Raw genomic sequence first — 66,452 nt, forward strand, 5'->3', positions numbered from 1 at the left:
CCAAGGTGAATGCTCACTCAGTGCGAACTGCTTAAATATTGAAACAGCAAGGAAAGAGATGAGTTACTCTTCCTTTGCTACTCTCAACTATACCCCACATAACTTGTCCTTCGCTGGCGAGAGTTGTACTCTTCAGCTAAAGTACTCAAAGCCCCCCGCGACGCTTATCTAACAGTAGTTCGTTTCAGATACGGATATATTATATTCATGACCAACTGAGAAGAAACATCTGAACAGCGTCATCTAGAGGAACTACAGATGGTTAAGGAGGAAAAGGTGCTCACTATGATGTCAAACAAGGACTGTTCACACGTTACGTTCAACGCGCGTAAAATAAACGCCAGATCAGACCTAAACTGCCGAATAGGTGAGAGACAAACTGCACGTGAGGATTAGTCGCGTGTAGTTTTCACTTTTTTCCCACCTTTTTTACGTTTTTCGAATTGCAACCTGAATGCTGCGTTTGCTTTGCTTTCCAGTCCGATGTTGTATAAGGGTTAAATTAAGCGAGTCTCTTCCTAGATAGGCCAGCATGATGGTGTGCATGTTTTTGGGAATAAGGAGGATGTGGGTAGTTAAGATCACTTCCTGCGCCGCCCACCGTGGGAAACAATTGTTTGAATTTCCCAGCGGGTGGGCGGCGTTTTCATAGCGTCGCTGGGGGAAATCTGGTGAGTTGAACATGAAAAACCCTTTGGGTGAAAGAGGAGACGTAAATCTAGGAGGAAGAAAGTGTAAAATGAATGCGGAAGGTCATAATTCCTGCCTAATTCTCCTTAATTAATGGGGGTGGGGGAGAGAAGCAAAGCACTGTAAGTATTGTTATTGCTAAGGTTAAGAACAGATATTAACAAGTGGGATCTGCAACAAAAACGTTGCAGTTTGGACTACTTCAATTCAGTGTGCCAGCCAGCCATTCCCTTTTTCATGATACTCCATTCCATTTTCTCCTCACATGTCGTTTCTGCACTTTGTTTGTTTGTTTTAGTTTTTCCCGCCTGAAGAATATTTGTTCTGCAAATATTGGGGTTCCCCCAAAGCATACTGATTGCCATCAAAACTCAACTCTTGAGTTTGCTGCGTCTATATGATATCCTAGCCCTACAAACTATATCTATCTATCTATCTATCTATCTATCTAGATATCTCTGTATATATATGGTTGTGTGTATCTATGACATATATATGTGTGTGTGTGTGTGTGTATACACACACACACACACACACGAATGAGATAGCCCTGCAAAATATTGCCAGTGGAATTTGGAAACATTGGCTTGTGGTGAGGGCTTCTTCTACGTCAGTAACAAAATCCAGGGAGATTTTGTTATTTTCTCTGCCCCAAAAAACTTGAGACCGCTATTTGCAAATCCCTAGGCAGCCAGAAGTAAGCTGTTATTCTCTCAGTCCCCCCACCCCACAAATCTGTAATAGGACAATAATAATACTGGCCTACCTTACATGGTTGTTTTAAGGAATACCGAGGTTCTTTGAATACTTTAAAGTGCTACCTAAATTCTGAGTATTATTAGCAGCAACACATGCTAAGATGCAGTTGCCTTTTATTTCAGATGAAGCTAATATGCAACAACTATCACTGTGGTTCAGAACACTATGGCTGAAGCCATAACTCTTCCCATAAATAAGATTTGGCGGGGGGGGGGGCGGATCCCACTCCTTAAATAATTTTAATTATGCGTTTGAATGGGTGGCTCGTTATTTTTGGAACTAAAGAATTCTGAAGGTACATACAAAAAGAAATGTTGTTCATGGAGTTACTAAAAGACACTTGCCGTATTGACGGGTATAATCAACTCCTATTTCTTTCCAAGAATCACCATGTGCCCTTCACCACATGATAACTATGGCTTTTCAACATTAAGAGCACAGTGAAATGTTACACCCAGATTTCAATGGAACTACTCTAGAGTTCAGCACAATATGGCCAAACTGCTGCTGATTAACTTGCTGGCTAGTCAAACAAATAAAAAACAAGCCCTTTAGTTGGGATGTGGAGGCTGGGAAATTGCTAGAAAATTCATCTTCAAAATTCTCACCTATTCATCCTTTCAGTTATCAATTCTGTTTGCACATCCTCTCATTTTGTTAACTTTCCCCCTCTCGCATCTCAGTTTGGTAACACAAATACCTTTTGTAAAGTTGCCAGCTGGCTTTATTTTCAATAAACATACTGGATTTCAGGAGAATTTTTTCCACCCCATAGGAAAATAGTTTAAATTAGGGTGTATTTATGAAGTGAGTGTATGGGGGGGGGGAGTTTATTTCAAAAATTACAACACATATGTGCATGCTTTATATTTTTATAAAATTTCACAGTGTTAGAAAAAAAAATTGGAAGTAAATTGGGGGGTTCATATTCTTGATCTGTTTTACATCTACTGATATACCCAAGAGAGAACATTGGAGTGGTAGAGGGCATGTGAAACTGGGAATGGGACTAAAATACTTACGTGAGAGTCAAGTGCAATTATCTCAATATTAGGTTATTGATGATGTCATTGAGCCCAACTACAACCCCAGCTTCCTCAACACAATTTGTCATAGGAACATAGGATGCTGCCTTATACGAGGTCAAATGATTTAGTCATCTAACTCATTATTGTCAGCTCTGATTGGCAGTGGCTCTTCTCCAGGGTCTTCAGCAGAGGTTTCCCATCACCAGATACCCTGGCTTCAGTTATCCAGGCTAGACTACTGTGATGAAGTATACATGGGGCTGTTTTTGAAGACTGTTCAGAAACTTGATTAGTGCAGAAAGCGGCTTCTAGATTACAACTGAGATTGAGCATTATGACCATATTACACTTGTGCTGTGCCAACTGCGCTGGCACTCAGTCTGTTTCTGGGCCCAATTCAGAGTGCTGGTTTTAACCTTTAAAACCCTCCATGGCTGAGGACTCTAAGGTACCGTCTCCCTCCATGTGCACCTACCTGTTCATTCAGGTCTTCAGTGGAGGGCCTCTTACAGGTGCCTCCACTATCTGAGATGAGGTAGGTGACTACCAGAGAGAGGGCCTTCCCAGCGGTGGTGCCCTTGTTGTGGAACATTCTCTCTGGAGAGATTCACCTGGCACTTTATTGTCCTTTGGCGCTAGACAAGGATCTTATTTTCCTACCCTTTTCAGATATAATTTTAATCCTGTTGACTATTTTATTTGTATTGTTTTGTAAACTTCCCTGGGAATGTAAGTGAAGAGTGGTGTAAAACTGCTTATTGTGAATAAATAAATACTGTACTAAAATCACCTGCTACCTAATCTTTTTAACTGCCAGGCCTTGAACTGGGGTCTTCTGTGTGCAGAGCATGTGTTCCGCGATTGGGCTGTGGTCCATCCCCCCTCCTTTGTCCCAGAATAAAAATAGCTTTCAGTCATACCAGTCTCCTGTAAGAGTTCTTAACTTAGTACTTGTTCTTATTCAAGCCAAATACATACAGCAATAAATCGATACAATCAAAGACAGAGTTAAAATGCCAAAGCCTGTATGATAATACGTATAGTTGCAGGGGTACAAAGAGACAGGTTTTAATATAAATTGAATCTCTGTATCTCTACAGCAATTTACAACAAGTAAAGCATTTTTTCGAGCATCTACAAAATTAATAAAGGGAAGGTTTCTAAAAGTACATCAGCATACCTGGGATTCATTTTTTCTTTTGTTTGCAATATTTTTCCCATCACTAACACCTCTAATATTTTATGACCAACTCAATATTACCGGGAAATTATCACATTTCCAATTTAATGCAGTGAGCATTTTGGCATCCTTCTTAAAGTGTGGTGCTCAGAACTGGACACAGTACTCAAGATGAGGCCTAACCAGTGCTGAGTAGAGGGGAACTAGTACTTCACGTGATTTGGAAGCTGTACTTCTATTAATGTAAAAAATAGCATTTGCCTTTTTTGCAGCCACATCACATTGTTGGCTCATATTCAGCTTGTGATCTACAACAATTCCAGGATCCTTCTCACTTGTAGCATTCTTGAGCCACGTATCCCCCATCTTGTAACTGTGCTTTTGGTTTCTTTTTCCTAGGTGCAGAACTTGGCATTTGTCCCTATTAAATGTCATTCTGTTGTTTTCAGCCCAGTACTCCAGCCTATCCACTTTGAATTTTGTTTCTGTCTTCCAGGGTAGTAGCTATGCCACTCAATTTCGTGTTCAGGTAATTGGAAACTGTGTATGCTAAATGCATGCAGGGGGGAGCCCTGTCCCTTCCTCCTATGCTTCCATCGCCCTCCACACATGGAGGGCAACTTGCTGAAGGGGAGAGCGTTCTGTATCCGAGGAGGTTCTCCATGTGATTTTGAATGCCAGTTCAGCGTACACAGTTCCTGAATGCCTGAATAGGGCTTTTGTGCTACCTAGTTCACACAAGTTCTTAACCTCTCTCTAGTTATTTAGTGAGTACTCAATAAACAGCAGCTGAATTAGTGAACTGGTTTCACTGAAAAGCATCATGACTGAGGGCGAGACAGGATGTTGTGACTGTGGTCCTGCAAAGACCCATTCGCACATGCAAGTTGTCGTGATGAGGCACCCATGAAGTGACTAACATGTGTGCTTGAACAAACCCTTCATTCTTCCTGGCTGGCCCTGCTGTGTCCTTCCTGTGGCTTTCTTTATCATGCTCAACCGGTTGTTCAGAGAACATTTATTGTGTGGAGTGGAACTGTCTTCTATCTGGCAGTGTATTTAGGCTGCCCAATTTTTGTTTTGTTTGTTTGTTTTTCCAGATGCTAGTGAATTTTGAAGATGTGGCTGTGTATTTCACAAAGGGCCAATGGGCTCTTTTGGATCCAGTTCAAAAAGCTTTGTACACTGATGTCATGGAGGAGAATTACAGCAACATGGCCTTTCTGGGTAAGTACCATTCCTCATCATTTGGTTGAGGGCGGAGGTGCTCTGAAGCAGCCATGTTTGTCTTCCCCAGTCCCTTAGCTATCCATAGCATATGTCTCTGTCATTTGACATCTCTGCATTGGCTTCCAGTGAGCTACTGGGCCCAATTCAAGTTGTTAATACTAATGCAGAAAGCCCAGAAACACCTCAGGATCCAGATATGTGAAGGACATACCGCCTTCCTCAGTACCAACCAACCTAGGATTTAAGATCAGCCATGGAGGCTTTGTTTGTGGTGCCCTTGGGGAATGTGCCCCATGACAGAGCCTTCCCACTGGTGGCACCCCAACTGTGGAACTCCCTTCCAGTCAAGATTCGGCTGTCATTCAGGTGCCAGCTAAAGATGTATTTATTTGTACAGGCTTTGGGGTTATAAGCAAGTGCTATCTGTTTTAGTGATGGCTTTATTGCATTTTATTACGTATTTGTAATTTAAGAGTTATGGTTTTAATGGTGTTTATATGTTGTACTGTTTTATACGTGTTGTTAGCTGCCTTGGGCTCCTTGTGAGGAAGAGCAGGATATTAATCACATTGATGATGATGATGATGCTTTATATAGAGTCAGGTACTTTTATATATTTATTTAATTTCCATCCTGCATTTCCACCAAAAATGGCACTCAAGGAGGCAAACAAAAAGCAAATTCAGCTTAGAAATGAAATCTTAATTAAAACATAAAACCCAAATCAATTAAAAGAACAATTGACACAATAATAAAAGAATAAAAACAGCACCGGACCCAACAGACCAGCATACATGCTGAAGACCTGCCTGAATAAAAATATCTTTGCCTGCTGGCGAAAGAACAACTGAGAGGGAGGGAGCCACCATAGCCTCCCCTCGGCAGGGACTTCCAGAGCCTGGGACTGTCTCCTGGGAAGGCCCTCTGAGGGGCTCCCACCAAATGTGCCTCTGATGGCAATGAGACCAAGAGAAGGGCTTCCCTCAAAGATCATAAAACCTGGGGATTTAGCCCAGTATTATCTTCTCTGAGTGGCAGCACCATACCATGGTCTCAAGTGGAGGTGTTTCCCGTAACCTGCTACCTGGCCATTTAACTGGAGATGCCGGGGATTGAACCAGGGACCTTCTGCATGCAAAGCAGGTGCTCTGCTGCTGAGCTGCAGCCATTCCCATGTCGTTCACACTGTTCTGTAAACTCTCTTATGGGACCTTGCCAGACACTGATTTTCTTGGTTAGTTCACACTCCCATTGCTAATTCTCCGGGTGATGTCACCCCAGCAACTGCTCCCATTATCAGTGAATCAGTTTATACCAGGGATGGGAAGAAGGTAGGTCTCCAGATGTTTTGGACTTCCATTACCCAGAAACCCCTGCCAGCATGGCCAGTGGTCAAGAATACTAGGGGTTGTAGTCCAATAACATCTGGAGATCTACTTTCTGCTCTCTACTGGTTTATTCTGACTGCTGCACTTCCCACTCCACCCCTTTAACCTTACGCTACAGGTGTAGTTCATGAGAATGTGGCACCTGATTTGTCTTGTACATCTGGTCTGCTGCTGGACCAAAGATCTAAGAAGTGTCTGCCTGGTCATGCCCTGTGTTACTCCAGTCGTAGTGTTAATGCTGAATTCCTTCTGACCTTACTATTCCTGACCTCCCTAAGTGGGATCGCCAGTTCTCAAACCTGACCTGATCTCCTGGCTGGAGCGGGAAGAAGAGCCATGGCTTCCAGTTCCCCATGAGTTGGACGGAGGGAGGATTTTGGACTCTGGGCCAGGTGAGAAATTAGATAAACCAGTTTACAAAGATGCTGTTAGGGATTGCATAATACTCACTAGGGTTCCTGGAAGTAATGGCAACACACCCACGCACTCCTCTCTTTCCTTTCAAGCCATGCCTCTTTAAATCCTACCTGATGGACCAGGGGCCACTAAGAAGGGGCTATGCTTTTTCTGCCAGTGTTTCTTGTTGTTCCAAATGGCGGTGCTGAGAGCATAGTTAGCTTTATTACATTTACATTCCGCGCCTTTTCTCCAAGGAGCTCAGGGCTGTGTACATAGAATCGTGGGGACCTTAGAGGTCTTCTCGTCCAGCCCTCTGCTCAGTGCGAGAATCTTGCAACCACAGAATCCATGACAGATGGTCATCTAGCCTCTGTTTAAATACCTCCAGTGAAGGAGAACTCTCCACCTCCCAGGGCAGTCTGTCCCACTTCAGAACAGCTGTTGCCATTAGAAAGTTTCTCCTGCTGTTTAGCCGAAATCTGCTTCTCTACAATTTCCACACAGTGGTTCTCATCCAGAGCAACAGAGAATAAGTCTGCTCCATCCTCTGTGTGACAGCCCCTCTGACATTTGTAGACACCTATCATGCCTCCCCTTAACCTTCTCTTCTCCAGGATAAAAGGTGGGGAATATTCCCCAATGTTTCCCCCGGTGGGGTTCAAACTCCTATCTGCTGCTTCCCAACCCTGTCCCTATGCAGTGAGCCCCTGGAGGCTGACTGTGATTCTTGTCCGTCCTTGCCTCCATTCTATTTATCCTCAGAACTGTCCTGTGAGGTAGATTAGGCCGAGAGAGTGTGTGACTGACCCAAGTTGAGTTCGTGAGCTTCATGGCTGAGTGGAGATTTGAACCTGAATCTCCCCAGTCCTAATCTGGCACTGTAATTGCTACACCAGGGGTGCAGACTGCCAGCCCCCTGGGCCAAATCTGGCCCTCCTGGGGTCCTAATCTGACACTCCAAGATCGCCCAGAGGACCACACCACCTCCTCCTTTCCCCTGACTGCCAATTGTTTAGTAGTTTTCTGGCTTTTGTACATCCCCCCCCGGCCATTCTGAAAGGTTGAAATGCCTCTCCTAAAGCTTAATTACTGCTAGCAAGAGCTTTAAGCTATAATATCCTGATATTTTTGGCCCTGCCTCTTTTACCTTTGGATCCACCCACATCTGGAACGCAGCGCCCTGGAGCTTCCCCGAAATTGAATTTGTCTCTCCGGCTGAAAGAGGTTCAAAAGCACCCTGGCTTTCCTGCCGTTCCCTCTTTCACAATGCTAATTCACATTGGAAGATCCCATACAGGTCTCTAAAGATGTGTTGTTTCCAGAGGGAGAAACATTCCTTTTGGGACACTTATTCAAAGTCTAGGTCCCGTATCACCTGCTGAGAGATTAATTCAAGCAGATCATAATGTTTTGGTTTTTTTTAATTGATTCACAATATTTATATACCGCTCCACATCAAAGATTTCAGAGCAGTGAACGTCAGGATAAAACCCCATAATTAAAGCAATTAAAACATTTAAAAAGAAACACATTCTGAACTTAATAAACTGCAGCTGGTCACTCAGGGAAGTGTTTTGTATGCTAAGGCTGCCACTGGTTCTCTTTTTTGTCCCTGCAGGTGGCAGAACTGAATCCGTGGTTCGTTCTGAAATTTACTCTCCCGATGGAAGGGAAACAGTTGAGGCAGAGCTTGGTCAGGTAGGAAATGCTTATTGTGTAGCCACTGGCAGAGCTAGAATTAAATCTGTAGTTAACTCACATTGAGAGCCAGGATGATGTAGCTAGTAGAATGTCTGACTGGGACAGACAAGGCCTGAGTCAAGTGTAGGCATGGTTGGGCACTGGCTGAGGGCTCACATCTCAGCAGTGGCCCAGTGACAAGACAGTGACATTGTAATGGTACAATGGAGTTGTACCATTACAACAGCGGTGATGAGAAGGAGGAGCAGTAGATACCACCGCCTGTTTGCTCACTGGCTCTCTCTGCCTGTCAAGTAAGCAAGTGGTAGCAATGAAAGGGGATGAGGAGCAATAGCAGCTGATGACAATGGCAGTGAGACGGTAGACTCTCTGAGGAAGCGGACCCATTGAGGATGTCTTGCCCAAAGCCCTCACAAGCCTGGAGCTGGCACTGAGGGAGGTCCATGTCCCAATTTCTTTTCAGCAAAGTTGGGCCAGTTTTTAACCAACCCTACCCCACAGGGTTCCTCTGAGGATAACCATCTGAGGGGCTCATGCATGTTTCCTTCAACTTTTAGGGAGTGGGGTATACAAATCTGATTTTAAAAATATTAAGAATTCAGGTCAGATTTGATTGCATCGTCACCTAACAAGCAAAATCATGTAGATATTTATCTCCCTTCAGAACATTCTGGTTTGAGAGGCTTGAATCCACTGAGTGTCTGCGACCAAGGCCCAAATTCTCTGTGATGGTGGCAGACCCATGTCTTCAAATGCAAGTTGGACTGAACCGTGTCTGAGGGGAGGGGTGGTCTAAAGTGTACGAGCAGCAGCAGGAAGCCATAACTTCCCCCCACAATCTATCTACCAGAGTTCTTTTTCTTCAGTTGAGATCTGAGACCAACCCAGCTGGCAGAAAAGCTCCTATGAGGAGGGGTGTGGACTACAAAATGGCAGAAGGGTGAGGGTCCAGCATCTCCTTACGGTTCACATGCCTTCTGCTTTAGATGGTTTCTGCCCTTAAACGTAGTCTAAAAACTACTATGAATAAATAAATGTGACAAGTGGGACCTGCCACAAAATGTTGCAATGTGGAGGGCACCTGTTCAGGATTCTACCTGATCAGCTATGCCCCTTTTCAGGATACTCCATTTCCCTTTCCCCCCACCCCAAAAGAACCCAATTTTCATTTTTTTCCCCTCACAACAGTGAGTATTCAGTGGACATTAAGGGTAATATCCAATGTGACTAACTTAAGTTGTGACTAACTTAAGTCTCATTCATTTCCGTGGGTCTCCTCTACATAGGACTAACATTGGGTACTGTGCAAAGCATGCTCAGTCCTCATTGGGCTATTTCTATTTTATTTGTTACATTTTTATCCTGCCTTTCCTCCAAGGAGCCCAAGGTAATGTACTTGATCCTCCTTCTCTCCATTTTATCCTCACAATAACCCTGTGGGGTAGGTTAGGCTGAGACTCAGTGACTGGCCCAAAGTCCCCCAGTGAGCTTCATGGCCAAATGGGGACAGGAACCCAGGTCTTCTGAGTCCCAGTCCAACACTCTAACCAATACACCACACTGGCTCTCCCCCCACCCACTTTAGAGTTCTTTTTCCTAAATATTTTTGTACTTCTACAAACCTTGGAGGTCCCCAAGCCTTCTGATACCTCCCTCTTGTGCTTGGAAGTAGCCATTTTAGCTACTTAAGTACCAGCACTCAGAGAATGAGTTTGCTATTAATATATAAGATTGGGGCAAACCTGCATTTAAAAACATGGATCTGCCACTGTTGTGTGTATGATTTTGGTAGAAGCCACTTTGATGGATTTGGGGAAAGTGAAGATCTAATTTTTGGCTGTTCTTCTGTTGTTTCAGGGACCAATGACCTTTGAAGATGTGGCCATATATTTTTCAGAGCGGGAGTGGGCATTGCTGGATCCAGCCCAAAGAACTTCATATAGGGATGTCATGCTGGAGAACTATGAGAACATAGCTTTGCTGGGTAAGAACCATTCCCTGCATTTTGTGTGGGGTTCTTGAACTAGGAAAGCCCTCAGATACACAGATTACCTCCCTACACTCTGAAATGCAGGACCACCATGATAGTTTCATTGAGTTAATTAAATAATTGATTTGTTAATATGTATACCGCTCTTCTATCAGAACAGCCTGACATCAAAGAAAACAATACAGTAGAGTTAAAAACATACACACACACAATTTCATTTCATTCATTTCCTTTTATTATATTTCTATGCCACCCCATAGCTGAAGCTCTCTGGCCAGTTCACAGAGATTAAAAACACATTATACAAAGCGCAAAACCATTTACATAAAACATATAGACAGACACCACCCACACAGACAACATATATCTAAAAAAAATTTTTCAGTAAAAAAAAACCCAAATTAAAAGCAATACAATAAAAAGCAAACAAAATTTAGAATCTGCTGCTGTTTCATATTGAAATTATGTATTAAAAACCTGTCAGAATGACCCCCCCCCCCATTTTGTCATGCCTTGTTGATACAAATGCAGCATATTTATGCACATACTGGGTTGGATCGAGACTGAGGCACACTTGGAGTAGACCCATTGAAATCAATGGGACATAGGTTAGTTATGGGACTTTAAGTCCCATTGACTTCAGTGGGTCTACTTTAAGTATGACTTAGTCTGAATCCAACCCACTGGTTTTTTTTTCTAGCTGGACTGGTGGTTGTAGCCAGTGGAGGGAAACTCCTCCTTGATCCTCTCTGCCTGTCTGTCTCCAAACAGGGCTCCCTGATCCCAAACCATCCCTCATCTTCAGCTTGGAAGAAGGGGAGGAACCTTGGGTGTCTTATCCAGAGGGCCTGGATGAAAGGAAAACTCTGTTGGAGCCAAGCTCAGGTGACTGGAATTAAGCAAAATATCTTCCAATGGAGTCATAGTGGAATGTGAGGTTCTCCCTTTGTGTATGATTCCCCCTCCACTCCTCCCTCTCATAAATTGATTGTTTTTACTCAGGAAAATGGTAGCTCTTTCTCATGTGGTACCATTGGGCCAACCACCTTTTGTGGGTTCTCTCTCTCTCAAGCATCTTATCATCCTGGAAAACCTTGCCCTTCTCTGCTGGCAAACATTTTCAGAAGAAGCATGTGGTACAGCCTCCTGTGGGCCTTACCATGTCAGAGTGTAGACAGGGAAGCTGCATGATCCTACTTGAAGGATCGCCTCCTCCCATATGTGCCTGCCCGGACCTTAAGATCATCGTCAGCGGCCCTTCTCCGTGAGCCCCTGCCAAAGGAAGTGAGGCGGGTGGCTACTAGGAGGAGGGCTTTTTCTGCTGTGGCACCCCGGCTCTGGAATGAGCTCCCTAGTGAGGTTCGCCTGGCACCTACATTGTATTCCTTTCGGCGCCAGGTGAAGACCTTTTTATTTTCCCAGGCATTTTAGCATTTTAGCTTTCTAAACTTTTAGCTTTGCTGTTTTAAATCTGTATTTTAAACTCCTGCACTGCTGCTAGGTTTTATTGTAGTTGTATTGTTATGTTGTGGTTTTAATGTTCTATATATTTTAAATTGTTTTATTGTGTGTTGTTTGGTTTTAATTTTTGTGAACCGCCCCTAGAGCTTCGGCTATTGGGCGGTATAGAAATGAAATGAATGAATGAATGAATGAATAAATAAATGTTTGAATATCTCCTCATGTAAAAAATTATTTGCATGCAGAGAACTATAATATCAAGGAGAAGGCTAGGCTAGGCCCCTTCTCCCTGACATCCTAGCAGTCCACAGAGAGGGAGATTATTTATTTGTTGCATTTATATTCTGCCTTTTCCTCCAAGGAGCATACATGATCCTCCTCTCCATTTTATCATCCATGTGAGGTAGGGTAGTTTAGACCAGTGACTGGCCCATAGTCACCCAGTGAGCTTCATGGCCAAGTGGGGACTTGAACCTGGGTCTCCTGAGTCCCAGTCCAATACTCTTAACTACTTCACCACACTGGCTCTCATCTCATGTTTTGGGAGGGGAAGGAGCATTTAATCATGCGATCTCCCCAACTTCATTCTGAAGTGATACACTTTCAGGAGAGAACTGTGCCATATGTTTTTTCTGAACATTTAAATTGGTTCTCAGTTATTAGGATTGTTTTCCACTTCCCTTTTCTGCTAAGGCTCCCTCAAGTCAAAGTAACTAATCCTTTTCTCTCTCCCTACCTCCATCCCAGCAGGTGACAAGAAGAAAAAGCACTTTTGCCCAGAATGTGGGAACAGTTTTACTGTGATAGCAAGCCTTGTGAGACACCAAAGATCCCACACGGGGGAGAGGCCTTATAAATGCCTTGAGTGTGGGAAAGGGTTTCGTGATAAAGGAGGCCTCGTTAAACATCGGAGAATCCACACTGGCAAAAAGCCCCACGAATGTCACGAGTGTGGCAAAAGATTCACCGAAAGAGATGCGCTTACTCAGCATCGGAAAACCCACCTGGGTATGGAAAAAAGCTGTCCCGAATGAATGTTTTGTTTGTTTCAGTATATAATCCAGACAAAAGCAAAAGGGCCTGTAAACTATCAGCCAAACTTGAGTTACAAAAGGGTCTCAGCAAATAAAAAGATTTTCACCTGGCACCAAAAAGAGAATAAAACCACCAGCAGGTAAATCTCCCTGGGAAGGGAACTCCACAAATGGGTTGCCACAGCAGTAACAGCTCTGTTACCAGTTGCCATCTGCCTTACTTCAGGTGGGAGACCTGGGCCTCCAGGACTGTTCTTGGTGCCCAAGCAGGTTCAGGCACGAGCAGACAGTCCTCTAAGTATCCTGGTCCCAAAGTGAGTAACACATTCTGAGTATATACAATACTACAGGTGGACAGACCTCAGTCTTGCAGGATCTACTTTGTTGTTTTTACTAGAACCTTGAGATTCACCAGCTGGAGCTTAGTGCAAAAGACAGACACTTAGAATTTAAAAATTCTGAGCCAAGGAATTTGTTTTGTCCACCAGAATTGAACTGAGCTCACACAAAAATCCACTCCTGGCTACCCCTCTGCCCAAAGCTTTCTTCATTTTTTGAAGAAATTTGGGGGGTGGGGTAATTTTGTTTATATTGCAGGACAGTATGTCAGAATCCGTGCCAATATACTGCTAAATCACCCAGAGATCTACCAGTCGATTCCGATCTATCTACTGCCCACTCCTGCAATGCAGTACAATCCTGTATGGAGGTAATAATACTTGACCTTCTCCATTCAGGCGCCAGCTTTCCATTTGCCAGGTTTTTCAATGTGGGAGAGCATTCAAACATGCAGTCTCTTACCTACATTCTAAATGGTATCATTTTGGTAGCACTGTACCATCTCTCATTTTTTTCTGAATGTTTGAATCTGCTTTTTATGAGTGTTTATACAATAAATATTTAAATCTGGTTCAGTAACAGTTCCCACTTCCCCATTGCACCCCCATGATCAGCCATTGTGGGGGTTAGTGGTCTCTAACAGAATTATCAGCACCATCACCAAACTACGATTCCCAGACCTCTTTAAGCCGTGATGAGCAACTGTCTGAATTTACCCCAATTTATTATGTGAATGTTTAAAAATATTTCTCTTTTAGAAAATCTAGAATATGTATCTTTTCTGCTTTTAACTGAAGTGCCAAATTATGAAACAAAGCAATATAAGCTAATCAGAAGAACAAATCTCTGATCCTTCCATTGTTTTAAAACAACCATTAGCTGCTGTAGGGCTTAGATTCTTCTGTGCCAATAAATTAAATACCTTATTTTATTTAAAACTTAATACTTTTCCCTAACTGCTCAAAGCAGTTTACAAACAATACAATCTTAAAGCAAGACAAACAAGACTATAAAATATAACACACCATCTCACTAATCAGCCCCTGGCATCTCCAGTTATAAAGGATGTCAGGTGCCTTGGCTGCAAACGACCTCTGCCCAAGACCCAGAGAGCCAGTGCCATTCACAGCAGACAGTACTGTGGTGGATGGACCAGTGGTCTTACTCAGCTTAAGAGCACTTACATTGTATACGTTCAGAAACTCAGATCAAGAAATTGCCAGCTGAAAAAAAGGAATTCTTGCAGCCCCTCTGAAATCCTAAGAGAAAAGTAAGCAACATCGGAAGCTGCCTTATAATTGGTCCGATGATTTGTCCATCTAACCCAGAACTGCCTACTCTGACTGGCAGTGCTTCTCCTGAGGTCTCCGGCAGGGAGCAGACTTTCTTGTTTACTGGGAATGCAGAATCCAGGACCTTCTGTGTGCAAAGCATGTGCTCTACCACTGTACTATGATCCCTCCCAAAGTCTGTAAGGTACAGGTTTCTCTTTCTCTGCCAACCCAGGACTTTCCCAGGACAGATTTCCTAACCTCATTAGGGAGGCGATTCCTAAGCTTTGGGGGCATGACTGTAAAGGCCTTGCTTCCATCTGTCACTCTCCTAACCTGTCATAAGGATGGAATGGCAAGCAGTGTCTGCTAACTGGGCCTCAACTGTGCTACTATACCTTGGGATAATTCTTATTTACCTCAGAGTTGATTTGCTTTGTTTTCCCTCTTTGGGGGGTTAACGCTCTCCCATTTTATTATTTATTTATTTATTTATTTCATTTCTATACCGCCCAATAGCCGAAGCTCTCTGGAAATTTTGTTCCTTTGCCTCTTAACAGGTGACTTGAGGAAAAGATACGTGTGCCTGGAATGTGAGATGAGCTTCCTCAGCAAGGGAGGGCTTGAGAGACACCAGAGAGTTCATGCGGGAGAGAAACCTTTCAAGTGCCAGGATTGTGGGAAAAGCTTTTATGACAACGGGAGCCTAGCGAGACACCAGAGGACCCACAAAGAGGACAAACCATACCATTGTTCGGAGTGTGGCAAACGTTTCAATATCAAGTCAAACCTCGCCAGGCACCAGATCCTCCACAAAGAAGCCAAGCCCTTCCAGTGTCCCGACTGCGGGAAGCAGTTCAGCAGAAAGGGGCGCTTCTTGAAACATGCAGGAGAGAAGCCCTATGCGTGTGTCGTGTGCGGCAAAGCATTCTGTGAGAGGGGAGGCCTTGTCAGGCATCAGAAACTCCACCCAGGTCAGCAATGCAACAGGTGTATCTGGAGGGTGGCAAGAACTTATTTGAAATGGGTTGCGCACTTGCCAGCTTTGGAACATCTGCTAATGCAGCCTTTCCCCACCTTGGATCCTCAGATGTTGTTGGACTGTAGCTCCCATCATCCCTAACCAGAAGGACCGATTATTGGGGGCAATGGGAGTTGTAGCCCAACGACATCTGGGGGCCCAAAGTTGAGAGAGGCTCCACTAATGGATAGGACTGCATGTACTTGCAGGTTGTAATAGAGAGTGATGAGGGAGGGGAGAGGGAAAGTGGGCCCATTTTACCAGCCCTGCTGAAAGGCTACTTAATTTTTTTCCACTTCCCTCCCCATTCTATTTTCGTTGTTTATGTCTTTTTGGGTTGTGTGGCTGTAGGCAGGGACTTCCTTGTTTTGCTGATTGCATGTAGGCCACCCCAGGAGCCTTTTTGGATAAGAAGCAGGATAAAATACTTGAAATAAAATAAATACCTGGCACTTTCAAACTTCAAAAACCTGTGCCAAGAAAAGCCGAATATTTTTGTAACCTGTATAAATGTTGTTGGTGCTATAGAGCCATCAATATTCATGTTGTTTTGCAGGTCTCTGCTCCTAGGGGATTACAATCTTAAGATTCACCACAGGAAACCATAAAGGAAGGGAGGCGTATGGGAGCTGGGGTAAACAGGGGAGAGAATTTGTGTTTTTCTCATTATGCATACTAGGTTTGATTACAGGCCTATAGAAGACCCTAGTAATGAGGGGTTGTGCCAAAGGCTTCATGGAAAAGATGGGTTTTGATGAGGGATTTGAAGGAAGAGTGATGGCATCACAGAAGTGTTCTGTGAGGTAATCCTAAGCATGCATGGAAGTAAGGGAGAAAGAATAGAGTTGTTCAGAATGCAAGAATTTGTAGTCTTGTTTTTAGTACCTGCTCCCTTGGAAGGAGCAAGTTTATAGTTTGGGGGTGCTCCTTGATCCATCTTTATCACTGGAGGCCCAGGTGATTTCAGTGGTCCAGAGCACCCTTTACCAATTTTGGTTGGTGTGCCAACTACACCGCATTCCTGGATAGAGACAGACTAGCCATGGTGATCCATACACTGGTAATCTCATGATTAGACTACTGTAATGCGCTCTTCTGTGGAGAGTGCATTACAAAGCAAGTTCTACGCTAGTGGTTAGAGTGTTGGACTGTGACTGGGAAGACCTGGGTTCTAGTCCCCACTCAGCCATGAAGCTCACTGGGTGACTTTGGCCCAGTCACTGACTTAGCCTAACCTACCTCACAGGGTTGTTGTGAGGATAAAATGGAGAGGAGGAGGATCGTGTACTCCGTTTTGGGCTCTTTGGAGCAAAGGAAGGATATAAATGTAACAACTAAATAAGTTCAACTCTTGGGGCAGTTCAGAAGAGGTGATGACCTCCTAGCACTGGTGTCCCCCCCGCCATCATGCTCCAGAGGGAATCCCCATGTATATATTTTAAATTTGAAGATGCTTTTAGCTTGTGCTTTGAGTGGGTGGCCTCTGGTTCTTGGCTTTCTTCCCCAGTGAGAAGGGCAAGTGAAACTGTGAGGGGCCCTGTGCCCCATTATGTGTTGCACCTCCTCCTCACAGGATTCCCCCTTATAGGATCCTTGCCAGTGAATGTATGCCCCCTACCGACTTTCCTCCAAATTTTAACTGTTCATGTACCAAATTGTTTTATATAATGAAAAAACATTGTAAATTATACCTACTTGAACAACATTTTGAAAAAATTTACCTCAGGATTTTAACCATTTCCCCATAATGACCAAGGGAAAAAACCTGAAGTGGTGTTACATATTTGTGTGCTGTGCTATTACACAAAGGAACACCACGCAGCATACATGAGGTGCCCAGGTGGTCCCCCATCCAGGTCCTGGATAGATGCAGACCTGCTTAGTTCTAGTAAGGTTGTTGCATCATGTGCCTTTACACCACGCTATGGGACATATGGGGTTGTATCCAATGTCAATCTAACTTAAGTCCTATTCATCTTAGCGGATCTACTCTAAGCAGGACTAAGACTGGATACTGCCCATAATGTAAATCTCCTAATGAGCCCCATGGAAGTGTTGAGGAGGAATGGTATATGTGAAATGATTTAATAAGTAAAAGTAATATTTTTTTTCTGCTCTTCATTCCAACAGATGACTTGAGGGAAAAGTTTTCATGTCCAGAATGTGGGAAGATTTTTAACAAGAAAGCCAATATGCAGAACCACCAGAAAAGCCACACAGCAGAGAGGCCATTTGGGTGCCAGAACTGTGGGAAAATGTTTAAAAACAAAGGGGACCTTGTGACACATCAGAACACCCACTCAGGGGAGAAGCCCCACAAGTGCTTCGAGTGTGGGAAAAAGTTTAGCACCAAAACAGTCCTCTACCGACATCACAGAATTCACACTGGAGAGAAACCCTATACTTGCCCTGAGTGTAGGAAACGGTTCAACCTCAAAGGAAACCTTGATCGGCATCGAAGAATCCATGTTGAATAGACAAGATGGCCTTTTAGAGAACACACTCTTGGTGCCCAGAGAAAACTGCATGGTAGAAAAAGCTTTGCAAGAAAAGGACAGTCTCTTTTTTGTTGAACGATTCTCTTTATTTAGAACCTGAGTTCAGTTTCAGCTTGCATTACCCATTGCTTAGGGCCGTGGTTTTCAAACTGTGGTCTGGGGATGCTTGGGGGATTTCTCAAGGAGAAGATCAGTAAAGGTAAGCATTTAGGGAGGGGCTGAGCACATGCCTTGCATGCAGGAGGTGCTAGATCCAGTTCCTAGAATCCCCAACCAACAGGATTGGGTACCAGGTGATTGGTGGAGACCCTGGAGAGGCACTAAAAGTCAGAGTATACCAGGGATGGGCAGAAGGTAGATCTGGGTTTCCTGGACTATCTCTGGGTGATTTGCTGTAGATCAGCAAGATTTCTGACTCTCAGTTGTTTTACAATTGCAGCACCAATTTGACTGTTTCCCTCCACCTGCTGCCACTATAAATTATACTGCTAAAATGAAGAAGCTTGGGGTAAGAAGGAATGGATTTTGTGTGTGGAAGGACTGTGAGCGCCATTCAGTTCTGGCACTCAAAACAAATTCTCTGAATTCTTTCTAAGTGTGTCTCTTTTGCACCAGGCTCCTGTTGGTGGATCCTGGAGTTCTAGTAAAATACATACATACAGACATCCCACACTCCTGCTGTTTGCCCATCCCTAGAGTACTCATTACTGGGCTAGATGGACTGCCTTACTCCCCCCCCCCCCCCGAAAGATGGTTTGTGCACCACAAATGTTGCAGAGGAGTGTTGAATGTGTGCTGGAGCTCACTCTCAGTTGATGTATGGTGCCAGTGAATTTCAGTAGGCCTGGTCACTGCCCCAGGCAAGCAGAGCATCTGCCTTTTGACAAAGTCCCTCACCAAAGACTCCTTAATAAACTTAGTCATGCAGTAAGAGGAGAAGTCCTCTTATGGATCAGTAACTGGTTAAAGAACAGAAAGCAGAGAGTAGGAACAAATGGCAGATTCTCCCAATGGAGGGATGTGGACAGTGGGGATCCTACAGGGATCTATATTGGGATCAGTGCTTTTCAACTGCTTCAGTCATAAATGATCTGGAATTAGGAGTGAACAGTGAAGCAGCCAAGGTTGCTGATGACACCAAATTATTTAGGGTGGTTAAAACAAGAAGGGATTGTGAGTAGTGCCAAAAGGATCTCTCCAAACTGGGAGGATGGGCATCCTAATGGCAAATGTAAGCAATTGTAAAGTGATGCACACTGGAGCGAAAAAATCCCAGTTTCAAGCATAGACTGATGGGATCTGAGTTAGTGGTGACTGACCAAGAAAGAGGCTTTGAGGTTGTGGTGGACAGCTCGATGAAAATGTTGACCCAGTGTGAAAAAGGGAAATTCTGTGTTAGGCATAATTAGGAATGGAACTGAGAGTAAAACTGCCAAGATCATACTGCCCTTATGCAAACCTATGGTGTGACCGTACTTGAAATGCTGTGTACAGACCTGGCCACTACTCCTAAAAAAGGATACTGTAGAGTTGGGAAAAGGGCAACTAAAATGATCAAGGGGCTGGAGCAACTTGGGATTGTTTAGTTTAGAAAAGAGGCAAGTAAGGGGAGACGTGCATAATTTTGTATGCCTGTATCACGATGTGGAGAATGTGGGTAGGAAGACATTTTTCTCCCTCTTTCATAATACTAGAACCTGGGGTCATCCCATGAAGCTGATTGGTGGGAGATTCGGGACAGGTAAAAGGAAGGACTTCTTCACACAGTGCATCGTTGAACTACGGAATTCGCTATCACAAGATGTAGTGCTCGCCACCAATTCGGATGGCTTCGAAAGGGAATTGGACAAATTCCTGGAGGAGAAGGCTATCAATGGCTTCTAATCCTGAGGACTATATGCTGCCTCTGGTATCAGAGGCAGTATGCCTATGTCCACCAGTTGCTGGGGAACGTGGGTGGGAAGGTGTTGTTGCACTTATGTCCTGCTTGTGAATTTCCTGCAAGCAGCTGGTTGGCCACTGTGTGAACAGAATATTCAGTGGAATTGGCTGATGCTTGCTTGGGAGCTCTTCAGCAGAGGAGTTGATGTAGAAAAGGTTCTCTGAGGATGAAAAAACTAGCAACTTAGGGCAGGAGCTGTTCCTAAAGAGCGAGACTCTTGTTCCTCTGTAGGCAGGCTGCAGACCCCATAAAAAAAACCCCATAGGGCCTCTTCTCTTCCCATTGGCCAGTGCTGCTGCTCCTGGTGTCTCAGTCCTAACCATCATATCCTTTTTGGACAGGTGACATCCTGCAGAGCCAGCTGGTCCATCCTTTTTCTCATGTGCAACATGCCCTCATATGCGCACAGACGCATATGCCTTTTCTTCCCTATTCAAAGGGTGCTTCTTCTTTTCTCTGCCCAAAGCTACATCACTTTCCCTTGAGGCTTTCAATCTCTGTTGCCCTAGTCTAATACTGGCGTAAGTAATTGCCCTTTACTTACTCCAGGGGTGGGTAGAAGATCGATCTCCAGATTTTTGGACTTCCAGCTCCCAGAAGGCCCTGCCAGCATGGCCAAAAGTCAGGAATGCTGGGAGATGAAGTTTTTGGAAGTCCAACTCCTCTGGAGGGCACTAGGTTGGGGAAGGCTGTCCTAGCCTAACCACTTTGAAATCTCTCACATAATCTTTCTCTCCCCTACTTCTACTACACTAGATGTATTATTCACATATTGGCATCCTTGGGAAGCATCTGGGAGCCAGACAAAACCTACCACTAGCTCCAGCTGGAGGACATGTTTTTTTTATACTATGATCTGGAAGCTGATTCAACTTCCAGGGTGGGGCGGGGGAGGACCACGGTGGCTACCATGTTTCCCCACACAGTGCTGTAGAAGTAGATGCATCTCCCAGGTCTGTGTGTTAAAAAATACATGAGCTCTACGGGCAGGAAGTGTGACCAAAGCAAGCTCCCCAGGGCCCCATACAAACTGGGTGGGTGGCAGGCCACCCTTTTTAGGAGGGTGGTCTACTGAACATCACTGTGCCAAGGACCCTGCAGCCCTCAAGCAAGCACTCCACAGCAGTTGAGAGACTTGAGAGCCAGTGTGGTGTAGTGGCTAGTGTTGGACTGGGACTCGGGAGATCCGGGTTCTAGTCCCCACTTGACCATGGAAGCTCACTGCATGACTTTGGGCCAGTCACAGATTTTCAGCCCAGCCTACCTCACAGGGTGGAGGTTGTGAGGATAAAAGGGAGAGGAGGAGGATTATGCACACCACTTTGGGTTCCTTAAGGAGGAAAAAAGGCAGGATAGCAATGTAATAAATAAAATAAATAAATTGAGCTGTGAACCAGGAAGTTTCTGGTTGAAATCTCACCTCAGCCACCTGAACTCATTAAGGGCGCAATCCTGTAAGGATGGCTGTAAGCCTCTGAACTCAGAGGCTTACGGCCATCCAGCGCAGAGCAGGAGGAGCGGCAGAGGTGATTTTCGCCTCTGCACTCCTTCCACTCTGCATTTCAGCTAAAGTGGCTTTTTTGGGAGGGAGAGCAAAGGGGAAAGGTCTGCAGGGCTGGAAGAAGATTGGGTGGGGCCAGGAAGCCATTCTTTCCTTCTGTTCCTACCCGCTGATCAGTGGCAAGTTCAGGAACAAGAATGAGAACATAATGGTTTTCAAGTTTTTTATTTAAAAATTCTTTTTGAAGGGGACAGGGAGTGGAGAGTTTGGGGAGCACCTTTGGAGGTCCCCATGGGCGCTGCATTGGGGACCCCTGGTGTAAGCACTGTGGACCCCTGGCGTAAGCACTGTGGAGGAAAAGTGTAATGTCTGTGTTCTGTACAGAGTCTAGCATGTTCTCTGTTAAACAGTCATAGTTGTAGCAGCAACAGATTCTTCACCTACCTGCAGTGATTTTCCCTTTTTGCAACCAAGCACTCCAGCTATGTAATGGAGGGAGCAATCCTACCAGGAACTCGGAGGTGGCCGCCTTTCCAATGCAGGGTAGGAGAAGTGCGGAGGGGATCATCAGCCACCCTGCATTTGCAGCTAGACAGCCAATTTCGGCTGTCTAGCCGTGGGAAGGCGGAGCAGGGGAAGCAGCTGCCGGATGACATGTTGGGTCTGTCATACCAGCATTTCTGCCTTCCCCACCCTGGAACGCCCCATTTTCGCCACTCTGTGCGGCTCTTCCAAGCGCAGAGCGGGGGCTGTTCCACGCCGCCTATGAGGCAGCGCAGGGCCTTTCCACAGGCAGCGTGGGGGGGGGGGTCAGTTCTCAGGGAACTGACGTATCCTATGGCTGTCTAGCTGCTGAGTAGCCGCCATAGGATTGCACCCCATGGCAGGCAGTGACTCAGGAAGACAAGGCTCAGAGAGGCAGCAGCGTGAGTCCAAAGCCTGTGTATTCTGTCCTTGCCAACCTTGCAAGAGATGTTTGGTGGTGAGTCATCACAAATGATATAATAACCACCTGAAGCTTCCAGAAATAAAATTAAATAGCATGAAGCTTTGTGTCAGCAGCAGTTCTTTCAATGAAATAAGCACCAGAAAAGGGCAATCACGCCATCCATCCAAGATCTCTTGTTCAAATGCAACCCTAACCATGAAACTGCATTAATCAGCCTTCCCTAATCTGGGCCCTTCCAGCTGTGTTAGACTATAACTCCCATTATCCCCAACTGCCATGGTCAATGACCATGCCAATTGGGGTGAGGGGAGCCTTAACACATCTGGACTCCAGATTGAGGGAGGCTGGCACTAACTGTTGCAGACCTCCCCTCCCTGCCCCTCTGTGGGAGGTGGTGTGAAGTTAGGACAGGAAACGTTCCAGCAGGGAAAATGGGTGGCACCAATCTCAAACCAAAAAATGAAGAGGTGAAACTCAAAAGGTGCGGAAGAGAAATTTCTGCATTTGCACTCCACTTTTATAATAGCCCCGCTGAGTTTCAAGTATCCTGTTCTCTTCAACGGAACCAGTCATTTCTTGTTTCTTGAATTAAGCATTTCTGTACATTGTCCACAAACAATGAATGAATTAGGGCTTGCAGTCTCAGTTTCTCATGGCAGGGGAGTGGGACCAGTTATGCCCCCCCCTCCACCAGAGACTGGGGGAGCCCAATGGATCCTTGAATGCTCTGAAAGATTTTCCAGTGTATAGATCCTACTGAGGCCCTGTCTGGTCTTGCTTTGGAGTGGTGAGATGAACCGGGCCATTGATGTGATTGCTCCTGAGTGTCTGGCGCTGTGGAGCCCACACAGCTTCTTGATATTCCAGGGAACTGAGGGTGATGAAACAGGCTAGGAGATGGCTAGAGTGCAGGTCATGGAAATCACTGGCCAAACCAATCACCTCTTTCGGGGGAAGGTTCTCAACAGGCTCATGGCAGGGCAATCATGCCTTGCACGGTGTTGGTTGTGGTGTGCCCTGCTACCAGGTGCTTAAAATGGTACAGACAGGAATCCCCCTTCCCTCTCGATCACAACCCAGCAGCTGCTGAAGAGCTCACTTAGTGAACTGTAGCCAGCATGGGCAGAAGGTAGACCTCCAGATGTTCTGGACTTCAACTCCCAGAAGCCCCCACCAGCATGGCCAGTGGTCAGGAATGCTGGGAGTTGCAGTCTAAAACAGCTGGAGATCTACTTTCTGCCCACCCCTGCATTACAGCAGTGGCTGAGGCTGGCAATAAAACCTCTTTCGGAACCATCATTGGTGTAGTGGTACATTTAGAAGTCCAGGCAATCACCACGATGGTCCCCATAGCCACGCCCTCAAGGAGAGACCAAAAATGCAGGCACATCAACAAACCAGTTGTGGTTTATCCCCATCAGCAGCAGCTATTTTGTAAAGCTAATGGATCTTAATTGCCTTTTGAAGACCAAGCTACCCCAAAATACTTCAAATGACAACAAGGATAGCTCACAACAATATATTGCTGCTGGGGAAATCCCCCCGCCCCCAGTGAGGATTGCACCTCTACTAGGGGAACAGGGAAGCCTGATGGAGTTGGCACAATGGTGTAATTCTCCCTGCTAATCAAAAAGTCCCAGCCCTTTCACCCTGTGAGCCCTGGTTCCACTACACCACTTTGAACCACCTTTCTTTACCTCAGTAGGGTTGTTAGAGCAGCCATGATATACAATGGCCAGAGTTTTGGACTTGGATTAAGGAGGCCAGGGTTTAAATTCCAGTTCAGTCACAAAGCTCATTAGGTGACCATCCCCTCAGCCTCACAAGTGGTTTCAAGGTAAAATTTGGTAAATGGAGCTATGTCACCCTGAGTTGCTTTCAGTAGGGCTGAGGTGAAAATATTTCCAAAAGTAAAATGAGCCTCAGCTTCATGGTTAAAATCATTTTAATGTTAAGATTTCTCTCTTGTACTATTCAAAGTGCTCAGGGCAGGATAGAGAATTAGCACAGTAGGATGTTTCCTGGTTCCAATAGCTCACACACTTCAGTTATGCAAAACACCCGCTCACTTTTGTAGTTTGACTTTTAGCACTGGAAGATCCTGTTTGTAACTATGGAGAATGAACTAACTGCCCCTGAAGTCTAGGCCTCCACTTTAGGGGCTGTTGTGGTGTCTTCCTACAAAGAGACACATTTTATTTATTTTTATTTATTGCATTTATACCCCGCCTTTTTTCCTCTCGCAAGGAACCCAAGGCGGCTTACATTATCCTCCTCCTCTCCATGTTATCCTCACAACAACAACCTTGTGAGGTAGGTTGGGCTGAGAGTCTGTGACTGGCCCAAAGTCACCCAGTGAGCTTCCATGGCCAAGAGGGGATTAGAACCTGGATCTCCCAGCTCCTAGTCCAACACTCTTGCCACTACACCACACTGGCTCTCAGGGGAGTCCTCCAGGATCATAGAGTTTAGGATAGTCTAAGCAGAAACAGGCAACCAGGTGCCCTCCAGCTGTTTTGGACTACAACTCCCATAAGCTCCAGCCACCATAGTCAGGGTTTATGGGAATTGTAGCCCAAAACATCTGGAGGGCAATTAGTTGCCTACTCCTGGCTCTAGAGATGGCCATTTTGTGTTGATTTCAGTGCCTCAGGGATGCAATATAAGTTCTGTTCCGTCCCACACACGGAACCAGGGATAGATCATTTCCCTAGAGAAAGAAGCTGACTGGAAAGTGTAGAGTGAAAGCTTCGTTTCAGGATTGAAAAAATCCACCAGCCCTTGGGTGTAATCCAGAAACACGCGAATCTGCCGGGGCTTCTTGTCAAGATGAAGCCGTGTGTGTTGTGGGGCAGTGAAAGCCAGGTAGTTCCCCTTTCCCCAATATTCTCCAACACCCCAGATGCCTTCGGTGGTGCTGAAGTCAGGCAGTCCTTCTCTCCTCACAGACTGCTTGGCAACCCCCACAGCCCATTCCCCATTACCCTTCACTTCAACCTCCCAGCAGTGTTGCCCTGAGTTGAACCCCTTCTGGCCCAGCACCCAAACACGCTGAGTGAATCTCTTGGGGTTTGGGGGAAGGCTCTGCTCCGCCTCTCCCCATTTTACACTTTTCTGATCCCGAGATACGACAAGCCGTGGATGAGCAGAGTCTGGATCCAGAGTCACATGGGCTGCAGTGGAAAAAAGACGGTAGGTAGACGATGGTAGATTCCATCCCTAGGGGAGAATTTGGTGGCTCACACTGTGGCAGAAACAGTAACAGGTGATATGGTTCTTGCTTCTTCCAGACGTAGACAACCTTAAAAATCCAGCCAAGGGGCAGCATCAAGGGTATGCATGGTTGGGCACCTGCCAAGGGCTCACACCCCAGTAGGGGCCCACTGATAAGAGCCCCCTGGACTTGCTCCACCTGTTCACCATTACAACCTGCTTGTTGACCTGCCTCTCACTCCAGCCCAGACAATGGTGGGAAGGTAGGGAGAAGGAGGAGCAGTAGATGCCCCTGCCTACTTGCTCATTCGCTCTCTGCCTGTCAAGCAAGCAAGTGGTAGCAGTGATGAGCAAGTGGATGAGGAACAAATGGAGTTGGTGACAATGGCAGCGAGAAGGTCCACTCATGGAGGGAGGAGGCCCACTCAGGATGTCTTGCTCCAAACACTCTAAAATCTGGAGTCAGCACTGTTTCCAGCTGTTACTAGATTCCAGCTCCATTTGAATATCTATATTTTAATAGTTTTGCTGTGTGTGTCCAATGTATAGAAAGCATAAGAAGCTGTCTGTAACAGGCTTGACAGTTTGTAGTTTTGTCTACTGTGCCTTAGTTGAACTTCACCAGCCTTGTTCTAAAGTACTGTAGGGAATTTGTGGGCAGATATTGTTGGACTCCAGCTTCCATCAGCCTCATCCAGCATGGTGCATGATCAGGGATGAGGGGTGTTGTAGTCCAGCAACATCTGGAGGGCCACACAGGTTTCTGAACCCTGTGAGATCTTGAGGAGACACCTCCATCTTTGAGGGCCACACAAGGAATTTTTTGCGATGCAGCTTTTTCTACCATAGTGTTATAGTAAACAAAGACATTTTCCTGCTGCAGTCATTGACTTTATACCCTCCAACATTTCAGATTTAACAATCGGGACATCCGTGTAGCACCCTAATTCTTGTTTCAAGCTGCTGTGGTGGTGGATTGTTGCAGGCCTTGAATTCAAGAAGCGGACAAACAGAAGGGGTTTAAAATTACCTGTTGAATTGCCTGGGACCCAATCACAGGAATTGGGTGAAGTCGATGGGCAGGAACCATTTTCCACATTTATGTTCTGGAAAACTTAAAAAAAACAAAACAACTCAGGTTAGTGCAGACCCATAGCCAGTTTAAAGACTGGGGGTGGGGGCTGCCAAAAAAGTAGGCGGCAGTTCATCTGGTTTGCAGGCCTTTTAAAAGCCAAATTATAAACTGTTTTTTTTCTTATAGAATCATGTGTTCTTATAGAATCATGGGGTTAGAAGGGGCCTACAAGACCTTGGAGTCCAACCTGCTGCTCAATGCAGGAAGCCTGATTCCCAGGCGGTCTCCCATCCAAGTACTAACCAGGGCTGACCCTGCCTAGCTTCCAATATCAGATGAGATCAGGTTTATTTGATTGTAAAAAATGCAGGGGGAAGAGAAAATGTATGGGGGCAGAGCCCCCCCCAAGCCCCCCCCCCCGGCTATAGGCCTGGTTAGTGGGGTGTGTGTGTGTGTGTGTGTGGATGTGGGTCTATAATTACATAGGTTTAGAGCAGGGATGGGCAATTTGTGGCACTCCACATATGGTTAACCGCAACTCCCAGCAACCCCCTCACCATTGGCTATGCCAGCTAGAACCAATGGAAGTTGCAGTCCACGAGAATCTGGAGTGCCATACATTCCCCACTCCTGGGTTAGGGCAACCTGGAGGTCACCTGTTTCCTCTACAACTGTGAAAAAGGTTGCCGCCACAACTTCTTCGATGGCCAAATGAGCATTGTCTTTGTTCCACCAGGTGGGAGAGGAGAATCACAAAGGGAACATAGAAGGAATAGGACAAAATACATTGTGGCCACATCTTAGCCTTAAAAAGAGGCAGATGTGATCTCCAGTTGGCAATTTGACAACTCTTGATGCCACCATCTTGCTAGTGAACAAAGGGCCTGTAACTTTAACTTTTCCATGACAAGCAGAGCATCAAGAGGCGAAGGTCTTTTCTGGCATGGAGATATAATGGTGAGGAAAGCTGCACATGTCTTTTATGCTGATGACACAGCACCTCAATTCCTCCAAAACTATTATTCATAGTATTTTCATCACTGTTCCACTGGATGTGCTCACAGTGACATGCAACACAAAAATAGTAAACATATAATAAATAAAATAACTCTAGAAACAGAAAATACTAAAATAAAAATTAACCTGACAAAAGTCAATTAAGACTATGGTCAAGAGAAAGCTGTTTGCATTTTTTTAAAAAACAAAAAAAATCTTAACCTAAAGCCAATAAAGATAGAAAGAGGTGGCCTCAGGGATTTCTATAGGAAGGGGCCAATTAAAGCTGAACCAAGTAAGTTTGCTCTTAAAGGCAGAAGAGTAGGAGCTGGTAAATATCTTGGAAACTCTGAGCTGAACACGTGTTCTAGGAAAAGTTCTCTGGGAAAAATGTTTTGTTTTGTTTTCAAAGTGGTAGTGTAGCTTTGGCAATGACATAGAACAGGCTATTCCTCAAAGTTCTTAAAGGCAACATAATATTCCCTGTTGATACATATTTACTTATTAAATCAATTTATATAGCACTTATCATACCTAAAAAATCTCTAAATGGTTTACAAAATCAGACATGAGAATACAACATCATAACAAATACAAACAATAATCAGTAAAACATTTAAAACAACCCCCCACCAAACCACAATAATTAATAAACAAACTGGCATCAGTCCCTTAATGGCATCAGTTCCTTAAAATAGGGTTATTAAAATGAGGCTGCTAGTCTTTCTTCTTCACCCTCCCACATCAGGTTAACATCCAGAAATGTAACAGGTAAAGCTTTTCCTGACATGGGGATAAATTAACAGGCAAAGTTTCATCTACTATATTTTGCTATATTTCACCTGTAAAGGACATGGCAGAAGGACTGAGGAAATATGTGGCAATCCACAACATCTTAAAATATGTGGCAACACTGAAACATCTTAGAATACAGTAGAAACCTACCTAGTAGAAGTGTGATTAGGGCCACGTTTAGAACAATACTTCCTACCAGCAAAACCCCCAGTGTGATTTTCCAGCATTTTGAACAAGAACCTGTGGGATTTAAATTGAATCATGAAAACACAGCTGCAGCTGCTTTGAGTTTATGAAAAGCACACTTCAGAATTGCAACAAAATGTTGCAGTGTAGAGCACTCCTCTTCAGGGTTCCAGCTGGATATGCCTTTTTCCAGGATATTCCATTACATTTAAACTCTGGGTTCCAATTCTGGGTTGCCTCTCCTCCAACAAGCCAGAGTTCCTGATTTGCACACAATGCATGCAGCAAGAGCAATTGGACAGTGTGCACCAGGACGCTCACTCTGTCATGACATCCGAACTGGATGTTATATAATCGGGGTGGGCAACAGATGGCTCGTGGGCCGCATGTGACCCCTCCAGGGCCATTTGTGCCACTCCCATGTTCCTGTTGCTCCTGCTGCCCTGCTGCTGCTTTGGCTCCCACCAGTCCACCAAACAGCTGTTTGGTGGGCTGGCAGGAGCTTGAGGCTTCAGGGAAAGAGGGTATGCAAAGCGTCATCCCCACGCTCCCTCTTTCACTGGAGAATCAGGCCCCTGTCATCCCGCCAATCAGCTGTTTGGCAGATTGGTGGGAGCCTGACGCAGCAGAGGAAAAGGGAGTGTGCGGGGATGACGCCTATCTCACCTCTTTCCCTGGAGAATCACATCACTTCCATGGGGAGCAGCATTAACCTCCCTCCCATCCCAGCAATATCGCTCAGTATCGCCTCCTGAAGACACGTTCACCCAGGCTTTCTGTAGCTTGTAATTAACTGTGTTTAACCATATGCTGCTCCATCTTACTGATCCTTGTATTACTTTGTATTGTTATTATAGTTGAAACTGTTTTTAATAGTGTATTTAAATGTGATTTTTAATATTTAGATGTAAACCGCTCAGAGATTATTATAGTAAGTAGTATATACGTATTATTAATAAATAATAAATAAAAAATATCACTGAGATGGGGGGAGGTGATCTGCAGTAGGAATCCAGGGTGGGGGGAAGTGTGTGTGTGAGTGTGTGATGCCCACCAGATTGTTTATGTATAAATCACTCATTTAATTTGCTACTAAGGCATGACATACTTGCCCAGACCCTGTCGTGAGGAAGTGCACCACAATTACACAATTATCTGAACACTTCTTAAAAATAAGCATGACATACTTTAAAAATAACTTTCCAAAACATTGTGTCATAGTGGTGCACTTCCTCACCACAGCACCTGCCAAGAAGCATAATTGGCATGATAGCGTCCCTTTAAAAACCATAAGACCGTTGCTTATATAAGCTTCTTGCTTAAAAACTGGGGTGCAGGGGTGTATGAAACCAAACTAATGATTAGACTGGATGCTGTTTTAGTTAGAAGCTGGACTTTGAACAAAAAGTTGCAAGTGTGGAGTGCTCCTGTTAAGGACTACAACCACTCGGTGGAGGCTCTTGGCTCCGATGTCACACTTGTGTGTGCTCTTGGCACACGCACACACACACGCACACACACAACACACACCACCACCACCACCACCAACAACAACCCCTGAGAGGAACCCCACAAACAGCCCAATGAGAGCTGTTTCTGGGGTCCCTTCCAATGAGGGGACCCCATATACAGCCCAATGCTTTGCACCTTGGATAGCTCCTTTAGAGTTCTGACTGAAACCTGGAGCAGATTCACCGCCCTACTGACACATTGGAGCCAACAGCTTCCACGGCAACCACTCGTGTCCTGTTTCAGGATAGTCCATTAATCCCACCCCCGCCAGCATTCAGTCAGCCAGCATTCCATAGACACTGGGCATAATCAGCCCTCACTGGGCTGTTTGTGGGGTCCCCCTTCTTAGGGGTTGTTGTTGGGGGGGGTGTTAGAAAAAATGTTTTTGTACTTCTGAACACTTTGGGGTTCCTTCAAGCCTGCTGACAACCTCCCTCTTGCACATAAATGGTACCATACATAAGGAGCCACACATATAATGTTGCTATTAGTATATAGCAGGCATCTTGCAGCCCTCCAGATGTTTTGGCCTATAGCTCCCATCAGCCCTAGTCAGCATAGCCATTGTAGGAGGGCTGCAAGATGCCTGCTATATACTAATAGCAAAATTCTATGTGTGGCTCCTTATGTAGTCAGAATGGTACAAGTTGCCCATCCCAGTATATGCGATATATATAGGACGGAGTTTCTTACTGGAGAGATGATAGTATTCATTATTCCTATTATGTTGTTGGTATGATCATAGGATTAATAGCTGCTCTGGGTGGTCTGTTCCATCCTCTAGCCTTGACCAGTGGTTTGTGGAGCTAGGAGAGGCAGTAAACTGGCAAGTGGATAGACAGCGTCCTCTTCTTCCATTGCCTAAGCCCAGCAAAGGCACAGTTGGGCTTCAGTAGCTGAAGGAAAAGCAAGCTGTGTTTGCACGTGCCTGCCTGATCCTACATGGACGGTCTCTCCCAGCTTCACAAATACCTTTGGCTTGAGGTGAGTGGCTTTTTGCAAGACTGGGGCAGTCCAGCGTATGTCCAATGAAATGAAGTCAGGTGGTTGTAGGTCCACCTGAAAAGAAGTAGGTGGCATCCCACCCAGTTAAAGCACTGGAAACACATAGAAACAAGCCAAGCTTAACCCACCCCTCTCCTTTTTATGTGGTCTGTCCAGCTGGCAATCTTATATCCCAGTTTCCCCATCATTGGCTGGTTTCCTGTTACAGAAGGTGCTATTTCTGTTGCAAGCATCTCCACTTGAGAAATGGGGTCCCAAGTAGCAGGGCTGGGGAAAAGTCTACGTGATGTCTGATTGGGAGATGAATATTCAAAATGGCTGCAGCACACACCCAGCACACTCCATGGCAAATAATGGGTTAATTAACACATGATTTGCTACTGTTACATGCAAACTGGCTCTCTCTCTCTCAGTGGCGGCTAGTGTGAATTGGGGTTGGTGGGGCAGGGCAGATACTCAATATTCTACTGTGATTGTGGGAGGACAGCAGAAGAAGATCATGTGTGGCAATCGACAACTGCATGCTGTGCATCAGAGCAAATATACCTGGTTGTGGGGGGATTTCTCTGCCACAAGTGGGTGGGGGAGAGGCAGAGGGTCGCCATCCCATTCACCCCAACTATAGAGCCACCTCTGAGTTCTCTCTCTCTCTCTCTCACACACACACACACACACGCACGCACGGGTCTTTTTTTCCCCAACCCTTAAAACCCCCGGGACAGAGATGGAAAGACAATGGTGAAGTCACTGGCATAACCCACTTGTGGGTCTCAACCCATCAGCTGACATCCAGTGACCAAGGTCCATAGGAACATAAGAAGCTGCCTCATGCAGAGTCCGACGGTTGGTCCATCTAGCCCAGAATCGTCTACACTGACTGACAGCAGCCCTCCTGGGTTTTAGACAGGAGTTTTCCCCCAGCCCTACTGGAGATGCCAGGGACTGAACCTGGAACCTTTTGCAAGCAAAGCAAGTGCTCTGCCTCTGAGTGATGGCCTCTCCTCACAGAAGGTGCTAGGTTTTGTTGCAAGCATTTCCACTGAAGAAATGGAATCCCAAGTAGAAGGGCTGGAGAAAAGTCACTACCACCACTAGTGTGAACAGAGAGGACTAGGCTGATGGACCAACAGTCGGACTCCGCAATAAGACATCTTCCTAAATATATGATGCTTAATTCTTATCCCACTCTCCCTTCAAAGATCTCAGGGCAGCATACATAGCTGCTGCCTTTTAAACTCCCAACATCCCTGTGAGGTAGATCCATTTGGAGGAGAATGACTGCCCAGGGTGAGCTTTCTGGTTAAGCAGGGATTTGAATCTGGGTTTGCCTAGTCTTAATCCAGGGGTGGGCAACTGGTGGCCTTCCAGATGTTTTGGTCTAAAACTCCCATCAGCCCTAGCCAGCATAACCAATGGTTAGGGATCATGGGAGTTGTAGGTCAAAACATCTGGAGGGCCACAAGTTGCCCACCCCGGCTCTAATCCAACACTCTTCACCACTACGCTATACTGACTCTCCTAATAATAGCAGCAATTTCATTAGGAAATGAACTATTTAGGCATACATAAACAGCCAGCTAAAGCTAACAGTGCCCCACTTTCAGTCAATACCTTGTTCCTTTTGGGGATCAGGTTGTGTCCTTCTTCCTGGTTCTATTGACATATATCCGTCTGCATCCTCCATTTTCCTCAGGGTTGCTTTCAAATAAATCTAGTGAGAAGCCAGCTTTGCGAGGGAGATGATTCCTCAAAGTTAGACTTTCTATCTTTGGGAAGGGAAGCAGAAACGTTTTTGAGACTACTCAAGCCACACAAAAAATTATGCAAACGTCAGTGCAAACATCAGGACACTCTTCCCCCAAACCAGTGTGGATAGGCCTTCAACTGCCACTGGTGTCATCTGAAGCCAGCCATGTAAGACATCATGAGCAATGCATCCTTCCTCTTTTAGGCTTGTGACCATATCACTTACCTAAGAACCACATCACACAGATCCACTAAATAGAAGCAGAAAACATTGGATGCCAGAAAGAAACATAATGGCACTTCCATTCTTGTATTGTTTGATTAAATTGTTTCATACATTCACATGTACTGCAGACAGCCCCAATTTTCTCTTACCCCTTTATGAGCCCCTTTATCTTTCCCCAAACCCTCCAAAGCAGGATAGGCTTGGGGGCTCATCACACAAGGCTGTTTATTTCACAATTTACTGGAGCTTCTGTTTCTGCATTCTAAGGGAGATAAAGATCAGCTCTTTACACAGACAAACAAGTTCTCCACAGCAGCCTTGGGGCAGAGAGCAAGAGGTGAATCAGTGGGTCTCCCAGCCAAGAGAGCTCTCCTCCCAGTCCAGGTCAACAGGCAGACATGCTGGAGGAGGGAATGGGGAGCAATTTTGATTTTCCTGCTCTTCTCAATGGCTTTTTCTTCCCAGACTTTGGTTATAGCAAAACCGCACATTTACACACAAGTTTTAAAGCAGATTTACATTTAAATAGTGGATTATCTCAGAGTTGTTGTTGTTGTTTTTAGCAGGGATAAAGATCAGATACAGCTGGATGTGCCGTGGAGGTTGATGGTGTCATGTAAATGACCAGCAAACTTCCATGAATGACCAATCACGATAAATGACATGTGTAAAGACAGCCTGAGAAATAGTGACTGGTGAGCTTGAATAGTGAACCTGAAGGCTGAGCAGGGATTGAATCCATGCCCAAGCCCAACACTCTCCAGTCATTATACCACATTGTGTCTCAGTGTGGTATTGCCAAAGGTGGCTTTGACTCAATGGTGGTTTGAACTGATCTTTTCACTGTTTTAAAGCAAATCACTTTAATGGTTAAAAACAGCTTATACATAAATATAGTAAATAAGGCAGCAATCCTATGCTCCCTTAAAGAGTGATTGAAGGGCTGTAGGACACTGTAAACCTCCCTTCCCATGGTGGGTGGGCGAAGCTGGTCTGTACTTGGAGGGCTCCCAGTGTACGTGCAGGAAGCTCCACCCGTTTCTGAGCTGGCTGTGGTGTTCTGAAGGCTGTGGGGGACAAAATGGGGTGTCTCAGGGGTGGATTGGGGGAGGTTTTAGATCCAAAGCCACTTTATCCCATGGACATACACCGAGAACACAGAGTCTCCATTGATGCAAATAGAAGTTTTTTTTCTCAGCTTAACAGCCATGCAGGGGGCAATTTTCAAGGATGATTGCAGCCGGGGAGAGAAGGGTTAACTCTCCCATTTCCACATGCCGCAACACACACACGCGCACACACACCATCTTCACCTGCATGGCAATGAAAGGGGTGGGGAATACTTTTCCATTGGTTTGGGATGATCTGGTCTAGGATGCAAATTAATTGAATAATGTATGTTATTTGAGATGATTTGGATGAGAAATGCATTGGCTGGCTTTGCCTCCTGTGAAAAATTAACTAAATCGTAGTTATTTCTATATTTGCATATATAGATATAAATTAACTTATGCAGATTTTATATAGATTTGTGTCCTATGGGCCTGGACTCCAAATCTTTGAACTGCCTAGCAATGCCCCAGGTACTAATTATAAAGACCCTGATGCTGGGAAAGACTGAAGGCAAAAGGAGAAGGGGACGGCAGAGGATGAGATGGCTAGATAGCATCACGGATGCAATGAATGTGAACTTGAGCACACTCCGGGAGAGAGCGCAGGACAGGAAGGCCTGGCGTGCTATGGTCCATGGGGTCACGAAGAGTCGGACACGACTGAACAACTGAACAACAACAACAAACAGCAACGTGCAGGACATAGTCCTGTTCTAAGTGGAGATGGAAGGAACTAAACTTACTGGAGGGGAGGGGCAAAATAAATAGCAAAGTTTTTGCTGGCCCACTTTTGTGTACATCATCCTAAGGTGGAAATGTGAATCAAGAAGGAGGAGGACCCTCAATATTTGTTCACCAATTGAACAAATCAACAGATCCACAAGTGATGTATATTACAAAAAGCAAAATTATACACTCAGAATTAAAAATATAAATAATTTACCACGAATATGGCTTATATGTACACCCCACAGAACTTGTTTATACAAGTAAATACACAAGGTCTCTAACAATGGACCAATCACTTCTTAAGAATGCAGTAAATTGTAGTGACAACCATACACAATTTAAGTCCAAAAATCGCCATACAGCAATAATAAACAGCAGTAGGTTGTATTTAAACTACACTTGATACAGACATAACAATAGGACGGACACTGAGTGATTTTATCCTGGGGAAAAGCAGGACTCCTCTCCCTATTGTTTTGCATTTGTGTTTTACCTGCTTTCTTGGGCATTATTGCTATGCTTGTTACTCTTTTTCAATATTTTATTGATTTTAATCCTACATGCCGCTTTGCACATTCACGGAACGGAAAGCGGAGAGAATACGCCAAGACAAGCCCTCATAAAATATGGCACCTGAAAAAACTACACCTCCCAGCAGGTACTGGGCTTTCGGTCAGCCTGCCTCTTGAGTATCCCGACTTTTGATTGGTGAGATAGGGGGCTGAGGAGGGGAGTAATTGGCTGAGTCAGACAATCGGTATAGTTTCTGCACGGTCACAGGAGCTCCAGGCCAGGGGTCGGGGTCTTCGCGGGCGAGTTGTCAGAAGAAAAAACTCTCTGGAGGAACCTCGAGTCTCGCCGCTCGCAGATGCAGGTGAAGCGGGCCGGGCCGGGCAGTGAGGAACTTTAGTATAGCGTTTCCCAGAACTTGGAGAAACAGGGCTGTCTCTTCCTTTTTGTCGACTTCATCCCCCCACCCCTTTGAAATAAATCTAAAGTTGGGAAATAAATGGACAGCACTTTGAATCCTCCTGTGGATTTGGGAAAGGGAGTGGGAGAGAGGAAAAGGAGCAGAAAAGACGGAGGAAAGACCAATTTAAGAACTCTTTCTATGACAGAGGCAGGGCAAAACATAGTTACTCAAAGAGTTTCATTTTAAAAAATGGGTAAAAGTAGGATTCACGAAATCAAAAATGGATCCTCTTGATTATTATGTGGTTTGGAGGGTTTTCCCCATAGAGATCATGAGGATCTATACCTGAGATCCATGTTTTTGTACAGTGGCAGTGCAATGATAACCAGATCCATGGTTTGTCTGGTGCAATCCCTGGCTGCAGATATGATTTGATCATATTTTTGTGGTATCCACACCAAAAATCATTAGGATCCATGCTTTGGATGTATGTTTTTGAACCACGGTGGCACTAAAAAGGTCAGATCCATGATTTTCAAGGTTCAGTCTGTGGAGGCAGAGGTGATCTGTGATTGGATGGTGGTTTTAGGGGTAGCTCCTGTAAAAAAAAATCATGTGAAATTAAGAGATCTGTTTTTGATTTCATGGATCCAGCTTTTACTTCTTCCTCGTTATTATTCCAGTTAGTTTGTAAAAGTGTGCGTCACAGAGCGGATAACTGCTCTAGCAACCTACAGAGAGCCCTGCTAGATCAGACTAAAGGCCCATCTAGTCCAGCATCTTTTTCACACAATGGAACAGGTACCCTTCCACTCGTGTTCCCAGCAACTGGTATACAGAGGTGTGCTGTCTCCATGTCTATGTGCCCTGCATATAGACACTTTTCAGCCAGTTTAACGCAAGCCTCTCTTTAAATCCCACAATTCTTTACTGAACAATCTCTTTCAATGGAACAACAAAGAAATAGTAACTCACAGTCTACAGGAAATAAGACGGTTGTCACCAATGAAAGCTGGGTCCAGTGGGAAATTATTGGTGGATGCTAGATAAAAAGGGGTGAGGCTGTAAAGACAGTCTTCTCTCCCAGGTCTTCTGAGCCTTCTGCTTCTTGGCTGGCTAGGCTGAAAGTAAGAAAGACTCCAGCCCAAAGGGAAGTATCTACTAGTTCATCTCAGACTGCTAGGATCCAGCTACAGCAGGCCTGGCTAGCAGATCCGTGATCTCTCCACCCACAGTAGAAACATATGCATTTCTTATACTTTAATACAATACAGAGCTGGGGGCAGCACACTCCCCGCCAGGAATTCTTTGAATTCCACTATCCCTCTTTTTATATTAACAAAATATAACACTGATATCAACTGATATCAACTTTAGATAAGAATAGTTACTGTCATTACCTATAAAGCCCTACATGGCTTGGGACAACAGTACCTGACAGAATGCCTCTCCCGGCATGAACCGACCCATACACCATGCTCTACATCTAAGGCCCTCCTCTGGGAGCCTCCTCCGAGGGAGGCTCAGAGGGTGGCAACAAGGGAGAGGGCTTTTTTGTTGGTGGCTCCCCATTTATGGAATAATCTCCTTGATGAGGCCCACCTGGCACAAACATTGTCATCTTTTTGGTGCCAAGTTAAAACTGCCCTCTTCTTTCAGGGATTTGGCAGTGTATAATGAATCTCCTGATTCTCCCTGGCTGATTATTTCAAATTGTTTTAGATATATGTTGTTGTGTGTGTGCTTTATGTTTTATGTCATTATGTGAATGGTTTTTATATTTTATATTATGTAGTTTAATGGTTTTTAATTTTTGTGGAACTGCCCAGAGAGCTTTGGCTATGGGGCAGTATAGAAATAAAATTATTCTCTTTTATGCCAGAACTTTTTCGGAACACACTAGAAGCACAACTTCAGTGGCTGGCCTCATGAATGTCTTTGGGATACCTCGTTTGGCTGTTCGTATCTCAATTTTGCAGACCTTCCCATCTACTCTGGGAATGACCTTTGAGATTATTCCCATAGGCTACACTACATCTTGCCTCTTTCTCCCTCAGGAGAACAATGTCTCCTTTCTGCAAATTGGGTTCAGAGTCCTGCCACTTTGGGTGACTCTGTAGTGTTGTCAAGTACTTGTTTCTCCATCTCTTCCAGAAGGCGTTGGCCAGTAATTGCACCTGTCTCCACTGCCGCTTGTAGAGGTCTTTGGCATCAAATAGTCCTGGAGGGGCAACCCATTTTCCTGTTTTTTGTGTAAGCGAGGTGGAAGGTGTCAGAATCACTGGGTTCTCTGGGTCAGACAAAACAGGAACTAGTGGCCTATCATTGATCATAGTTGCCACCTCTGCTAGGAGAGTAGTTAAGGTGAGAAAATGAGTTCCTGTCAGCATAGAGTCCAGAATTCTGCATGCAATGCCAATCAATCGTTCCCATGCTCTGCCCATATGAGAGGCATGGGGAGGGTTGAATAACCAAGTGTGGTTCTGAATGCTCAAAAAGTGACTGAGGACCGGGTCAAACTTGTCCGCATCTTCCTAATTCTCAGCAGCCTCCTATGAAGTTGGTGCCGCAGTCGGATCTCAGCTGTCTGAGTGCTGCATTGGGCCCAGGACTGAGCCCTGCGGTACCCCACTCATTACCTCTCCCCAGTTTGAGAAGGTCCCATTGATAAGCACTCTTTGAGTCCGATTCTGTAGCCCAACTGTGGATCCACTGGATCGTGGTTTCATCTAGCCCACTTTGAGCTAGTTTGCTCATCAGGATATCATGGGGCACTTTGTCAAAAGCTTTGCTGAAGTCGAGGTATATGATGTCTACAGCATTCCCACTGTCCACAAGGGAGTTTACTTGATCAAATAGTTATAGTTATGATAATTATTCTGTCCCTGCTGACTAATCCTCTCTCTGGTAAATAAAAGGTTAACTTGCTTAACCTGCCTTTAATTGCCCTTTGTCACTCCTACATCTTATTTCCCCTCCCCCTTTTTTCTCCTCCCTCTGCAATGAGGTGCTGTTTTATTTTCCAGCAGCTGAGAAGACCATGTATATTCCTTTTTTTTTTTTTTTAACCTTGAATAAAGTTTTTTATCCTTTTTCACCTTGACTGTAAGTCTTAACAGACTGTTTCTTGCAACTGCTATCTGGAAATTTATCAGACTGCTTCCTAATATTCCCATACCCAAAACCTGCAGCTCTAATTGCACCTTCAGTGAAGTGACGTCCTTGATGCTGGACACATTCACGATCATGGTGCACTAACAGCGTAGTGATGTGGTGTTGTGCTGGTAGGATGATTGGGTTGCACATTACTGATTCTAGCTTGGCCTGATTCAAGTGGCCTCCAACACTTAGTAACCCATCTTCATCGATGAGTGGGCTTAGCTTTAGCAGAGTGCTGTTCTGGGGATTGTTCCTTCCTTCTCTGACACAATGGATCTCTGTTGGGTAAACTTCTTCTTGGATGCTTTGCAAGATTACTTTCTCTGCTGCAGTTCCTCAGGCGTCTGTGTTTTGGTGCACTGGCGCCAGTGACGGCAAGTGCTAGATGTATTGTCTTGTACACGATGGAAGGATTGTGCATAATGGATTAGGTGTGCTACTCCTTGGGAGAGTGGTGACCACTCAGGAAAGGAAAGGAAAGGTTCCTCCTGTGCAAGCACCGAGTCATTGCTGACTCCTAGAGGGACGCCGCTTTCGCTGGCATTTTAACGCTCAAAATGGTGTGTTTCTAGGCAGTTCTCTGGGGCAGTCTTTGTTTTCAGGCAGGTGACTTCTGAACGGATTTCAGCCTCTTGTTCTGGGTCTTGAAGCACTGTGTCACCTAGGGTGTGTCTCTTTCTTCTTAATGGCTGAAGTTCTCTATCAAGAGAAAGGTCTTCCTTTACTGTGAAATGTTCTGGGCATGGCTCAAAATACAAGGTCCGACCATTCTTGAACACACTTGTGAGGTAGGCACTTGCATTACTTGGCTTGCAGAGCTGAGCTATACAGACATTTCCCACAATGACCCATCCAGGGTCATACTTAAGGGCTGAGGGTGCTTCACTGGGCCTGTTACATTGCTGGCGAACCTGATGGGTCTGCATGACATCTCTTCCAAGCTGTAATAGTATTTGAACCTCTGGGTTGAGAGGCGGAGTGTGTTTCGCTATTGCAGTCATAGAATCATAGAATAGAATCATAGAATAGTAGGGTTGGAAGGGGCCTATAAGACCATCGAGTCCAACCCCCTGCTCAATGCAGGACTCAGATGAGGATGACATAAAGCTGCATTTGGTGTAGGGATCTCTTCCTGTTGTCTGGTATGCTGTCACATTCTATCAGCGTGGGAAGGGGAAAGAGAACCTTGTCATCACAGGATGATACCCAAACACTTGTGGCTCTTCTCCCTGCCATCTTGGCGACACCCATGCATGTCTTGATTGTGTAAGGAATTTTGTCCCCATAAAGATAAAGCATGTTGAAAAACTCAGGCCTTGCCAGTGACTGATTATACTGGTCATTTAGCACAACATATAATTTCATAGATTTCTTAGGCTGCCCTTCCAGAAACTCTTTGGCTAGGCATACTTTGGCACAAAACTTGCCTTGCCTCCCATTTCCACATACTTGGGTGCACTTTGCCATAGTGTCAGGTGACTTGGCTCCTTCTCCAAGTTTGGTGGCATGGGCTTGCTCTGTCCTCTCTGTGCTGTGCTTGGTGATGGGAGAGGCAGGCTGGGAGGGGTTGGTTCTTTTGGTGTCTGGATGCAAGGCGGTGTTATGCCTGTCACTGTTGCATTCTTCACATTTTATGGCAACTTTGCATTCCTTAGCAAGGTGTTCTGTAGAGGCATGGCACCTATAGCAAATCTTGTGGTCCTTTAACAGGGCCTTACGTTCTTGGGAGGGCTTTTCTCTGAATCCTTGACACTTGCTTAAAGGGTGAGCTTTCTTGTGCAATAGGCAGAGTTGGTCTGGACTTTCTACCTTCTTGGACCTCAGTGTGGCACCTGCTACATCTGTCTTCTGTATAGTCATGGCTGGACTGGGTCTGAAGTTACGTGATGATGGCTTGTCATAGTTAGGATTGCTGGTGCTTGGTGTAGAGAAGTCAAAACAGGAGTTATTCTTCTGTTGAGCCATTTTCTTGATAAAGCTGACAAGGATAGAGAAAGGAGGAAAAATGTCTTGGTATCTTTCTCTGTATTTCTCAACCACAGAGATTCACTTTTCTTGGACTGAGTGTGGTAGCATCCCTATGATGGGCTTTTGTGACATGTAGTGGTCAAGGCACAAGAACCCTGGGAGGTACAGCTCTGCTTTTGCTGCTGCGATCTCTTGCAGCAGGTCTGCTAGGTCCCACAACTTGTGGTAGTCTTTGTTTGGAATCTTAGGAAAATTTCCTAATTTCGTCAAGAGAGTGTTTTCGATCTCTATGGATGCTCAATAGCCTGGCTCCAATCTGTTTCACACCCGGTTCAGTGCTGCGTCTGGGCCACCTATGCAGGATGCATGGCTCCGCTGTGCTTGGGTTGCTGACTCATGTCCCAGCCAGGTAGTAATTAGAGTAAGTTCATCATTGACCGTAAGTCTTATGTCCCTGATGGCATTCAGAAACTTGTTTTTCCAGAGCCTTCTGGATGATCACTGAATTTTGTAAGTCCTCTGAGTAACAGGTCCCATTTAGACAACTGAGCAGCTAGGTCACTGGTGTCAAAGGCATCCCTCTGGGTGCGCTGTGGCCTTTGACACATATTGTAAGACCCTGCATGCTGCTTGAGAGGCACTGGCCGTGTCTTACTTCGAGGAACATACATGTCGGGTCTTCCTGCTGGTACCTCCAGTGAGGTGTGGTCATCAAAGAGGGACTCAGCAACGTATGACATGGGGCGATACGACCATGTTTGGCTGTTAGGGCTTTGCTCTTTCTGACCAGTCTGATGATCTCTTTTGATGCGTGAGTCTGGAATGCGGGGCTGGCTGGGCACTGCCACATGCCCTGGCAGGCGTTGAGTGAGTTGTGCCGGCTCATCTTCATCCATCTGGGACGTGGGGGGCTCATTCTTGTTGGGCTCAAGCAGAAACGCACACTCAGCTGACACATACTCTGCTATCCTGATCCACCTCGCCTAATTCTTCAGGCTGGAAGTCCACCTCTTCACGTTTTATGGTTCCTGGAGGGCTTTAGCAAGGGCCGCTGCTTCTGCTGCCACCTTTTCCTCTTTAAGTGCAGCCAAGGTTGCAGTCACTCTGGTTTGTCTGTGGAGTTCCTCGGCCTCAATTTCTGCCCTTTTGCGTGCAGCCTCGGCTTCACAATCTGCAGCTTCAAATTGCACCGCCTTTTCTATTTTTGCATGCTCCGCACGTTTTCTTGCTGCTGCTTCCTGCGAGTGCTTGTGCTGCAATGGCAGGAGCGTTGCTACTTGCCTGGCTAGACCCGCTAGACCTCCCTGTATGTCTAGACGAAGTCTTGGAGCTTGATGGTGATGAAGCTCTGGACGAGGGACAGCTTTTACCTTTGGGCTCTGGAAGGCTCTCTCTTTTACTAATTGTTATGGCAAGGGATGGGTAGGGATGGGCGGAACCCCTACCTTTTGTTCCAGGGGGGTTCCGCGGGGGAGGGGAGGCGATCCGTCCCTCTCTCTGGAATCCTCTTTGGCTGGTGCTGCTCCGTGGTGATTCCGCGGAGCCAGCTCCATATCGCCAGTGATATGGGCGGCTGCCATTGCCGTGCCATTTACGGCTGCATTTAGCTTAATCTAAGAACTTTATGGCCGCAAATGGCGTAGTGGATGCCATTTGAGTCCGGAGTCAGCCTCAGCCAGTGATACGGCACGGCAATGGCGGCCGTATGACTGGTGCTCCGGAGCCGCCGGCAGGGAGGATCCGTCCGGGAAGGATTCCATGGGGAGGTGGAGGTAAGGGATCCTTTCCGCCATGGACTCATTGGGGCCCGTGGCGGAATTCTCTGACATCCCTAGGTATGGGTTGCAAGGCTTCCAGAAGCTCTCTCTCCTCTGCAGCCAGGATCTGATTTCTTAAGTTGGACTGGAGGTTAGCAACTAGCTTCTCACGACTGCTGCTTATTTCCTTTAAGCTTTATGCCTTGCACAAACTTGTATCTTTATACAAGGCCTTTGTATCAACTGCTGCCATTCAGCACAGCGCTTTGCTGTGCTGCCACTAATATGCTGTAATTCGTCTGCATGAGATGCTTGTTTGACCATCTCCATAGCACTTGCTCTTCTCAGCCATGCTTCTTTCAGCCTCTTGCGTCTCCAAGAACTCTCTCATCTTGGGGGTCAGTTTGCAGACCCTTTCTCTTGACTGACTTCTATTGCTCCGTGATTCCAAATGCTCTGTCATAGTAGTGGTTTGCTGTTTAACACAGGGTGGCTTAGGGGCTGTTGCAGATAGCAAACTTGGGCTCATCCTTCTAGAGCCAAGCTTAAGCCATCATGTTCACTTAGTGAGTCTCCTTACTTCACCTCTGTGTTTGCCCTGTGGTCTTATATGAGAATTGGACACTGACTCAGAAGTAACTTCTCTGGGTGACTGACTGCTTGCTTCTGGCTATGGCTGAGGCCTTTTCCCTTCTGCTCTGGAGGCTCCGCAGTCCTTTTTGAACCCCTTTTCACTTCTTTCACCTAGTTTTACTCTGGAATCTGATTTACTGTCTTTTTACTCTGGAATCTGAGTTACTCTGTTTTTACTGTCCTGTCTATGTGGACTGCATATAGACACTTTTCAGCCAGTTGAACTCAAGCCTCTCTTTAAATCCAACAAACAATTCTTTATTGAACAGTCTCTTTCAATGGAATAACAAAGAAACAATAACTCTCAGTCCACAGGAAACAAAGAGGTTGCCACAAATGAAGGCTGGGTCCAATGGGAAATTAATGGTGGATGCTGGATAAAAAGGGGTGAGGCCTGGTAAAAACATAGTTTTATCTCCCAGGTCTTCTGAGCCTCCTGTTTCTTGGCTGGCTAGGCCAAAAGTAAAGAAAGACTCCCAATCAAAGGAAAGTCTCTACTAGTTCATCTCGGACTGCTAGGATCCAGCTACAGCAGGCCCGGCTAGCAGATCCGTGATCTCTCCACCTACAGTATAAACATATGCATTTCTTATACTTGAATACAATACAGAGCTGGGGGCAGGACAAGAGGTATCCTGCCTACATGAGGTAATATATAGCTGTCATTACTACTAGATTTGGTTGTTGTGGTTGTAAGTAGACACAAAGCTAATGAAGGCTGTATGAACACACAAGGAGCTCTGCTGGATCAGACCAAAGGCCCGTCTAGTCCAGGGTCCTGTTTCCCAGAGTGGCCAACCAGATTCCCCCATGGGAAGCTCACAACAGGACATGAGGGCAATAGCCACCTCCTCCAACTACTCTTATGTTGCATGTAAAATGAAGAATGAATGGCTCCTCACGTTGGATGGATTAAAAAAAACACCGCTGTGTAAAAACAGCACTGCCCATTCAGAAAACCTCAGAAAAACCTTTCCTCCCCATAGTTCTCCTCATCCTCTCCATTGTCGTCTTCTTCGGTGAGACCAGCAGCACCTGCCAAAGCCCCCATCCCAGCTGTGGGCTCTCTGTCAGGTTCCCAGGCATCTCCAGGTGAAAGGTGTTCAGCCAACAGTGCAGGGGAGGACCCCTCTCTGCCTGGGTCCTTGGAGAGCCATCGACAGCTTCAGTAAACAGTCTGGGCTACATTGTTTGACTCGGCATAAGGGCGTTTCCTAGCTGTGTAATATCTGAGATGCTTGAGTATCCTGCCCCTTCCTTTTCTCTGACCTTGACATGTGCTGAGTAAGAGAAGAAAGAGCCTCAGGGTCTGTGGCAAACAGAATGTGTTTTCAAAGGCCTGTATTACTGAGATGTTCCCCCTTTGTTCTCTCCCATAGAGTGAAGAATGACATCCAAGTTTCGACCACGATTGCTGCCTCCTAGGACAAGGAGAGAGGGTGCAGTGGAGCCAAGCCAGGTAGGAGATCCTTGGAAGCTAATGCTGAGGAAGATGGGGAGAAGGAAGGAAAGAAGGACCTGTTTAAGGAGAGTGAAGCTAGCTGAGAACACAAAGCTTTCTTTCTTCCGTTTGTCCTAGTGAACAGAAAAAGGATCAGAGCAAAAGGTCCATCACTAGTGTAGGAAGCCTGCAAGCCGGGCATGAAGGCAATGAGCCCTCCCTTCCTCTTGGCAGTCAGTATTGAGAGGCCCCATCCAGGTGTTATGGCTCATAGTTATGCTTAGACTTGCATGCCATGAATGACAATTAAAGGCCATCTAAGCTTGCAACCATCTCCACAACCTGTGATGGTGGGACACTCTAGAAGAGTTTGACTGCCAGGTTCATAGACTAGGGATAAGGCAGCTTCCAATGCCCCTAATGTCCCCAAGACCCTGGGTGAAGACCGCATGACGTATGTGAACACGACTCTCTGCCCACACCATGCAGTCTGCATGGGGATGACACATCTCATGCAAATCTTGCTTCTGCACGTGAAGCTGAAACAATCTATGCAGGCAGCACGTGATGATAAAGCTATTCCTGTACTGGAGTGGTCACATCTTTGAATGCTACTGCTGCCCCATAGGAAAAATAATCCCCTGAAGGTGGGAAATGATCTTTTCAGAGAGAAGGTTAGGCTAGAACCATTCTGTCCTATATCAGTTACTATATTTGTATACCAATTCCCCATATACAGTACACTCAAAGCTGTTCACAGCAAAGTATGATGAAAAACAATATTTTCCTGTCCGTACTCAAGGAAAGTGAGAATAATTTCATAACAAGCAAGTTATGAATCAATAGCAAGCCAGTAATTTCATTACGGCAGAAACACAATGAAAGTCCCTGGACTTGCCAGTTAGCATCAGCAGTGGAGCAAGGCCTTTTAAACAGCTTCAGAGGGAGGCACCTGTTCCAGGTGCCACTAGTAATAGGGCAAAACACCCTCTGGAGTGGCAGCAGAGCCCTCTCCCTTGGCGATGACTGCAGCAAAAGGAGCTGCGGTCCTTTTGGGGTTGGACTCGATGGTGTTATAGGCCCCTTCCAACACTACAGTTCTATGATTCTATTCTACGAGCCTCTCCAAAGCAGTGCGGGGGGGGGGGGGCAGGCCTAGTCCCAGGTGTTAGTGTGAACAGGGCAAACCCCTCACCTAAATGGTAGGTAGCAGAGCTTTCTGTCTTTGATGCTTTCCAGGGAGCTGCTTTCTATTTCTTGCAGGGGCTGGTGGCCTTTGAAGATGTGGCTGTGTATTTCACGGAGGGCCAGGGGGCTCTGCTGGGTCCAGACCAAAGGGCCTTGTACAGGGAGGTCATGGTGGACAATTATGGCAACGTGGCCTCGTTGGGTAAGGAACTTGGTTCCTCATTTCGTAAGAGCCTGGATGTTCCTCCGTCTCTGGCTGCATTTTTTCAGTATCTTTTATTTTACAGATGATTATTCTGTTTGTTATGGCACAATCCTATGGCCGCTAGACAGTGGCTAGATGGCCATAGGATTGTTCGGTTTTTGGGAACCAACCTCAGAGCCTGTTCTCTGAGGTTGGTTCCCAGAAAACTGCCTCCCTGCCCGCTCCCCTGCCCCCTCGTAGGCGGCGTGGATCATCCCCAGGCTCTGCACTCGGAAGAGCAGCACGGAGTGAGGCAAAAGGGGGCGTTCCTGGGGGTGGGGAGCGTGGAAGTGCCGGTACGGTGCTTCCTATGCATCGTTCGGCCTCCCCACATCCCTGCTCCAAAGTCCCGCGGCTAGACAGCTGAAATTGGCCGTCTAACCCCAAATGCAGGGCGGCTGGAGCGCAGAGGAGAAGATCCCCTCCGCGCTCTGCTTGCCTGGCATTGGATAGGCAGTCGCTTCCGAATTCAGAGGCTGCTGCCTAGCCTCATACGATTGCTCCCTCCATGTCTTGGTTTCTTCACTTGGCTTTTTCTCAACGTAACCCAACAGATCAGGGTTGCATGATATGCTTCCCTTCTTCCTTGTATACAATAACAATCTATGACAGACTATAGGTGACAGAAGGTCTAGTTATTACAGAGCATTATTCGTGCACCTGCCCCATTCTCATATAAAGTGCAATTTGGGGGAAGTAAAGGAAAAGGAAAACAAGAGAGAGAAGCTTCCTGAGACCCCCCCCTTCATTCATTCATTCATTCACACCACACACGCCCTTCATTCATTAATTCATTGATTACATTTCTAAACCTCCCAATAGCCAAAGTTCTCTCAGTGGGTCACAAAAATTACAAGCCTAAAATACAATATGATAAAACATAACATCTTTAATATACAAAAATGTAAAACCATTTAAAACAGTTAAAAACAATTAGACAACAATATACATGGACCCGATAAATAACAAATATTAAAAAGCTCCATCATATGCTGTAAAATGCATGAGCGTAGAGGAAGATCTCAACCTGGCACTGAAAAGATGACAAGGTTGGCAATTGGTGGACCTCACTGGGGAGAGCATTCCACAGTTGTGGGGCCACCACTGAGCTCCCTGCAAATGATTGCTCAGGTCCATCTCTCCCTTCCTGGCTCAGATACTGGGAGTGATCCAGGATGACCTAAAATCAAGGTTTGCAGGAGCTCATCAGAAGCCTTTTCTAAGCCTAACTGCAGCATGTAGAGCCAAATTGATGGGTTGCAATTTCAGAGGAAAGAGTTGACCTGCCCCATGTGCTGCAACACCCCGCCCCTTTATTATTTATTTATCAGTTACATTTCTATCCCACCTTTTTTCCTCTTCTTGCAAGGAGCCTAAGGCAGCTTACCTGATCCTCCTCCTCTCCATTTTATCATCACAACAGCCCTGTGAGGTGGGTTAGGCTGAGAGTAAGTGACTGGCCCAAAGTCACCCAGTGAGCTTCACGGCCAAGTGGGGAATAGAGTCCAGGTCTTATGAGTCTCAGTCCAACACTCTAACCCCTACGTCACACTGGCTCCCCTACGCAACAATTGACCCCTATGTATCAGTTAACCATGAAGAAATCCTCCCTTTGTATGGGTATGTGTCTCTGTATATGAGCATCACTGAGAGAATGAGGGGGAGAGGTGGTGAAGAGACATGGGGTCTTTTTGGGTTAGCCCTGTCCGCCAGGGTGGGTAGGATTCTTGTTCGGTGCTGATGCGGTGATGGAACTGGGCCAAGCATGGCAGAAGAATTAGTTAAGACAGGGTGGGTAAAAAGTGATGATTTTGTTCTAATCATTACAATAGATCATGTTACAAAAGGTAATTGTGGGGTTCCTTGTCTGGAGGTTTCTTAGAGGGCTCAGGATAAGTGATGATATTCCCTCTTCTCTTCTTTCCTGAGAAGGCTTTCCCGTTGCCAAGCCTGAGCTCATCTCCCAGCTGGAACGAGGGGAAGAGCCGTGGGTGCCGGATTCTCCATGCTTGGATGGAATGGAGACCTCCAGGGCCCACTCAGGTGAGGGGTAATTTCTTGATACCGTGGAGTTCTGATCTCCCCCCCACCCCAATTGCATTTTAATATGTTGAAGTCTCTTCTTTTTAATTTTTAAAAATTATTTTTCCATTAAACAGATAAACAAAACTTTTAACAATACTTTAGAGTACAAGTGCTTATACTGTATAAACGTCCACCTTCAGTTCTGTAGTGCCAAAGCTACACTAGATAGAAAGAGTTGCACTAGGTATATATTCAAATCATAATACATTACATCTCTCCAAAGCAAATTCTGTGTGACTGGAGGTCTGAAGTCATTTCTTTTCTTTCTTTTTTTTAAACAAAAGTAAATAATGGAAACCATACCTTTATGAAACTATCTTGCTTGGTCATCCACCTGATCCGGGGTCACCAACATGGCACCTGCGGGTGCCTGCAAAAAGTTTATTTAATTTTTTTTTCCTTTACAAAGAAATATACATTAATGGATTTGTATATATCCTAACAATAAATACATATGAAATGCATACAACTTTCTGGTAATTATACACAGGTTTCAACAAAAGTGGACCAAACATCCAAATAAGTATCCATTTGAAGGTGGCGTCTATATGCCACCCATTCAAATACTGATTGCATTGTAAAGTCCTCAATCCATTGCATTATACAAGGTGAGTGTTTATCCTTCCAATGTGGTAATATCAGTCTTTTAGCTGTCAAAAATACACGGAGAATTCATGTACGCTGACCATGTGTTCATTTCCATGAAGCAGGTAAATAATTTAAAAGGGGGTGTACATCAGTAAATATGCCAGTACAAAATTTATCTGTGTAATAACCTCCTCCCAAAATGGAGCAACTACCGGACATTGCCATAACATATGTTTTTAAAAAGCATTCGCTGTATTGCACCTCCAGGAATTAGCTGAATTAGACAATCCTTTATTAAAGAGACGTTGCAGTGACCAATAAACATGAAACAAACGTTTTTGCTGAATAAGACTCAGCCTAAGATGCACAAATGCGACAGGCAGACGTCAAAGCAGCAGTCCACTGATTAGGTACTTTGTGGTGGTGCCCGCAGCAGGTGTGGGGCTGAGCTGTGAGATAGGGTTTTTCTTTGCTTCTCTATTTTAGCTGTGGCGTTCTAGGGAAGGTGCATCGGGGTGGGCGTTTCCCCTTTGCCTAACTTGGGGGTGGGAGGAAGGGTCCGGCTGGGGATACCTAATCACAATGGCCATGTGTAAAGTTGTGCGCCCATTGAGCAGAGTGGGTGAACCCTTCTTGTATTAGTTCAAATAGCATTGAGAGGTGTCGCTCTTCTCCCATTCCCATGACTTTTAATCTCTGCCTCTCCTCTCCCTTCCTTTTGCGTTTTTCCTGCATTGCATGGCCCCTTTCAGATGTCAGCTGAGGGGAGGGTTGTGCCCCCTTATTGTACAGCCCTTGGGTCTTTAGATGCTTTCTGTTCTCATGGAGAGGTGAGTTGGTGTTTGGGGCTACTGTGCATGTGGGCGCAGGCCACATGCAGCCCACAGGAGGCCTTCAGTGTACCCTGCATGGGTGCCCAAGTTGCCACTGCTGAGTTCCCTCCACCAACTCCTGCCCAATGACTGCTAAATTCTCCTGCAAATTGTGCACACATAAGCTCTGGGGAAGAATGCAGTTTTCCAGGGTGCAGGGAAGCACGCAAGAATGACTCTCCCCATGTACCATCCTCCCCAAGTACTTCACGTTCCCCTCAGCCTGCTAGAGAGCTGACCAGCACACTAAAGCAAGCATGATTGTGATGGGGAGGATGGTGTGGGGAGGGTCAAACTCTCTGTGAAATTCCACTTCCCCATGGCCCACCAGTCAGCTGGGGTGGGCAGTCCTGGGACAGTGAAGGGGAGGGTTAGAACTCCCCCTTCTTCCCCATGCTCCTGTCGCCCGTATGAATGTGAGTTCCTCACAGTCTGTGGGGAGGAGGTGGGGCTGTACTTCTGAGGGGAGGTGTCCTAGCCATGTCCCCTGTCACATCCAGCCACGCCCACCAATATATGGCCCCCAATCCACCACCTGCTGCTGCACGTGGCCTGTAGGGGCACAAAGGAAGCTCATCCCTGGGCCAATGGGATAAGAGGAGAGGGGGGAGAGAGAGGATGAGGGTCCACTTCTGAATTCCTTCAGTATGAGCCCTGCCTTCACGGCTCAGTTTCCCCCTTCAACATCCTTCCGAGGTTTCTGTCTTTCCCATTCTCAAAGTCAACATTGTTTCTGTTTTTCCATTATTCCAGCAGGTGAGTGTAGGAGAAAACACTCAAGCACCATATGTGGGGGAAATTGTGATGTTTGGCAACACTTGATTTCTGACCACAAAGCCCACACAGGAGAGAAACCGTATAAATGCTTCGAATGTGGGAAGTGTTTTTATTGGAAATCACAACTCATCACCCACCATAGAGTCCATACAGGAGAGAAGCCATATCAGTGCTTGGAGTGTGGGAAATGTTTTTCTGTTAAATCAAATCTAATGATCCACCAGAGACGCCACACAAAAGAGAAACCGTATACATGCTTGGAATGTGGGAAATGTTTTGCTCATCTGTCATCCCTTGCAATACACCAAAGAGTCCACACAGGAGAGAAACCTTATAAATGCTTTGAATGTGGGAAATGTTTTGCTCTGAAATCACATCTCATGATCCACCAGAGAGTCCATACAGGAGAGAAGCCCTATAAATGCTTTGAGTGTAAGAAGTCATTTTCTAATAAATCAAATCTAATGATCCACCAAAGACTACACACAAAAGAGAAACCATATAAATGCTTTGAATGTGAGAAGTGTTTTGCTCGGAAATCGCATCTCATGACGCACCAGAGAGTCCATACAGGAAAGAAGTCATATGAATGTCTGGAGTGTGGGAAGTGTTTTTCAATTAAATCAGATCTAGTGATCCACCAGAGACTCCACAGAGAAGAGAAACTATATAAATGCTTTGAATGTGGGAAGTATTTTGTTCTGAAATCACATCTCATGACCCACCAGAGAGTCCACACAGGAGAGAAGCCATATAAATGCTTAAAGTGTGGGAAGTGTTTTTCTATTAAATCAAATCTAATGAGGCACCAGAGAGTTCATACAGGGGAGAAACCATATAAATGCTTTGAATGTGGGAAATGTTTTACTCAGAAATCAGTTCTCGTGACCCATGAGAGAGTCCACACAGGAGAGAAGTTGTATAACAGTTTGGAGTATGGGAAGTGTTTTGCTCTGAAATCTCATCTCATAACCCAGTCAGTCCACAAAGGCAAAAAATACCACAAATGCTTTAAATGTCAGATATGCTTTGTTCAGCACTCGGCCCTTCTGAGGCATCAGAGAACCCATGTAGGGGTGAAACCATATAAAAGCTTGGAGCATGGGAAGGGTTCTTCTCCGAAACTATATCTCATGAGCCAGCAGAGAGTACACACAGGAAAGACAGCACATAAGTGCTTGGAACGTGGCAAGTGTTTTGCACAAAAATCAAATCTTATGACCCACCAGAGAGTCCACAGAAGGGGAGCGCTGTATAAATGCTTGGAGTGTGAAAAATCTTTTGCTCTGAAATCAGTACTCATAAACCACCAGAGAGTCCACACAGGAGAGAAACCATATCAATGTTTGCAGTGTGAGAAGTGTTTTTCTATTAAATCGAACCTAGTGGTCCACCAGAGACTTCACACAGGAAAGAAACCATATAAGTGCTCTGATTGTGAGAAGTGTTTTGCTTGGAAATCATATCTCATGACCCATCAGAGAGTTCACACAAAGGAGACAGGCGAAAAACATCACCAATACTTTAAATGTCAAATATGTTTTGTTCAGGCCTCAGCCATTCTAAGTCATCAGAGAACACACACAGGGGTGAAACCATTTAAATGCCTGGAGTGTGGGAAGTGTTTTCCCCAGAAATCACATCTCTTGACTCATGAGAGAGTCCACACAGGAGAGAGACCCTATCAATGCTTGGAGTGTGGGAAGAGTTTTGCTCAGAAATCAACTCTCATGACCCACCAGACAGTCCACAAAGGAGAGAAACCGTATAAATGCTTGGAGTGTGGGAAGTGTTATGCTAATCGCTCCTCCTTTGCAGTACACCAGAGAGTCCACACAGGTGAGAAACCATATAAATGCTTGGAGTGTGGGAAATGTTATGCTCAGAAAGCAGTACTCATAAAGCACCAGAGAGTCCACACAGGAGAGAAACCGTATAAATGCTTGGAGTGTGGGAAGTGTTTTGCTCAGAAATCCCCATTCATGGGCCACCAGAGAGTCCATACGGGAGAGAACCCCTATAAATGCTTGGAGTGTGGGAAGTGCTTTGCACAGCAGCCACATCTAAGGAGACACCAGAGAGTCCACAAAGGAGAAAAACCCTTTAAATGCTTGGCGTGTGAGAAATGTTTTGCTCAGAAATCAGTACTCATAAACCACCAGAGAGTCCACACAGGAGAGAGACCCTATAAATGCATGGAGTGTGGGAAATGTTTTGCTCAGAAATCAAATCTTCTGACTCACCAGAGAATCCACACAGGCGAGAGACCCTATAAATGTGTGGTGTGTGGGAAGTGCTTTGCTCATAAATCAGGCCTTCAAATGCACCAGAAAAGCCATGTGGATGAGAATCCCTCTGAATCTTCCAAGCCTTTCCCCATATAGTAGGAGAAGAAGGATACATTGACATCAAAGAATGTGTAGGTAAGAGAGGCTTTCTGTCTCAAAATTAGTAAAATCTTGGCTGTCAGAAAAAAAAGAACTCTAATGCTTGGTAAGTCTATGTAGACCGCATGCTAAGTAGAAGTGAGTGATGGGAATGGAACAGTCGCAGGCACCTATCAAGATGGAAGTGGTATATAGATGAAAAAGTGTTCCTTCCCTCTGATTTCAGTAATTTTATGCTCATGAATTATCTAGATATCTTCTGTAAAAGTTTAAAACCCCGATATGCTGCTTTTTTGCTAGACATAGGGCGTTTAGGATGAGTGACAAGTAAATTGTTTAAACACATAATTATTCACTAAAAGGCATGCCTGAATATCTCAGCCAGGGGGACCTGCTGAAACTTCCAGTCTTTGTGGGATTCCTAAGGTAGCAGGAGTTAATAGAATTCCAACAACTCTTCTTTGTCCTTTGAATTTCACTAAATTTTTTAGTGAGCCAGCCAAATGCATAGTAATTAAGGGAGGTGGGAATTAGTAATTTGTTTATCTTTTTAGGACCCAACCCTATGCATGTTTAGACAGAGAAAAGGCCTACAGCTTCCAGCATGCCCCAGCCAGCATGTTTCTCTGTCTAAACATGCATAGGATTGCGCCGTTAAGTATTATTGTTTCTTGCTAGAAAGGTTTTAACTTTACTAAATTTTGCATTTTCACAGCTATTCCTCCAGCAGATATTGGTACTCTGTGTGCGCGTGTGTGCACGCACATCTGTGTGTATGTGTGTTTGTGTAGGGTTTTTTTTAAGTACACTGCAAGCCTCGCAGGTATTAAGTTAGCATGTCTGAGAGAATGTCTGTATGTGTGTTTTAAATTGAACTTCTCCTTGATTGGCTAACTGACTATGTAGGAAGACATTTTTTTAAAAAAATCTGGGGAAGCATTCAGTTATATCTACCTCATTCCCTCCCCTCCAGCAGTCTGAAGTAGGGCAGTCTAGAGTTCGAATCCTCATTCTGTGTAATGTGGAGAGCAGCTCTTAATTTCTAATTCTCTTTCTCTTTCTGATCCCAGCTTGATATCCCAGAGACGTGCAGTCTTGCGTAGCCTATGGAAGAACTGAGATTTAGGAAACCACAGAGAAGCCACTCAGGAAAGAAAATCTTATTAATGGCTCCCTTGTGAGCTGGCCCATAGCCGGGAGGGGGGAGCTAGGGGGATACAGCCCCCCTAAATTTGTATATCCCTCCCCTATATGTTTTACAAACAATTAACTACATTTATTACAGAAGTTTTAGGAAGCCAACAGGAAAACCTTTGTTTTTCTTTTTAAAGGTACACATGTGATTACACATGCCATGGCTGAATCTGCCTACATTACATGCAGTTGAGGGTACTAACCTGAGATGAAGGAATATTTTGACTTACGTGAACAGTTGTACATATTGTTTGAAGAAGGGGCGTCTTGCTCTGATTTATAAAGGCAGTTCTTGAAAACGCCTGTTGGTTCAACAGTGGACTGGACACATGGATTCAGTTACGGTTATACAGTCAGATGAAGAATTAATTGTTTCCACACCCAAATTAATCAGTGCATCTTCCCCTTTGCCATCTAAAAACTGAAGCTATTGGATTGTTCAATCAGATCAGTAGTCTTTCTTTTCCCTTTCTTACTGAAATTATGCTAGAAATACTGGGTGATCTTAAACCTGTAACATCACTGCTGCAGCAGAAGGATCTAGATGCTGAAGCAGCACTTTAACTTATTGACTATATTGGGAGGCAGGTGCAAGAAATACAAACATACTGTTTTAACAATACTTTTGGAGCAGCCAAGGAAAAACTGCTGACAATGAAGCACCATCAAAACGTCTTCCTAACCACCCTTGGACTCCAGGGTCGTGTTTCCATGACAACAGAAGGAGAAGCTAATGGAGGAGTACTGGATTTTTTTAAAGGAATCAGCTTTGCTGTGCGCAGGGTTCCACGAGCAAATTCTCTGCAGCAGTAAAAATAGCTTCACAGAACATACTTCCTGGTGGGGGTTGGAGTGAACGTCATCTGACTGGCAGGGGCTACTCAAGCAATGAGAGAGGCTTGTTTCCTGCCCCCCTTTCTCCTTTCCCTGAAAGTCCAGATGCACCTGCATTTCAGGAGCAAGCCTCATTGAGCACCATGGGAGTTACTTCAGAGTGGGCACCATACTAGTGCTGGGGAAGCGGGGGCGGGGGGAGAACACAAAGACAGAAATGAGCCCCCATTTTAACCTGCAGGACCTCATTGACCACAGTAGGAGTTACTTCTGAGGAGACAGTAATGGGCTTGTGGGAAAGAGACCAGTAAACACAAAGACAGAAACCAGTCTCCATTGTAACCCACAGGATATCTATAATGAAGCTGTGAAGGAGTTGATCGCGTAATCACACTTGAGGAATTGGGCTTTAAAGTGTGCCATTTCAATTGAGGGTGAATCTCTGTAAGTTCTAATGTGGGCATTCAGAGGCAAGCCTCAGTGACCGCAATGGGAGTTACTTCTGAGGAGACACTAATGGGTTTGTTGTGGGAAAGAGACCAAAACCAGCCCCCATTTTAACACACAGGATCTCTATAAGGAAGCTGTGAAGGTTACAGCCATCGCATTTAAGGAACTGGGCTTTGATATGTGCCAATTGAGGGGCTTCTCTGTTATTTCTGTGGTCAATGAGAGGGCAAGCCTCATTCAGCACAATGGGGGGAACACCCCTTGACTGGGGTCATGGTGAAAGGTACACCCCCGGACAGGGCTGGCATACCTGAGCTAAATGTGGGGGTTGGGGCATACAGCAACTATACTGGAGAGAATCCAAACCCACCTTAAGGAAAATAATAGAACTTTAATCAGTCTCAGGAAATCTGGTTTTTCCCTGGTAAGCTCCGGGGTGGCTGCTGGGTGGCCAGGACATCATCTATCCCTAACAACCTCAGCATGCAGCCGGCTCTCAGTAAATCACTGGTGGAAATGCCCCCCAGGAAAGCTGATTTTAATCAACAGAGCCCTGGTAAGTAGGATTCCATGGCAGGAAAACCCAACAGGGAGAGGAGTTCATAAGTTGAGGAGAATGCTTATCAGATTTGCAGATGACATAGAATTGAGTGGGTTGGCTAATACCTTGGAAGACAGAAACAAAATTCAAAATGATCTTGATAGATTAGAAGATTGAGCAGAAAATAGAATGAAATTTAACAGAAACGTGTAAAATGCTTCATTTAGGGAAAAAAATGCACAGGTATATGATGGAGGATACTTGGCTTGACAAAAGTGTGTGTAAAAAGGATCTTGGAGTTGCAGTTGATCACAAGCTCAGTATGAGTCAGCAGTGTGATGTGGCTGCAAAAAAAAAAAAAGCAATTTTAGGTTGCTTCAATAGATGTATATTTTCAAAATCACAGGAAGTAATAGTTCCATTCTATTCTGTACTGGTCAGACCTCAACTCAGATGCTGTGTCTAGTTCTGTACGCCACAGCTTAAGAAGGATTCATATAAATTGGAACGAGTTCTGAGAAAGGCAACAAAGATGAGCAGGAGACTAGAAACTAAGTCCTATGAGGAAAGATTGAAGGGATGTTTAGCCTTGAGAAGAGCAGACCGAGGGTGGATATGATATCGCTTTTCAAGTACCTGAAGGGTTGTAACACAGAAGAGGGCCACAACCTGTTCTCTATCATCCCAGACTGTAGGACATGAAATAATGGGCTTAAGTTACAGGAAGGCAGATTTCGGTTGAATTTCAGGAAAAGCATCCTAAGGGTCAGAGTACTCAGATGATGGACCCAACTGCCTAAGGAGGTGGTGGGCTCTCCGTTGCTGGAAGTATTCAAGCAGCCATTTGGCAGGGATTCCTGGACTGAGCATGGGACTGGACTTGATGGCCTAAATGGTCCCTTTCAGCTCTACAATTCTGTGATAAGAATATTCCTGTTGTAGCTTATTGATTTTCTACTAATGGGCTATTCTTGATTTTTTACCTTTTTTGTTAATTGGTGGTAAGTGTTGGATAATAGGAACAACTCCGTATCCTTCCAGACACTAGGAGGCGATAGAGAATGTGTTGCATCAACAGCTGCTTGTCTTGTTCATCCCCCTTGTCCTGTAGCTTGATCAGTTCCTTTTTCCTGCTCCCTCCCCTTCCTTTTCCTTCTTGCTTCATCTTCTTCTGCCTCTGCAACCAGCACCATGCAGCCCTATCCCTGAAGGAAGCAAGGAACCATCTCTTATGCCTTCACCTACTTTGTTGTTGTTGTTGTTCAGTCGTTAAGTCGTGTCTGACTCTTCGTGACCCCATGGACCATAGCACGCCAAGCCTTCCTGTCCTGCACTCTCTCCTGGAGCGTGCTCAAGTCCATATTCATTGCATCGGTGATGCTATCTGGCCATCTTCACCTACTTACGCTTATGCAAACCTACTGTTAGGGGGTGCTTATAGTTAAACAGTGTTAGCCTTCTTTGATGAGCTGTATAAAAGCACTAATAAAGCTGATTTGAACTTCTAAACTGGCTCTAGCCTACATTTATTCCCTCCAATACTAAATGCTGTGTAGCTACGTTTTTTCTATATAAGGCAACTCTCCTGTAAGACCTTCCAACAGCAAGACCCATAACAATTGTTGAAGTTGCTTAGTGAAATGTTTTGAATTTCATAAATTCCAGTATGGCTGCAAAAATAAGGGTTAAATAAGAACAGTGTACAGTTTTGTCTTTAAAAGGCCTGCAAACCATATAAATTGCCCCCTCCCCTGACTTTTAGGCTGGCTATGGTCCTGGTCTGTTCTAACGGCCTAGATGAGTGAGATCAGGCAGTTGATTGGTGAGTGTGGCCAGCAGATGCAAAAGAGCAAGAAAACAGAGGAAAGGCAGGGATCAAAGAGGAGAGACACGAGGAAAGAGGATGAAAAACAAGCCGGAAAAGTAGAAGAAAGGGAGAGAGACTGAAATGGAGAGGTTGTGAATTAGGGAGAGAAGGAGGAGAGGCCAGGGCAGGGGGAGGGAAATACCAGCATATTTTAGCTTAAAGTTCTTACAGCCAGTAACTAAGCCTTAGGAGAGGCATCAAAACCTTTTAGATGGGGGTGGAGGGTTGGAATGAACAAAAGCCAGAAAACCACCAAACAATACGTGGTTGGGGAAAGGGGCTTGTCCATCTTGGGAAACCTGGAGTGCTGGATTGGGACCCTGGGTGGCCATGCCATATTTAGATCTCCTGCTATTCTTACTTCTCCTTCCCAGAAGGAGCTCAGAACATTCAAGACTCTCTCAAGAAAGGGCATCTGATCTTTGGGCTGTACACCGATCCAAAAGCAGTGATCTTCCTTTCCAACGTGTCTTTAATGAAAACAAACTTTCTGTTTTGTTCCCTTTAAATGACCTATTGATAAAATACATCATTTTTAAAAAGGCAACAATGGACAGCAGAACACCAAGACTTCCAGCTCTTACTGAGGGGAGAGCCAAATTCCTTACCCAACGAGGCCACGTTCCCATAATTCTCCATCATGTCCCCTCCATACAAGGCCCTTTGACCTGGATCGAGAAGAGACCCCCCTGCCCTCTGAGAAATACACAGCCACATCTTCAAAGGCTGCCAGCCCCTGCAAGAACAGAGACCCAACCTCAGCCTTCACTTTTCTAGAAAGCGTTTCAGTACCTCAGTCGAGACATGGAATAGAAAGCAGCCACTCCAGAGGAAGCCTTGACCAGTTCAACTTAGAAACACCTCATCTTGCCACTTCCATTGGTCCATTCCGCCCTAAGCCCTCAGCATGGGGGGTTATTTTGCTCCTGCATGCAAGTGACTTGCACACCAAAAAACAAGGTGCAGGGATGGGATCTCACCCATGGATTTCTGTAGCCTTCATGCAGTTGAAATGCTTACAATTAAACAAATTTAATCCTAGGAGAGCCATAGCACCCTTTCCAGTTAAGGATTTAGCCGCATTCCTGTTAAGCAGCCTCCACTTTACTGACATTCTGAGGATCTTTTTGCAACCTAAAGGTGGGGTGATATTCTTGTGGGGCCAAGGTTGAAAGGGAAGGAATTAATTTGGATCTCCACATATTCCATACTTGCAACACAGGCAATATTACTGAATCAGACCTTAAGGTGGCCCTCTTGGGTGGGGTGTGGGGGGCATACTAAATTAGAATATCTAAGGCACGGGTAGGCAACTGGGGGCCCTCCAGACCACGCATTAAAAACGTGGTTGTTCAGGCAGGCATTTGGAGTGGGCTAGGGTAATTTTAGAAATGTGATGTTTTTAATGTTGAATTTTATTGTATGAACTGTTTTTATTGTTGTACATCACCCAGAGTGGCTGGGTGACCAGCCAGATGGGTGATTAATACATTTAATAAATAAAATAAATAAATTTTGGACTACAACTAGGGATGTCAGACAAATCTGCAATGGAACCAAATGAGCTTGGATTTTCATGAATCTGACTGGCAGATTCTATAGCAGACTGGCTTTCCCCCTGTCGGGAGGACTTGTGGACTGGTTTTTAACTTTCCTAAATTTGCGCAAATTTTGCCTTTAAGAAATACACATGTTTAAAAACCAGCCAAACATGCGCATTTCCCCCATAGGCTAAAGCCTGAAAATGCACATTTGGGGGGAATGTCTGCATTTTCACACATGCCAAATTGCAGAAATGCACATTTGTGCAAATGAGGAAACAAAAACATCAGTTTCCAGCGATGGGCAAGCAACAGAATGAAAAGCAGCTGACAATCCACAAAACACAGACGGAATGGATTTTACACAATCCATACATCCCGAACTACAACCCCCATAATTTCTGACAAGTGGCCATTCTGGCTGGGGCTGATGGGAGTTGTAGTCCAAACATCTGGAAGGCACAGATTGATCTAGGGAAACTGTCCTTCAGAGTGTTCTAGGAGTTCCTAGTGTGTTTGCAACTTTGATTGTGACCAGAAAAGTGTGTGTGTGTGTGTGTGTGTGTGTGTGAAGCTACAGTAACTGCTTCACAATAAGTTTCAACTTTCGTGAGCGCCAGCTCCCCCTTAGATTTTGGCCTATAAGTCAGTAGCTCTTGAAACAAAAACAGAAAGCTGGGCAATGCATTCATGCGAACACCATGTATGCACACAAGCAAAGAACATGTTTTTCTGTGCCCAGTCTTTCAGATCTTTGCTACCTTCTAAAATGAAGAGGGATAGCTCTATTTGTTACGTTCTTGCAGGTTTGGCATAATCCAAAGTCCTAAATGGCTCCAGGGCTTACAGGCCATTGCAGAAGACACAAAGTCTGCAGGTGATTCTGCATCCCTTGGGGGAAAACTGATGTTAACTATCGCTTAGATAAATTGGTCTTGTACCTAGAAAATGTGCCAGAAACCTTATGCTCTGCTGTTAGTTCAGGAATTGCTGCCGATGGAGTAGACACATAAATAGCCACATCGTCTATATACATATTTAACTTACACTTGGCCCTGTTGACTAGTACCCATTTTATATTAACATTTTGTCTCAAAGCTAATGCTAAGGTTTCTGTTGCAAATGCAGACAAGCAGAGGGGCGAATGAATAGCCTTAACAGGTACCCTGTCTTAGGCTGAGTGGTGCAGATTGCTGGTTGTAACTAGTGCTCTTGGGGAGCAATAAATCACTTCGATAGTCTTGTAAAATGGGGCCAAATCCCATTTTTAGTCATAGATATGTCATAGAAGTTCACCTGATCAAATGCTTACTCAGCATCCACTGATACAATTGCCAATGGACACAGAAAGTTCTCCATCCTGTGAATGGGACTTAAGGCATGTTACTCACAAATTGACACCCATGTATATTACTCACAAATTGACACCCATGTATAAATCTGGACTGGTCACTATTCATGTATGTACACCTAGCTGGGCATATGTTTGCCCCATGCAATGAAAAATCTAAACAAGCCACTAACACTTGAATGATTTACTGTAAGTGATCTACTGTTCTGCACTGTTCTTTTTACCAACAAAGAAGACAGAGATCTGGCAAAATTTACAAGCTTTTATGAGAGACTTGCAAGTGATCTCAGCCACTCCCATCTGACTATAGGGGTCATGAATCATATTGGCCATTTTCTCCACCTGCCTGCAATAGGGGTATATTCACCAGATGGTTGTGGTATGCTAGTTTCTCAGATTAACATGAACGGTGGGAATAACAGCCCTGGGCAATAATGCACTCAACTCACCATTAGCATGACCCTGACTTGCTATTTTTAAGGTAGACTCCAATCATTAGCTACACTTTGTCAGGCACAGTTCCAACCTGCTTTTTGCTGATACTATGAGTTGGGGAGGTCATTTAGAGTAACTCCAGGTCAAAGGTTTTTGCTTATCAATTAATAAGCAAAAGATACTGTGTAAGGTATACACATAAAAAGTTTGATGTACAGATATCCCTATGTGGAGAGACTGAAAGAACTGGGTATGTTTAGCCTTGTGAAGAGAAGACTGAGGGGAGATAGGATAGCGCTCTTCAAGTCCTTGAAAGGTTGTCACAGAAAGGAAGGTCAGGATCTCTTCTTGATCATCCCAGAATGAAGGACACGGAATAATGGGCTCAACTTACAAGAAGCCAGATTCCGGCTGAACAGCAGGAAAAACTTCCTGACTGTTAGAGCAATATGACAAGGGAACCAATTACCTAGGGAGGTGGTGGGCTCTCCCACACTGGAGGCATTCAAGATGAAATTAGACAGCCATCTGTCAGGGATGCTTTGACTTGGATTCCTGCACTGAGCAGGGGGTTGGACTCAGTGGTCTTATAGTTCCCTTCCAACCCTACTATTCTATGATTCTATGTCTAGGAAACTATAGATTTAATTAGCAAATTTTGAGTAAGCTGTGTGTTGTTTATACATTTTTATGTTTTAATTTTTTTAAGAATGTTTAGTAGCAAGATAATCAAGACAGTGAGCCCTAATTTATATGACAGTAGATAATATTAGCTATGAGGTCATCTCTACACAAAAAGGCATAATATGTGCTGCTTTTGGAATGAGGTAGCTTCGTATTAGAAGCTCACCAGGCCTGTGTACCTGTCAGCTGAAGAGCTTATTCAGAGATGAATGGGAAATTTGGTACTTGGATGAAATACTATTTCCTGTTAAACTATTAAGATCTAAGACTCCTTAGCAATGCTCTCTTTTATAAGAACAACAATATAATATTTTATAAGAATATCAGCTATATTTTGATGTGATGTTACAAGTATACATTTTTTAATAAAAATGGAAAATGGATCAAAAGTTTTTCCTCCTTCCTAATTCTTGTTAGAACAAAACTAAAGATTGGACTCATCTACGAGTTTTGGTGTATACATTGTTTGAAATGTATACACAGTTATACAAAGTTAACTGGGCAGCCAAAGGCTTCCTAAATATTGGAACTATAGTTTGAAAACACTCAGCAAAGGCCAAATCTGTATTGCCCACAAAAGGCTAAAAAGGTCCTAGAATGATTTTACCCTGGCAAAAACCAGGTGTCCTGTCCCTATTTTGCATTTGTGCTTTACCTGCTGCTGTCTTAAGGCATGGTTTTTTACAAGTATTATAATTCTTTTTTACTTTTGTTTCAATATTTTATCGATTTTAATCCTGCAAGCCGCTTTGGACATTCACCCGAAGAAAACCGGAAGAAGCACAAGAAACCAAGTCAAGTCCTCATGCAATATAGGAACTGTAGGCACTACAGCTCCCAGCAGGTACTGCACTTTCAGTCGGCTTGCCTCTTGAATATCCCAACTTTTGATTGGTGAGATGGGGTGCCGAGGAAGGAAGTGATTGGCTGAGTTGGGGCATAGGTGTAGAGTTCACATAGCCTCAGCAGCCCCAGGTCAGAGGTGGGAGATTTGTGGGGGAGCACAGAAAACCCTCCCGAGGAGCCTCTGAATCCCGCCGCTCGCATGTGTAGGTAGGGTGGTGGTGAGATTTATTATGTTCCCCGGAACTTGTAAAAACGGGGGTGTCTGTTCCCTTTGTGTACTTGAGTCGCCCCTTTAAAATAAATCTAAAGTGGGGAAATAAATGGACGGTGCTTTGAATCCCCCTAATTGCAAGAAGAATCTCATTATTATTATTATTATTATTATTCCAGTTACTATTATTAATATTATTCCAGTGGTATGCACTGCAAAAATCATGAGGATCCATTAGGATCCGTGCCTTGGATCCATTTTTTTGCACCATGGATCACTGCCTTGTTGTGGCGAAGGGGCTTGCGTATCTCAGTGAAGCCATAAGCTATGCCGTGCAGGGCCACCCAAGATGGACAGGTCATGGCAGAGAGTTCTGACAAAATGTGGTCCACTGGAGAAGGAAATGGCAACCCACTCCAGCATTCCTACCAAGAAAACCCCACGGAACGTATCACAAGGCTAAAAGAGATGACGCCAGAAGATGAGCCCCTCAGGTCGGAATGTGTCCAATATATTACTGGGGAAGAGCAGAGGGTATTTCCAAGTAGCGCCAGAAAGAGTGAAGCGGCTGGGCCAAAGCCGAACGGACACTCAGCTGTGGCTGTGTCTGGTGGTGAAAAGAAAATCCGATGCTGTAAAAAACAATATTGTTTAGCACGCTCTGGAAGAGAGCGCAGGACAGGAGGGCCTGGCGTGCTGTGGTCCATGGGGTCACGAAGAGTCGGACACGACTGAACAACAAAGCACCAAAAACGGTTAGATCTGTGATTTTCAAGGTTCAGTCGGTGGAGGCAGAGGTGAACCGTGATTAGATGGTGGTTTTAGGGGTATCCCCTGTAAAAATCATGTGAAATCAAGCGGATCTGTTTTTGATTTCATGGATCTGGCTTTTACTTTCTTCCTCTAAAACTGTATGTCACAGAGCTGATGACTGTGCTAGCAACGTACAGAGAGCCCTGCTGGATCAGACCAAAGGCCCATCTAGTCCAGTGTCCTTTTCCCACAGTGGAATAGGCACCCCTGCTTGTGTTCCCTAGCAACTGCTATACAGAGGCATACAGCCTCCAATACTGGAGGCAACATATAGCCATCATGACTACTAGCTTATTATTATTGTTAGTGTCACAAAGCTAATGAAGGCTGTTGGAGGACACTGAAGACTCCAGCTGGATCAGACCAAAGGCTCATCTAGTCCAATGGCCTGTTCCCACAGTGGTCAACCAGATGCCCCAGTGGGAAGCTCACAACAGGACATGAGGGCGATAGCATGTTATGCTGTTATGCCGCATGAAAAATGAAAAGCCTTTCGCCTTTCTGAGGGGGCTTTCATTCAGAACTTTCATTCAGAAAACCTCAGAAGGAAGTTTCCTCCCCATAATTCATCTTCTTTAAATGAAAGCAGGGTCTGGACGGTTGATCATCTGCTAAAGCCCCCACCCCAGCTGTGGCCTTCCATCAGGAGCACCTTGGGCCTTCTGCTTGCCCACGTGACCTGTCCCTCAGGGCCTAGAAGCAGGGAGCAAAGGAAGTGTGGCAGCAACCGTCAAAAGGAGAAGCACCATCTACCACTCCCTGCTTGCTGGCTGGCTGGCTCTTTTTGTCTGGCAAGATATTGGGGGGGGGGGTTAGCTGGTGTCCATGGAGGTGGGGAGGAGTCCCAGTGAGGGAGGCCCCCCCTCTGAAGATGTCTTGTCTGGCCCCCCCAAATCTCCAGATAGTTGCTCAAATTTTGCAGGATTGACAATTGTTCAGAATTTATTTATTTTTAAATGTATGAAAATGTATTTTTCTTCATTTTCTAAAGCTAATGAAACAGTAAAATATAGATCTCTATGCCTTAGGGTTTTGTTAACCCTGTTCATTGTTTATAATCACATGCATATTTATGCTGCAGCAACAAATTCTGCTATTCTGTTTCTGGTAATCTCGGTTAGGATCCTGGTCATTGTGCCACTGTTCTTATAGTGCAGTCTGTCAGCACAGCTGGATGTCAGTGGTAGTTCTGCAGTAGAACATGGGAAGCTCCTTTATACCACGTCGAGCCATTAGGAACATAGGAAGCTGCCTTCTACTGAGGCAGACCATTGGTCCATTCAGCCTAGTATTGTTGACACTGACGGCTTGCAGGGCTCTCCAGGGTTTCAGGCAGGGGGCTTCCCAGCCCTACCTGGAGATGCCAGGATTGAACCTGGGGTTTTCTGCATGCAAAACAGATGCTCAACCAAGTCATGAATATCCAACAGATTCCATTTTTCCGCTTCCCCGCCCCTTCTAAAAAACCCTTGAGTTGAACCAGGAGTTTGCAGCTGCATGCGATAGCTTCTGGAGAGGAAGAAGCTCTTGGTGGCCCTAACTGTGTTTAGTCTTTGTAGCAGCACAGCCTTGTATTTCTTGTGTCCGTTGACAGGAAAGGTGGGGTCTTCAGATCTCCTTTCGTGACTGGCATGTTTGTCTCAGTGGACAATTCAGGGGTAGAGCAGCAGTATGCAGGCTGAAGGTTCCCAGGCATCTCCAGGTGAAAGGCGCTCAGGCAACAGTCCTGGGGAGGACCCCTCTCTGCCTGGGTCCTTGGAGAGCCATCGACAGCTTCAGTAAACACTCTGGGCTAGATTGTTTGACTCAGCATAAGGGCGTTTCCTAGCTGTGTAATGGTTGAGGCACTAGAGGATCCTGCCCCTTCCTTTCCTCTGATCGTGACAGGTGCTGAGTAAGAGAAGAAAGAGCCTCAGGGTCTGTGGGAAACAGAATGTGATGTCAAAGGCCTGTATTCCTGAGATGTTCCCCCTTTGTTCTCCCCCATACAGTGAAGAATGGTGTCCAAGTTTTGACCAAGATTGCTAGCTCCTGGGACAAGGAGAGAGGGTGCAGTGGGGCCAAGCCAGGTAGGAGATCCTCTAGAAGCTAATGAGGAGGACAATGGGGAGAAAGAGGGAAGGAACAAAGGAAGGAAGGACCTGTATAAGGAGAGTGAAGCTAGCTGAGAACACAAAGCTTCCTTCCTTCCATTTGTCTTAGTGAACATAAAAAGGATCAGAGCAAATGGTCCATCTCTAGTGTAGGAAGCCCACAAGCCGGGCATGAAGGCAATGAGCCCTCCCTTCCTCTTGGCAGTCAGTATTGAGAGGCCCCATCCAGGTGTCACAGCTCATAGTTATGCTTAGACTTGCATGCCATGAATTGTCTAATTAAAGGCCATCTAAGCTCACAACCATCTCCACAACTGGTGGTGGAGGGACGCTGTAGAAGAGTTTGACTGCCAGGTTCACAGACTAGGGATAAGGCAGCTTCCAATGTCCCTAATGTCCCCAAGACCCTGGGTGAAGACCAGATGACATATGCGAACACGACTTTCCGCCCACACCATGCAATCTGCATGTGGATGACACATCTCATGCAAATCCTGCTTCTGCACGTGAAGCTGAAACAATCTATGCAGGCAGCAAATGATGGTAAAACTGTTCCTGTATTGGAGCAGTCACATCTTTGAATGCTACTGCTGCCCCATAGGGA

At 45.2% G+C, this 66,452-nt stretch overlaps 3 protein-coding genes across 4 annotated transcripts; 2 read left to right on the top strand and 1 right to left on the bottom strand.

Moving 5' to 3' along the window:
* Window positions 1-610: 610 nt before the first annotated feature.
* On the top strand, window positions 611-22,472 carry LOC146355442 (uncharacterized). Its single transcript, XM_084830611.1, has 9 exons — window positions 611-671; window positions 4,758-4,884; window positions 6,554-6,667; window positions 8,293-8,372; window positions 10,233-10,359; window positions 11,137-11,250; window positions 12,574-12,834; window positions 15,031-15,444; window positions 17,622-22,472. The coding sequence occupies exons 2-9, from the start codon at window positions 4,758-4,760 to the stop codon at window positions 17,966-17,968; spliced, it is 1,584 nt and encodes a 527-aa protein (XP_084686737.1). The 5' UTR covers window positions 611-671; the 3' UTR covers window positions 17,969-22,472.
* Window positions 22,473-24,316: 1,844 nt separating this feature from the next.
* On the bottom strand, window positions 24,317-36,986 carry LOC146355443 (E3 ubiquitin-protein ligase TRIM7-like). The gene is made up of 5 exons (XM_084830623.1): window positions 36,865-36,986; window positions 32,775-32,929; window positions 28,611-28,700; window positions 26,625-26,708; window positions 24,317-25,554 (listed from the first exon to the last, which is right to left on the bottom strand). Exons 2-5 carry the CDS (start codon window positions 32,845-32,847, stop codon window positions 25,031-25,033), a joined length of 771 nt encoding a protein of 256 aa, XP_084686749.1. The 5' UTR covers window positions 32,848-32,929; window positions 36,865-36,986; the 3' UTR covers window positions 24,317-25,030.
* LOC146355444 (uncharacterized) lies at window positions 35,724-57,552 on the top strand. Of its 2 annotated transcripts, XM_084830577.1 has the most exons (6): window positions 35,724-35,850; window positions 44,786-44,865; window positions 46,111-46,237; window positions 48,212-48,322; window positions 50,578-53,024; window positions 54,320-57,552. In XM_084830577.1, the coding sequence occupies exons 2-5, from the start codon at window positions 44,794-44,796 to the stop codon at window positions 52,983-52,985; spliced, it is 2,718 nt and encodes a 905-aa protein (XP_084686703.1). In that variant the 5' UTR covers window positions 35,724-35,850; window positions 44,786-44,793; the 3' UTR covers window positions 52,986-53,024; window positions 54,320-57,552. The 2 variants fall into 2 exon arrangements, with proteins under 2 accessions (XP_084686703.1, XP_084686702.1); XM_084830576.1 differs by having other exon boundaries at window positions 50,578-57,552.
* The last annotated feature ends 8,900 nt before the right edge of the window (window positions 57,553-66,452 follow it).

This window comes from Heloderma suspectum, chromosome 2, assembly GCF_057233095.1.
Source record: "Heloderma suspectum isolate Gila_16-S chromosome 2, 16-S_ref, whole genome shotgun sequence".
Taxonomy (NCBI): Eukaryota; Metazoa; Chordata; class Lepidosauria; order Squamata; family Helodermatidae; genus Heloderma; species Heloderma suspectum.

What these genes read in the sequence shown, in the direction of transcription:
- LOC146355442 (XM_084830611.1), top strand. Translation starts at nt 4,758, where the DNA reads ATGCTAGTGAATTTTGAAGATGTGGCTGTGTATTTCACAAAGGGCCAA. An exon ending in TGAGAACATAGCTTTGCTGG is followed by an intron (nt 10,360 to 11,136) that starts GTAAGAACCATT and finishes GTCTCCAAACAG; the next exon opens with GGCTCCCTGATCCCAAACCA. An exon ending in GCATCGGAAAACCCACCTGG is followed by an intron (nt 12,835 to 15,030) that starts GTATGGAAAAAA and finishes GCCTCTTAACAG; the next exon opens with GTGACTTGAGGAAAAGATAC.
- LOC146355443 (XM_084830623.1), bottom strand. Translation starts at nt 32,847, where the DNA reads ATGGAGGATGCAGACGGATATATGTCAATAGAACCAGGAAGAAGGACA. An exon ending in CCTAATCACACTTCTACTAG is followed by an intron (nt 26,709 to 28,610) that starts GTAGGTTTCTAC and finishes GTTTTTTTTAAG; the next exon opens with TTTTCCAGAACATAAATGTG. An exon ending in GGTCCCAGGCAATTCAACAG is followed by an intron (nt 25,555 to 26,624) that starts GTAATTTTAAAC and finishes TTTCCACTGCAG; the next exon opens with CCCATGTGACTCTGGATCCA.
- LOC146355444 (XM_084830576.1), top strand. Translation starts at nt 44,794, where the DNA reads ATGACATCCAAGTTTCGACCACGATTGCTGCCTCCTAGGACAAGGAGA. An exon ending in TGGCAACGTGGCCTCGTTGG is followed by an intron (nt 46,238 to 48,211) that starts GTAAGGAACTTG and finishes TTTCCTGAGAAG; the next exon opens with GCTTTCCCGTTGCCAAGCCT. An exon ending in GACCTCCAGGGCCCACTCAG is followed by an intron (nt 48,323 to 50,577) that starts GTGAGGGGTAAT and finishes CCATTATTCCAG; the next exon opens with CAGGTGAGTGTAGGAGAAAA.